The sequence below is a fragment of the Cryptomeria japonica genome, chromosome 4 (genome assembly GCF_030272615.1).
Source record: "Cryptomeria japonica chromosome 4, Sugi_1.0, whole genome shotgun sequence".
NCBI classification, from domain to species: domain Eukaryota; kingdom Viridiplantae; phylum Streptophyta; class Pinopsida; order Cupressales; family Cupressaceae; genus Cryptomeria; species Cryptomeria japonica.
The window spans coordinates 413,993,112-414,065,200 of NC_081408.1; the positions used below are offsets into that span (position 1 = coordinate 413,993,112).

The window sequence follows — 72,089 nt, forward strand, 5'->3', positions numbered from 1 at the left end:
CTCCCCTTATGACCCCCAAATTTACAAAAATAAATTGCAGCAAGGATCTCGGATCCTTGTTTTTTCCTCTCTTCCCAGAAGAGAGACTCTACACCATATGACTGCCATACTCCCTTCACCCCAAGACTACTCTGCCCTCCCAAGGGTGAGTTTGGTCTTGACTCCCATAAACAACAATTCATGTGAAAGTATACTAAAATATGCAACCACTCAACCAAAAATCTCAATAACACAAAAATTCTATGACACAAACAAATGCATTTACAATATGCAAAATTTCACATTAAGCAACAAGAAAACATATTCACATTCTATGGGTGACAATGCACCAACCTCAACTCCTGCAATGGCATGTGATATGGAGATTTGATGAAAAGCTTCAAACCCTACAAGCCAAAATCCAACCAGCTACAAGCCTTTTTCCTTAGCTAAATTTTTCCTTCCCAATTCAAAATCTTTCAACAACTCTTGATCTCCAAGATTGGAGAGTGGGTGATAAAAATCTAAGTTTGAATTTCTTCACCTAAGTAGACTCTCCTCACATTTTCCAACTTCCTTGGAAAGGATGTGAGATCTCATAGGTTGGTCTTCCCAACCTTCTTACAAGGTTTCTAAAAGTGGAAACTAAAAAGGTAGGTGTAAGGTGGGTAAGTGCATCCAAACACTAGAATAGAAGGTTGCTTTACCAAAAGTCAATCTTCTAAAAGCTGATTTTCGTCCATCTAGAAAATCTCACTTTCGAAGTGACTTGGCAATCACATGTGGGTGGTTGTATGGCCAAAAATGTCCCTTACCCATAGGTATATCAAGTGAACCTTAAAAAGTGACTTAACTACAACTATAGGAGTACTTTGACCCCCCAAAAACCCACCTAAATTTTACCTACGGTTCAACCTTGATTTGACCAGTCCAAAGGCTCTCTAACCAAGGGATCTTTCGAGAAAACTAAATGAGATTTGAAAAATGCATAGGTTTTCACAATTCCCTCTCAAGGACATGTCATATGCCAACTCACAACACATCACAAGTGTCAAGTGACACCATAAAATACAACACATCATAATTTACACTTGGACATGTTCTTTTAAGGAGAGATAAATTAACAATAAGAAATTGAACATACACTCAAGCATTCACTTATACAAAAATAAACATATTACAAATGAGGTATTGTCTCTCCAAATATACAAACCTTGGCTTCACTATTGCACATAGGTTTGGCCCTAGTTCTCCCGTGTAATTCCATGGTCACATGGATTAATATCCTACACAACTCAATTCACACATCAGTAGGTCCAAAACATTATGCATATTTATACACACAAGGAATTACACATCAAATACGTAGCATCAAAATATGCACTGCAAGGTAACATGGTTCAAATACTTTTCCCAACAATTCTCATGCGACCATATACTCATTTGCAACACCAATGAAATTATATAAAACAGTCACCAATTAGGCATGCATAAATGAATCCCAACATCATCAATCTAAGTATTGAAATCAATCATAATGTGGAATACAACTTATCCACTAGTCTCATGAAGATCATATGTCAAAAGGGTCTCATGACCATGATGTATCAAGGCTCTATCTCGAAAGATAAGTCCATAACATGAATGAAAGATATTCTTATGATGGGTTCGGGATAGGACCCCAAACCCCTAACAGATATATGATACATAGGCAAATTGCGTCTAATTATCCACAAGGGGTCAACATTCACTAATTTATCCATCTAACATAGTTCGTCATATTGAATCAAAGCATCTTTACATAGTGTTCCAACCATCCATGCAAGTTGTTAATAAGGTCAACCATGTTCAAACTAGGTTAACCAGAGTTTGATCGGGGAGGGTTACTACAGAAATTGTTCAACTCGCTCAAGTTCTTGCTCTCTTAGAATTTGAGCAAGAATCGTACGAATGTCACAAAAGGATTTCAAAGATTTACAAATTATTTGTTGCCCAGTAAAATGATTTAGCTAAGCCACATGATGTTGAAGAATGCATAATTAAATAATTTGACCTCAAAATTGATGAAATAAAGCAACAATCGAAGGTCAATGGTAATGTCCTATAGGAGGCACATGCTAAAATAGAGTTTAATGTTAACATAATACACCAATTGTAGTATGACCTAGCTCAAGCCCTAAAGAATAATGTTCAAAAGGATTAATACCTTTTGAGAGGCCTTCCCTCATATCTCCTCATGGGTGGGCACCCAAGCATCTCTTCTCAAATAATATTGTTTCATGTCACTACATCTCTCATATTAAGGGCAAAAAATACTCAACTTCAAAGAGAGTTGGACACTCCTTGTCAAGAAATAAACATAGTAGATTTGTGAGTGGATCAAGCATGTGATGTTGTCGTTGCACTAATGGCCACAAGGAAGCCTTCTAGTATGTATTTATTATTGGGAACAATTCCTAAAATTAAAACTCATGCAGATTTCTTTATGTTAGAGTATTCAGGTATTTACTTGATTAATTAAACATTCTTTGTTTAATTATTTAAGTTCCCTTTATCTCTTTTACACTTAAGCTAACATTAGGTGCATATAATTAATTATTTTAATTAATTATTATGCACAAACCTAGGTTTTCCCTTTTTAGGGTTTCTTGACCTATTAAAGGTTGAGTTCTTTCTTTTCATTGTAAGAATCACATTACATATTTTTGTGAATATTGAGCTCTCTTTTTGAGTATATTCTCTGTGTTTTGTATGTTCTTCAAATTTTACTTCATTGCTTCTCCTTGTAACAGGTTATTCGGCTTGCAGAAGATCTTCAGGCTCCTGTGGTGTTGTATTTTCTCAACTCCTATATGGTATCAGAGCATCCGAACTTCATTTTTCAAAAACTTTATATTTTTGGAAAGCTTGTGTTGTGTACTTTCCAGAAAAATGAGTTTTTTTTTCCAAATGCTGCTCCATGCATATTTTATTCAGTTTTTTGCTTTTCAGCACTCTGGTGGATATCGTGGTTGTTTCAGGTCCTGGGATCTCTTTTCTGAGTAGGGTGTCTCTGTTTTGCTTCTCGTTTCTATTTCCAGTCTTCTTAACATTGTAGCTTGTAATTATGCAAACGCACTAAGATAAAGTGCCATCATGCATTGTTTACTTGGAATCTTGCATATCTTGTGTCTTGTTGTACATGCACTGTTGATCAAGTGCCATGAGGGGGTTGATGTTTGCCTTTGTTTGCCATCTTCCTTTGTCAAGTGAGTGTTCCTTCCATGACATTCGCCTCATGATGATGTGTCTCAGCACCTTTGATGTTCTTGGTTCTTCGTCATGCAGTTGTTTTTGGCCATCCTTTTCAGTGTTCCTGTCCCTCTCCCACTTCCGCATTATGGGGAGGTTTATCCTGTTGGTTCTAATGCTTTCGTGGTTTGATTGATCAGCTCTTCAGGCTTTGGTTTCTCATGCCATCTGTATCTTCGATTTCAGTTGTTTTGCCTTGTTTGCCTCCTGATTCGAGTAGTGTCATTTGAGGGCACTCATGCAGATTACAGTCTTCTCTACCTGGTCATGTTCTAGTTCAGTGGATGTTCTTCAGATCAGCAGTTATTCTTCAACAGAGTTTGCATGTTCTTCATGCTTCAGTGGTGTTCTTTTATCTCTTTTTGGAGAGGAGTTTTTTCCCACTGGGTTTTCTCCTTTGTCTCTGTTTCATAGAGATTTCATTGTATTTGGGTACCTGATCAAGCCTTGTTGCTGGGACCCATCTTTATTGCTTTCAGTAGTTGTTCTAGGTTTTAGCTTCTCCCTAAGTCTAGCTTAAGGGGGGGTGTTAGAGTATTCGGGTATTTACTTGATTAATTAAACATTCTTTGTTTAATTATTTAAGTTCCCTTTATCTCTTTTACACTTAAGCTAACATTAGGTGCATATAATTAATTATTTTAATTAATTATTATGTGCAAACCTAGGTTTTCCCTTTTTAGGGTTTCTTGACCTATTAAAGGTTGAGTTTTTTCTTTTCATTGTAAGAATCACATTACATATTTTTGTGAATATTGAGCTCTCTCTTTTTTAGCATATTCTCTGTGTTTTGTATGTTCTTCAGATTTTGCTTCATTGCTTCTCCTTGTAACAGGTTATTCGGCTTGTAGAAGATCTTCAGGCTCTTGTGGTGTTGTATTTTTTCAACTCCTATATTTAAAATGTCCAATTGAGTTTGAGAATGATGAGATTTTAGAAACACATTTTCATAGTGCTCCACAAGTACAAAATTAAATGTGTGAATTTTTTTAATATGGGTTTCTTTTGGGACATAGCCATACTCCCATGCTTAACTTGTAAGTGGGAATTACAACTAAAGGGTATTTTAATCTTTGCTCCATAATCCAAAGAGTGAAAAAGGTGAATGGATGAATATATGATAGCCTAGAGAACCCTAGGAATCCCAATGAGGCATTAATACTCAAATTTTAGCTCCTTTCTCAAATATTTTAAAGCTTTAGCTTTCCAACCTCAAATAACCAATCATTGTATCCAAAACTTCCAATCTATAATTGTTTCATTCCAAAAAAGTGAAGTCATCCTATCTCTAATTGAGCACATTGCTTGTGAAGCTAGATACAACAACATTCTAGAAGCCCTTCGTCAATGCAAGTTAATTTCACCAACCAGCATTAGATGGAGTTTGAAAAGGGCCAGGCACAATATTTTGTTGAATAAAGAGCGGCAATAGAATTGGATAGGGATGGGGTTTATACCACCTCTAATAATCATGCATGTGCTTTACATTCATCACCAAATTAGATCCCTCCAAACATAATAACATGTTCGCATGGTAGAATCAGACAAAATAATAGATATGCAGATGTTGGTAGAGGCTTCACAAAGTACAAAAGGGAAAAATATGACTGTGTGATTTGTTTTGAGAAGGTCAATCAAGTAAACAGAGGGGTAGTTCAATTGTAACCATGAGTACATGGTATAAAGAAATCGTGGGGGAGATTATAAGACTAAAATTTGATGTTAAGTTTCATGTTTAAAAACATCTTTCAATTTTGTCTTTAAGATACTTGGCATATTAAACACATTGATGATTGTCTTATTGCTCATAAAAGAATTAAATAGATCATATTTGTAGGAATTTCACTCTTGCATAACGTTTGGACAGGTTGGCATAAAAAGTTTGTGAAGTGTATACAAGAAAGTATATATATAAGTTAATACTGAAATTTATTTTTTATTACAGAAAAAAATAAGAAAGATTGAAAAGGAAGAGAATTTTAGAAGTTTAAAAGAAATTTTGGTATTGTAAAAGAAAAGTAGGGAGATTGAGTTATGGGACGTGTTTTATTTGAGTTATTAGTTATTAGAATGATGTTTAATGGGTGTGAAGTGTGTGCTAACAATGCATTAGAATTAAAGAATTCTTCCTTTGCACATAAAAGCGTTTGTCATTTTGACTATCCACTAGAAGAACTCACACTTCCCCAAGAAACTCCTTACATCTCTAGATTTTGTTTATCTACTCCAAGTTAGGCTTAGAACTCCTCCACCAATAGTACATGTTTCTCGTGTGTGTCCCCAAGTTCCAAATGGAATTAAACAACACCTTAATCTTGGCCAACTCTTAGTTAGACCCCAATAAGCATCGCATACAAAACACGAGGATATGGACTTCATCAATTGGAGAAATTTTAGTTCTATGATTCATGTACAAATTTAATTGTCCCACAAATTTTTCCAAGTTGATTTTGCAAACGAATTTGATACATCATAACTTTGAACCTTTACTAGTTGTATCTAATTGGTTCTCTACTAGTCCTTCTCCCTTAATTTATGTTTTTTAGATAAATTTCAAATATGTATCCAATACCATCTATCAATTTGGGACTTAGTTCAAATGTTTAAATCGCTATTTTCATTTTTAGTTCAAAAAGCTCTTTATTTATGTAATTTACCTCCTTCTAGGGTCCATTGGATGAAAATAAAAAAAGAAAGTTTTGCCAACCCTATTAAGCTCCATATTCCTCCTGAAGGAGAGTTAGCCCCACCCATCTAATGGAGGTGATTGTATATTAGTTTGCTATTATGTTGTTATGTCAAAAAATTATATTTTGTTATAGTTGTTGATGCTCAATTGTTGTAAGTGGCACCATAAATAATGCACATTATCTGTTGTTAAAATCTATAGATATTATTTTGTTTCCAAATTCTAGATTCATTCATGTTAGCACAACGTGTGGATTAGATTGGTTTCACTATTTTGCAAGTATGAGTTAGTATAACATTCTTTTTATACAAGTGTGAATTAGTATAACTTAACTTTTTAGCAAGTGTGAAACAGTGTAGCATTTCTTTTCTATAGGTGTGAAGTAGTGCAACATTTATTTTCTACAAATGAATGGAGTAAAAGAAACATCTTAATTTTTGCAGTGTGCATGTTAGAATTTGAAAAAAAAAATTGTAAGTGTGGATTAATTAATAATTTTAATTCCCCAAGAATGTGGTAGGATTTGATTCCTTTATAGTTTAAAATCTTGGGAGAAACCAAGAAAAATCGAGATCACTAAAAACCATTGAAAGATGCCCCTAGACATGGCTCAATTCCTTTTCACATGTTGCTTTAGACACCTCTGGTTTGATAGATTAAATAAGTAGGCATTGTGAGAACTACTTTGACCCCTTATCAAATCAATCCTCTTGGAATGTGTCATAGTTATGAGGGCCAAAGCCACTAAAATATTCCTAGGGTGAGATTGATACTTCCAAATGCTCTAACTCAAATAAGTTACAAACGTATTACCATTCAAATATATTTAGAATTACAAATAAATGGTTTGGAGATAATTCAATTAAATTCTCTAATGATGTTATTTGTTTTGTTTCAACAATATTTATATTATTAGATATCATTTTTTACATTAATGATTATGACCATAGTATGCTTAGGTATTAAGCTAATATTCATACCTCAATAACTCATACCAAAACAATATAATATTCATACCTCAATAACTCATAAAACACAATCATAACATATATTATTGAACCAACAACAACAATGTTGTATTATATTATCAATCTCCAAAATATATTACATATTCCAGATCTTAATCTATCATTCTATATCTTCTCTATATTTTATCTCTTTTCCAGATATCAAATACAATGGCATTATATTCACTTCCCAAGAATTACTCTACAAGTCATCTTAGAGGTCTATTTTTATATCACAAACCGTATGTAGTAGCTTAAGTTGAATCTATTTTTTATCCTTTCCCTGCCAACAAAAATTAACTTTGATGATCCATTTTTATACTTTGGAGAAAAGTAGCATTACATTTTGTTATTGGAGCATAAAAATTTATGACTTATGATTATGAGATCACTTGTTGGCATTTTTCTTTCAATGTCAGCCTTCTTTTTTATAACTTACAACTATAAAACCAATTACTAACATTTTTACCTAAATTATCAAAAAAAAACATAATCAAGACCTATAACAGTTTTTCAAAAATAATGAATATATATTTATTAAAATCCAAACAATTAAAAAATAAATCACCTTTGCACATATTCAATTTTTATATTCTATTTATCACTCAAATGCTTAAATAATTCACAAATAATATTCTTCTATATTCTTTATCCTTTTATTAGTCGTTGTACATTTCCACCCTATATATTATTATTTCTTCTAATTAATTTATGATTTCAAACATAAATGGGCATTCATCTTGAAAGGATATACTACTCTTTTAAAAGGGACAAATCACCTAATCCTATCGAATGGAATTAATTTATGTAATAAAAGCATTTTTTTAAATCAAAGTGATTAAAAAAAATCCTAGTAGATATGCAGAGCCAATGGCTAGGCTATATAGACAAATCATGAGATAAATTAAATATAAAAAGGTAATTTGGGGAGATCTTGACACAAATATATTTATCTAAGAAATGTATTTTATAAATCTTATTTTATAAGTTATGATTTTTTTATAAATATATAAATTTAATATTTTAATATTATATTTATGAAGGTGTAATTTTATGTTTATATAGATGTAATATATGTCATTCATATGTCTAAATATTTGTTTGACAATAATATAGAAATTATCAATGAAATTTATAATCAAGTGCTCATACCTCTGCGTACCTATACTTGTTAACAATTTTCATTCATCGTGTCATTTTTCAACAATCATTCACAAAAAAAGGTTTGTGCAATAGATTTATTAAGTCTAGCGTATGTTATTTCCCCTACATCTCTAGAGAGAAACACCTTTAGTACAAAACATGTATGTGATTAGAAGATTGTAAGTGGTTAGCATGATTTTTTTAATGGGAAGACCTTATCATCTTTACTTATACCATGTAAATTTATAGTCATTGGTCTAATATTCTACTTATTTAACCTATGATTTAGATTCTTTTCTTATAAGCCAAATAATTACCTTAGAACTAGCAATATTCCATAAACAATGAAAGAAAATTTTCATTTGTATCAATATATTGAACTCACATTTACTTTTGCATATATAGAGTCTACACTTACATTCTTCACAACAAATGAATCCTTATTGCAAATTAACAACTTTTAAAAGACAATAGATATCAATAGAAAGATATATTAATCTACAAATCACTTGTCACTGATTCCACATCAATCACTAGTGCATGAGCACTCTCATGCTGAAAAATGTTCATATTTGGGTTTTTGTCTTGTTTTGTGTTGTTTTATGCAAATAAGGTCATTTTGGAATATTAGAGGTCATATGGGATCATTTTGTGAAGTTTTAGGCCAATATGGTAAAAGATGTAAATGTTGTTCAAATATTGTCAAAGTTGTAATGACAACTTTGCAAAGTTGTAATGACAACTTTTCATAGTTGTAATGCAAATTTTTAATATGTTGTTAAAGGGTAGTTGTAGGTTGGTTGGGGGTGAGAAACTAATTGTTATGGCATAAATATGTCTTGTAACCATGACCTCAGGGGTTGATGAATTTTGGAATGAAGATGGGAGTCAATTTGGAGCAATTTTCATTGTGTTTTCCTGCAATATTGTTGCTATTTCATTTGGTACAAATTGTATAGTTGAGACCTATTGGAATTGAAAGCCATGTGAATCTACTTTCAATTTCCCTTGGTCTCATTAAATTTCATTCAGTATTTTGAAAGATACTGCATTTTTTGTATAAACAGGTTGAAAGATTGTATTTTTCTATGCATTAACAGTCTGGAAAAATCAATGGTACAGATTTGTACGGATTGATATTGGTCTGAAACCAATGGGAAAGGATGGATACATGATTCTACTTTCATATGCTTTTGGTTTGATCAAATTTCTTTAATTTTTGCATGAGTTATGTCATTTTTTGTGACATTCTACAATGCAACTATTCATTGGTATGACAATTCTTGCTTTGTTCATTCTAGGAAGACAACTTTCAATGAGTTGAGGCCATACGAGCACAAGTTTATCTCAACCACTCAAACAATCACTTGCAAAAATCCTCACATCCTCCTTTGGGTGTATTTCATGTACATTCAATACATCCAATGATTAGAATAAAAACAAAACATATAACATCAAACCCTCATTGAACTAGATTTTCAAACTGTCATATCGTAATCTGAAAATAACAGTCATTAATAACTTTCACAAAACAAATAATCAATCCAATCGCTTCAGTGAGATTGAAGATAACATATATACAGATTTTTCCTCCAATTTTTATCAAGATCTGATGCAGAGAATCCACCAAAATCAACCAATAGGGGAGATCTTTCTCCCAACTCACCTATACAATAAGGTGGCACCCCTTCAATTGCTCACAAGTCCCCTCACAAGTTATTGAGAACTCTCAAGATTATCATATTCCAAAGTCACACCCATGCTCATCAACACTTCCCAGCCATTGACACACACCCAAATGGGCAAAACAACATAACTAGACCCCAAACCAAACTCTCCAACACTCTCTCACCACCAACACTCTTTGGTAACCACTCACTCAATGCCTTCTTCAATTAAGACTTCCAATCTCCATCCAAAACATACAATGGATACTCACAACACATATACTCTTGGACATCCCTTCAAGGACTTCATAACATGCCTACATATGGCTCTCTACCCCCCCCAACCACCCAAAATGACATAACAAATATTATTGAGGATTCACTATTTTAGGACAGTCAAAACATGCTTTAGGACAGTCATGTAATAGATAGGGACCACCATCATTACATAATTCATTCCCCCTTCAAAGGACTCCAAACACTTGGATTAATTGTTTGAGGACTCTCTACTCCCTTCTCTATCTTCCAACTCAACTTCAAACGGTCTCTTCAACCTTGCAAAGCAATAAAACTTAGTTTGTTGTCATGTAGGACAGTCAACACACTAAAGAGGATAGTAATAAATTTACATGGTTTGATTAGTTTCCTTGGAAATCTAACACTTTGATCATGTCAAAGGGACCCTCACTCACCCCTCTCTTCACTTACAACACCATCCAATACATTCGTTGCACTTACACCATCCAAAACTCCTTGCATGCACTGTGTTCTCAGACTGAGACACTAAAAACCAGTCATCTTTCCATCTACTTGCACATGCCAACATTAGCATGAAGTCCTGCAACCACACAAAGATGAAAGAACATAATATTTTACATGAACAGAAATAAAGTTTAATATTTTTTTATACTTGTTGCCAGCCCTAGGTAGGGTTTGCACAGTTTCTACTAAAATTGCTATAACTTTGTCAAATCACAATGAAATCAATTGAAACAAAAACTGAAATGAAGTATGTTCATCCCCTAAACATATTCACTAGGATACCAAGGTTGATGATAAATTTTTCACAATGAAAAATGAATAATATCAAACTGTCACGTTGAAGAAAAACTCAGAAAATGCAGCAACTTCAAACTTTTTATTGATTTTCTCCTTAATACATGGCATTCCAAACTTGTAGTGAACAAAGATATGCCTTTATAAAGGTTTCTAAGCCTTCCCAACATCTATAAATACCTTTTGGATTTATTTCAACTAACCAACCCCTAATTGCTCTTACAATGCAAAAAATGCCTTGACAACATTTTTGCAACATTGACAATTTTACCAAAACCTAGACTCAAACCAAGACTTTTATGACTCAAAACCAATATGGATAGATCCAAATAGGACTAAAATACCTTCGTACATCATAAAATACCATGTATTCCCCTATTAAGACATATTTGCCACAAAATGACAATTTTGACAATTCTTGAGCAATATTAACAATATGACCCTAATAGGACTTAACCTAACATCCAATGGTCTAAATGACCTTATTAAATCACATATGGTCTTAAAATACCTTATTTATAACCTTTATCCTTCAAAACACAAAAAAATCTTAATTTGCCTCATAGAGGCCTAATGGTGCCTTGGGTGCTCCTGCACCAAGATCCAACAGTGGAAAAGGAAGTTATCGATTTTTTTGTCTTGTTGGAAACCCTAGCTTCATCCCAAACCTTCTCTCACCAAAAATGGCATCACCCATACAAAAGCATGTGAAATTTGATTAAACCAAAAGCATATGAAATTAGACTCATGTATCCATCCACTTCCATTGGTTTTAGACCAATATCAATTCTTACAAATCTGTACCATTCATTTTTGCGGACTATTAACACATAGAAAAATACAATCTTTCACCCTGACTATACAAAAAATGCAATATCTTTCAAAATACTGGATAAAATTTAATGAGACAAGGGCAATGGAAAGTGGATTCACATGCCTTTCAAGTCCAATAGGTTTAAGGTCATTAAATTCACTGTACAATCCATGCCAAATGAAATAGCAGCAATATTGCAAGAAAACACAAGGAAAATTGCTCCAAATTGACTCTCATCTTCATTCCAAAATTCTTCAACCCCTGGGGTCATGGTTACAAGACATATTTATGCCATAACAATTATTTTCTCACCTCTAAACAACCTACAACTACTATTTAACAACATATTAAAAAGTTGCATTACAACTTTGACAATATTTGAACAACTTTTACATCTTTTACCCTATTGGCCTATAACTTCACAAAATAATCTCATATGATCTTTAATGATCCAAAATGACCTTATTTACATAAAACAACACAAAACAAGACAAAAACCCAAATTTGAGCATTTTGAGCATAAGGGTGCTCTTGCACCATACTCCCAAGGAAAGAAAAATCCTAGTTCCATCTAAGATGTGATCTGCAAATTTATCAATGTCTTTCATCTTGAACTCCTTCAACCTACAAATCTAATATGTTCTACATTCCTGGCTTTCCCTATAACTTTCTTCCACTTCTTGCATCGTCTCTTACTTAACATCTTCCCAACTTCAAGGTTCCAAAACTCTAGTTCTTGTTCATATGCCACGTTACCACTGTCCATGTCTTCATCTTCATCATTTGAATACAATTTGTCAACATATTCATCATCCATAAAATTAAAATATACAACCAGTACCTTTGTTGTTTGTGCAACATCTTATTCACCATATTGTGCTACATTTGCATGACAATCATCATACACTACATTCACTTCTCCTTCTTCTTTATACGCTTTTCCCTCTTCATCTTCATCTGTTGCACCTATAAACACACATTTACAAATATTGTTAAAAGCAAAATTTTGAGTCTCAATGGACTCATTTTCGTCATCTTTTTCCTCTTCCTTGGATGGCATTGGCTCTTCCATCATCTTGATTAAGATTTTTATCTTTATTCTCAATTGTTGCCTCTTTCTTCTTTCCACAATTTCTTTTATTGGTCACTTGACAATTTTGTTAGTGGTGATGTTCCAACTCCATGCACTTGTTACTATACTCTATATTCTTTCCTCAAATGTTTTTTGCAGTTGTTCCAAATCTTTTCTTAATCTTTGTTATCTCTTGTTGAATTTTTATTTGTTTTACCTTATCATCTTTCTTCTTCATCTCACTCCTTTCTCTTCTCATCGCTTGTGGCTTGCTTGGCAACTCCTTACTCTGCAAGTCTCCACGAACTAGTCTCCTCAACATTTCCATTCTTTTGGTATCCCAATACCTTTACACACACAACTATCCTCTAACCAATGGGATTCTGGAAGATGCACTCTCCAAGACCTCTTCTACCCACTTCCTCTCAATGGAAGAAATTTGCACACCTTCTACCCAATTTCATTACTATTGGAGGATATAAGTCACTAGCTCTCTTTCATACCTGCAACAAACTTTCTCTCGAAATTCTCTTGTCCTGTTGAATACCTTTCACTCTTAAGGTCTTCTAGCTCTGATACCAATTTGATGTAGAGGTGGACTTTAAAACAACCAACATCAATCTAGGATACTCAAATAACTCACAACCTATAATTGGTGAACTAGGTCTTCATTGATTCAACTTGATTCAACTATTGTAATACATGCTTGTATATTCTTTTCCAACACACAAAGAAACTCTCATTCCAACCATACCAATGATCTTTAAAAAAATAAACAAGAAATTCATTGAAATCCTCAAACAACTAGATTTCCAAACTATCACACCATAATCTGAAAATAATAGTCATTAATAACTTTCACAAAACAAATAATTAAGACAAACACTTCAGTGAGATTGAAGATAACATATAAACATATTTTTCCTCCAATTTTTATCAAGATCCAACGGTGGAAAAGGAAGTTATCAAATTTTTTTTGTCATGTTGGAAACCCTAGCTTCATCTCAGACCTGCTCTCACCAAAAATGGCATAACTCATGCACAAATTAATGAAATTTGATCAAACGAAAAGTATATGAAATTAGACTCATGTATCCATCCTTTCCCATTGGTTTCAGACCAATATAAGTCTATACAAATCCGTACCATTCATTTTTGTAGACTATAGCACACAAAAAAAATACAATCTTTCAACCTGTCTATACAAAAAATGCAATATCTCTCAAAATACTGGATGAAATTTAATGAGACCAAGGGAAATGGAAATTAGATTCACATGGATTTCAATTACAATAGGTCTTGAGTCATTAAATTCACTGTACAATCTGTACCAAATGAAATAGCAGCAATATTGCAGGAAAACACGAGGAAAATTGCTCCAAATTGACTTCCATCTTCATTCCAAAATTCATCAACCCCTGGGGTCATGGATACAAAAAACAATTATTCTATAAAAATTATTTTCTTACCCCCAACCAACCTAAAACTACCCTTTAACAACATATTAAAAAATTGCATTACAACTTTGACAATATTTGAATAATTTTTACATCTTTTACCCTATTGGCCTAAAAATTCACAAAATGATACCATATGATCTCTAATGGTCTAAAATGACCTTATTTACATAAAACAACACAAAACAAGACAAAAACCCAAATTTGAGTATTTTGAGCATGAGAGTGCTCTGCATCAATCACCAATAAATCATATGTGGACTTCATGCGTTCTTTAAACTATAATGTCATATCATATTCCTTATGTGACTTATTAGGCTTATCAAACTTGTTTGAAAAATTACCACTTTGAAATTATAAAATCCTCTCTTGTTTCTATGTGTCCATTCTATTTGTGTCAAAAATATTGAATAGATAAACAACATTTGCATGTTATTCACCTTAGAAGAAAAAATACATATATACATGGTGTTGGAAGCAAAATAGACCAATAAAATAACTAGTATTGTTTTGTTTACTTAGACACACTCTCTCTTATCTTAGCTTTAGGAAGTTGGTGACCAAATATTTTTAATTTATACATCATGGATACCTAGGTTTTAGTAAAAGCTGGAGGAAGTGATGTGATGATGGTGGATGTTATATGTTTCCAAAAATATTTAAAAATCTATGATTACTATTATATCTTGTAGTTTTGTAGTTTTATTATGTTTGTTATGTCTATTTAAAATTGGCAACTTGATTTGTTGCATTAGTCTATTTAAGTTACATTATGGGCACATAACTACAAGCCTCATGATCATTTTTTGCATTTTCAACTTTGAAAAACATAATATTCAAATGAGTTGGTTGGAACAAAATAATATTTTTTATAAGATATGAAACCATCTTGGTTACTTAGCCTTAGACATAGGGACATGCTAAATTTTTACAAGGGGACAAATAATCTCAAAAATAAAAATGTGGACTTTTCAAAAAAAAAGATAGATTCCATACTTTTTCAATGATACAAGAATCAAATGTTAAATTAAATTAGTTATATACCTAATTAAAAGACAAGAAACAAAAGTAGAACCAAAATTATCTCAAGTTTTAATTGAACTTCAAGTAACCCAATTACTCACAAAAATATTGTATCTTATATTTCTCTATGAAGTGCTTCATGAGTGATAATTATTTCCTACTATTTTTCTAGTGTTTAAATATTATTGTGATTTTCTTTCTACCAATTTTTTTTTATTGTACTTTGTTATTGGACCTAATCAATCCAATAACCTTGTACATGTATTTTGTAGAGGATTGAAATATTTGGAATGTTATATCATTGTTAATTACTTGTGACTCTTTGACACGATGTTGAAATTATATATGAATAGGTTAGGTATTTTAAACACCATATTGATAGTTATAAACCAAATTTATATTTGAATAGTTGTTGGATTTGTCTCAAAAAAAAAATTCAAAGACCATCTGAAATTATATAAACTTTGTAAACAGTAATTGTGTATGTTTTTCCATTTAATTGTATTTGGTTTAGGAAAAGAGAATACTCGTAGTCTAAAATGCATGATTATCATCTTGGAATATATTTTGAATATATGGATTATATGGTACTCAATGATGAGTGACTACATAGTATGAGATATGCATGTCAAGCACTATGAAAGTGTTATGTGAACATATGTAATACTTTCTACATAAGTTACATGCAAAAGATTAACACACCTATATTAAAGATACAGTGCTACATGATTGTGCAAAATGATAGATTAAAATATAAGCTCAATTAAATACATAAACTGACATTATCTTCTCAGTTGCACATTCATGATGTGTTTCATAAGAAATATATATGCTTAATTTTTATCATGTTACTAACTATAAAAGTGTTTCTATTGAACTTATTTGTAAATTAAATTTAGACCAAAAAGAATTAATATAAAAGATAGAGAATTTATAAATAAATTGTAGATGTTCAAAGTAAAATAAATTTATTATGATATTGCTAGTGCTACATCTACACTTATTTGACTAACATGGAGAAGAAAAGAGTAGGTCAGTCACCCTAGATCTACATGGAATCAAATGAGCAATTACAACAATCAATTGCATCATAGAAATAATGGTTATGCATGGTGTGAAAAGGGGACTTGCTATGGTAAGAAACAAAATCAAATGGTTGCAACAAAATGTAGATCAAGGATAGAATTTAGGTACCGTCAAGTGCAAACCTTCGCAAAGATCACCTATGGATAGTTAAGTGATAGGACATGACACCATATTTGTAATGACTTTTAATAGTCTTCATATTTGTCTTCTTCTCATGTCAATTAAATACATAAACTGACATTTTCTCAGTTGCACATACATGATGTGTTTCATAAGAAATATATATGCATAATTTTTATCATGTTACTAACTATAAAAGTGTTTCTATTGAACTTATTTGTAAATAAATTTAGACCAAAAAGAATTAATATAAAAGAGAATTTATAAATAAATTATAGATGTTCAAAGTAAAATAAATTTATTACGATATTACTAGTGCTACGTCTACACTTATTTGACTAGCATAGAGAAGAAAAGAGTAGGTCGATCACTCTAGATCTACATGGAATCAAATGAGCAATTACAACAATCAATTGCATCATAGAAATAATGGTTATTCATGGTGTGAGAAGGGGACTTGCTATGGTAAGAAACAAACTCAAATGGGTGCAACAAAATGTAGATGGGTGCAACAAAATGTAGATCAGGGATGGAATTTAGGTAGCATCAAGTGCAAACCTTCACAAAGATCACCTATGGATAGTTAAGTGATAGGACATGACACCATATTTGTAATGACTTTTAAAAGTCTTTATATTTGTCTTCTTCTCATGTAAAAGAGTGTAACAAACATAAGGAAAATAAACCACTAATATTAAAACAAGGAAGAACAAACAAATACCCACACACACACACACACAAAAATACAGAAAAGAATAGACCTAAGCTATTAAACAAATATATATAAAAAGATAATAAATAATAATAAAAGGAAATCAACACACGAGGGAAGAAAAGACGAAAAAACAGAAGGGTGCCCAAAGGATAAAAAAGAAAAACCAAAGCGAAAGAAGGCACAAGGGGGGAGAAACTAGATGGAGGAAGAGAAGAGAAAGAGGAGGAAATCTCTTAGAACTGGTTCTTCTTGTGTTTTAGGGACGGAACATGTCAAGGAGGGATGGCATGTTTTTTATTAGAGAAGCAACGCTAACTAAGGTGTTGACCCTTAACATAGTTAAAGACTATCAACAACACATACACGACACCAAAACATCAAGGGTGTTGGCCATTGGAACAACCACCTGAAGGCAGTAAGAAACAACAAAACAAGGGGGGGGAGACCCCTGAAAAACATAGTCAGACAGGCCAAAGAAGACCCTGTCAAACCGGAAAACACCCAAAACCCCAATCAAGAAAGGGGAGAGACACACGAACCCAGACAAGGGGGGGTTTGGGGGAGGGGAGAAGACTTCCCCTTTCATTTGCTAGAAACCACTGTCCAAGCGATACAGTCAAAAAGATTACAAACAGGATTACAATTAGTAGTGTCAGCAGAGTGTTGCAACATAACAGAAGGAGGTTGCTGCAAAACAATAGCAAGCTGCTAGAAAACAGCACCAGAAGCAGGGCGCAAAACTGGATAAATTGGGGTGGGGGCCTTGGGAGAGGCCACAACAGTAGAAGCGAGAGGATCAATAGAAGCCTTCGGCAACAGTGAGGGGCACAACTTCCTCCTGGGAGGAGACATCATCCTCATGAGAGGACCCAGCTAAATCAAAGTCAAAAGCATTGACCGTCAAATGGTCAGCAATAGCATCCTTCCACCAAGTAATTGCACCCCTATGACGTGGAATAGAGCAACCATTTCCGACAACGAAAGGGGAGGCCCTCATAGTCCAACGGTTGCGTCCATGGCCTATCCCCAACCATAAGAACCACATCCCTCGAGAGAGGCAAAAAGATGTCAATGTCGATTAAAATGCAAGCATAGGTAAAGTGCCCCACAGAAGACGTGGCATCATCCACTTTCAAGAAATGGCCAATAGAGTTACCAATGGCCTCATAGCAGAAATTCTCCCAGAAATGGAGAAGAAGATTAGAAAGGCGAACCCATACTACACACACATTGAGTGGTTCAATAAGGAGGTTAAAAGAAGTTGTCCAAGGCTTAACAGAAAGAGAGTGATCTCCCCAAGCCCACGGCTTGCCCAATACCAAATCTCTATCCGAGGAAGAAGTAAAGGAAGCAATCAAAAAACCTTTAGCACAAGGAAAAAGCTCAATGGTAAATGCAACCATGGGCTTCCATGAAGCACTCACCCAACGATGGAGGTCTAGAAGAGAAGGCCAAAACCCAACACATCTACACACCAATGCACAACATTGATAGAAATCAATTTTTTCCACATCATGACCACAAACCACCACAGGGGAGGATTTGGCATAGGAAGGAGGACGAATCCCTTTAGAAGGATGAGTAGCAGATCTGGCCACGCAAACAAAACTTCATCCACCAATGAAAGGAGGAGGTGGAATATGATATTATAATATAATTAGGGCAACATGTTGTGTACCTAGGGATATGATATTATAATATAATTTGGTGGATAGATATTGGACATGTTGAAAATATCCCTTAAGTTAGTTATGTTAGATCAAATAGACAACTCTAATGTAATTAATTATATTAGGTAATGAGTAGCTCTATTTTTTATTTCGTGGTTTAGCCCTCCGTTACGTTATTAGGTGTATTAAAGAAAGTAAATATCATTGTAGGAATAAATATAAATGTGATATTATAATTGAGATTTTTGTTCCATAAAGAATATCAGGCAATATTATCCTACCTTCAAGAATTGTTTTGTTTTTACATATATTACATATTAATCCTAACCCGCAAATATCTTATATATGACTTATCTTTCTGTATTATCTTGTTATGAAGATCATATCAGTATACTTGTTCACACTTTGCTATTACAATTTTCTATTGTTTTGATGGCAATATGGAATTAACATACTCCGTATAGCAGAAGAAATTTTGCAGACAAATGAGGTATGCTGCAATCGCAGGTGCTCCAGGGCGATTGCCAGTTGTAGCTAGAAGTTGACAAGCAGAAAAATATTCTGTGACTGCCAGCATGTCTTACCTAATGCTAGAGCAATTTTATCGTCTTTGTTGACCTCTTGTCCGATCGTCCAAAAGAGAGTGTTTCATCGTTTCAAAAACTCGAAGCAAATTGGAGCAATTTTATTGATCTTCTAACCGGTTGCACAAATTCAGGAACAAATAGAGCGTAGGTTACGTTCCAAGGAAAAAGGAAAAGAATATGCTTATCTTGCGTAAGAAAATAGGACTCCGCTTTTTAGATTTTAGAATTAAGATTTAAGGTGTTACTAAAATGGGGCTAATTTTTGTCTGTAATTTTTATATTCATTCTAGAAAAAAATAAATTTTGTTATATAATTGTAAATTTAATATTTCTTATAATCATGAGATCACCAACATCTTTATACATAAAACTATAGAATCTATGTTTATAAACTCCTAAAGATTCTCAAAGAGACAGAAATATTTTAAGAAACCCCTTCCATAAAACCACAATGTGGTAAATAAAATCATTTCAGCTACAGAATACAAATGTTCTATGCTATTCACTTCATATACTCCATTCTAAAATCTTTATTCCACATCATCTTAATTATTGCATATCATAAATCGTTTGAATGAATACAGTTGTTCTGATAACTTTAGTAGTTCAGGAATGAATAACAGTCCCTGTTGGTGAGAAGAGGATTATTCACAAGCACAGCTGTTCCGATTGCTCTTACATTTTGTATTTTGTATATTTACTGTTGACAATGAGAGACACAATGTTTATGAGCATGATGTCATAATCTCAGAAGATTGTTGTAATTTTTCATTTGATTGTTGCTGGAAACCATAATTAGTATATCACGCATGTAAAATAATATATTGTTCTGTGTGCATCTCCAGCAATTATCTCATTCCCGTAGATTTCGCATAGTCGCATATAGTTGCAGTTGTTCTTCTTCTTATCAATATTCCTTTGCCTTTCTTTTTATCAACAAAGGGTTAAGACCGGAGATATTATATTTATTAAAGCGGAAAATACATAAATAAAGTTATAAAAGTAGTCTGAAGAAACAAGCCCCAAATAAAATATATAAGAAATGTCCAGAAAACCACAGGGGCAAACCAAAAAGCCATCTTCCAACAAAGAGTTTGATAGATAACCAGAGGAAGTTCTAAGACAGACAGAAAAGAAAAGCAAACTAGATAGCCTAACCCGACCATGAAGAACCATAGCCGATCTGGAAGTTCATATCACTGGAGAAGAGCGGAGATAATTGAAGTGTCCACCCAGTGGACAATCGCCGGAATCCCTTTGCCCCAGACAAGTTCAAGAGGTTTTGGAAAGCAATCAATCTTTTCCGTTGGCTCAGAGCCCCTGCGAGCAAAGATTTCTTTCAATTCAGCTTTCCAATCATCCACTCTCAGCCGAAGCTAATTCTGTCAGCCCATGAAACTCTAAATACTTATCCAATTTTTCCTCGGGAGTTTTTGTTAGTTTGAATGTTGCCCAAAGGAAATTTGCATTCTTCTTTATAATGAAATCCCTTGCTTTAAACATTTTCTCGTCCTCGAAATATAAAATTTTCTCGTCCTAGAAATATTCCTTTGCCTTTCTTGTTCCCAACGATTGTATTTAGCATATTCGTCATTATTACTCATACAAGATTACATCTTTGTTTCCACATGTACATAGTAGCCCAAACACACTAGCAATTCTTGAATACCTTTGGCAATCTATTTCTAACGATTTTTTATATCAAGACTAACCATGACCAAGCATGGTCATGAAAATGATGTGGTTAACTAGTTCTCAAAGATGGTACTAAGATTGTTGAATACATTATTATATACTATTTATGGCTCCATGAGACTTAACCCCTTCTATATATACATTGGATTCTAAATATTGGCACACAATGATGTAACATTGGCTATCATACTAAACAAGGCATCACCCAAGTAGAAAATGAATGGGATATTTGCGACAAAAGTTTGAGGATAGTTCAACACATGTAGCAAGAGATTTCACTTTAAAAAAAAACAGAAGTCATTAAGTCATTAATGAAACATCAATTTCTACACTAATTTAAAGGCTTGGACTCAAATTTCAAAGTATTTATGACAATGTAGAATTGCTTGAAATCTTGGGGTAGATCCATCATCTACCCACATCAAACCATATTGTTTGAAGCCCAGATCATACACACATGCACGTGTACATGCCCGCATCAAGCTAGGTTAGTGTACATAACATTAAAAATAATAACCTTAAAAATAAAAAATTACTAATTTGAATTATTGTAGTTTCAAACTCCAATGTTGGCAAAATCCATGCTCAGTATTGGCATACGTCCAAAGCAAAACTGGTTCAAATAAGACCAAATTTTTTTAACTTTGTCAAACCCAAAGGCATAAATGACACCAGTTCCAACCACTTATTTAAAGGCTTGGACTTAAACAAATGCTATGTAAAAGAACTGACATTTTATAACAGGGAATGTAAAAGGAGTTTACAATCTTGGGGTAGAGACATCTTATATACCCATTCTAAAACATATGGGTCGAAAAGCCCACACCATACATACCTCGAAACAGCATCAACCTTAAACACACCACGTACACCTTGAAACACTAGATACCTTAAACGCATACACACCTCTTACCAGGCAAATACTGGCCTAATTGATCTAATGCTTGAAATTGAATAGATTTTCTGTGCTAGTTTATCGTCTAACCATGTCCATAGATATTGTCACAAGTGAACCCTTAACTGTAACATTATAAAAATTATGCACCCTTTCTGTCATAATGGCCCATTAACATGTAGTAACAACAAAAACTTAGGTCTTAATTCAAATCCATGTAAGATAATATAGGTGTATCAATCCAATTAATTAATAATGAACCATGTAACATGTCCTAATGATGACCACTGATTGTATACTTGGTACATTGCAGAACATTCCATCAAATCTGTATAAACGTTTGATGTTAATATATCTATCTCCATTACAAATCCAATGTTCCTGCAATATAATATTGGAGAAAAATTAAGACTGAACATAAAAAGTTTTAAACAACTGAGACACTAGACCCTATTTTTCCAAGATTCTCAATACCCATAAATTCAACCTCATTGAGGAGATACCCATTTGGGTACATAATCTCATATATTTTGGGAATAAAATCATTCAGTATTAAAGATGGAAACCACCAGAGTTCAAAATGGAGAAAAGTAGAATGTGAGGAATCGTCCCTCAAATTCCACTCCTAATGATGCGCTCCTAATGAATGGTAAGATTTCATCTTCAGTAGCATGAAATTGTGCAAGACGAGTAACTTTGTCCAGCTTATGCTTTTATGAGTTGAAACATGTGTAAAAATACTGATGTCTACCTTTTACAAGATTGATAACATCCAGTCACTCATCTACCATAATCCGGAAAAACAAAATTCAATGCACATTGTGTGAAGTTCATTGATGACAAATTGTGGAACTTGGTGAAAATCTATAGGCATATGCCAGGAAATGCAATAGGCTCTCATTGATTAAATTTTGAAGACGACCTTATAAATCTGACTATGAAATCAAATTAAATAAGGCCCCAATCATTAGATGATGACTCTCATATGCTTTTGCACAGAACTAAACAATGATCAAGACACATTTTTTCAGCAATTATTTCAACTTGTTATACCCACACCTTAGGGAATACCGTAGCTTGCATACAAAAGAATTGGTAAATACCAACTATACGTTACAAGGTAGACAATTGCTCTACAATCTATGATTACAGGGCAGGATGCCACAGCTTGTGTAATTGGAAGGCTCGCTACAGTTCAGCTGTTTGTGACAATTGCGGGTTTCTTCTCCACATCTTGGGCAAATGAGAGGCTTGCTATAATTCAGTTGTATGTGATAATTGAGGTTTCTTCTCCAGCATTTCATAATGTAGAACATAGTTGTCCTGCAAGAAGAATCATTAACCTAGCACTTTTAAATCTTTGTTCATTCAGCCAGCTTCACAGAACAATAAAAGTCAAAATGGAAAGGCAGTTCCAAAAAACAATGCAACTATCATTAATGAATAAGTTTTATTCACCTTCTGTCCAATCTCCCATTGATTGGGATCAAAATACAAGTATGACCCCCTTTCATGCATAGTTGTCTTGACAAGAGGCTCTGTGTTCGGAACATGCATCAACCACATTCGCAGTTCTTTGTGATAAAACCAACCCCTTCTATACCTAAATATTGGCAATGCATTTCAGCAAATAATTGTAGGAAAATTACATAACAAATTTGAGTCGTAAAAACATTATCCTGCTATGCCTAATTGAAGAAAATATTTTTTTTATGAATTGAGAAAGACAGAAAATAGCTTACAACTCATTAGCAGCATGTAACTGTGCTGCATCATTTGGCATGCTGCAAATATCAGGTTTATTATTTAGTAACATAAAAAAAATTAAAAATTTAAGTATTATCTTCCATTGTCTTCAGAGAAACCCAAAGGTCATACTTGTGTGTACCTGTAAAATATATAGAAAAGAGTCTCTTGTTGGAACTTGGTGAAGTATCCTGGCTGTATACATTCAATTAGAAAGTTCACAGTTTCATGATTCAATTTTCAACTGCATAAGAATAGCATAATGAATGATGATTTCTTAGATTATACAAATTTTCTTACCTGCAATCTAAGAACTGGCTGAGAATAGCACTGCGGCAATGTATACTCAGGCTCACCTTTTGCAGGCCCATCAGCCCAAGGGGAGGCAAATGTCCTGTATAGGTTATCCCTTGAATTTAAATTTAATCCTAGAGTTGTTAGATCTATCCCCAATGCTAATGTTGTCAAATCAGGCTCACTCATCCTTATAACACTAAGCAGACCTAATAATCCAAAAGCATCAGGAGCTCCTTGAAGTGCATGCATTGATTTCAGCAGGTGCTCCCTTGATGAGGGGTTAACAGATGGCATGTGTCGAAACTGAGAATGACCGTGATGATACTGTAATAGATGATCATATGACCCTATGCCAGGCATTATTGTTGTTGGAACTCCAGACCTTAGGCCCGGAACAACCTGGAATTATCAATGTCATGACATTTAAATTCCCCCAATGCAATCAGAATAATATCATGTAGCTCCTTGAAATCAACAATAATTAAATGCCAAAGATATCGTGAATAAATGGCACTTGCCTGAGAGTGGTAAGAAGCTGAAAGATTGTGAGAAGATGGAAATAAATCTGAGTTATGTAAATGCATGAGATCTGCAGAATTGGCAGAGCCTGCAAATGAAGCCCCTGCATTGGTGCTTGATAAGCTAGATCGAACTTCTTGTTGCTGCTGCTGATGATGATGAGTGGCATATGATCCTCCTAAAGAAAATCCAGCAGATCTTCCCACCTGTAACAGTGCCAATCAACTTTTAATATTTTAATACTTCAGAGAAAATAAAGACGATTTTTCCTTCTAGAAAGAGATGTAAAAGCATGCACCTGAATTATGCCTTCTAGCATTCCGGAAAGTAAATTTTCAAATAACACTTACTGGGTAGTGGTGTGACTGCATTAATGCCAAAGCGTTTTCATGATGATGATCCTTTGGATGTAAATCCACAGCAAAATCCACATTACCTGCTGCAAATAGACAACAAAGATGACAGATCAATTAAAAAAAGGCATGAGCAATTCTCTAGTTGGAAATTCAAAATCTATCCAATACCAGCCATGGAGGCTTGATGATCCCTATGAAGTCAATGCAAGATTACAAACAGTAGTTCTTACAAGTAATTCGATGAAGCATATTTTTTAATTTGACTTCTCATTGCAGCTAATGATTAAAACTAAAAGGTAAAGCAAATTTTTAGATTTCATTATAACCAATGCACCAGGTTTCACGTGTATAAAACTTCCCTTGTGAGGGCACTTCCACCATTGCTGTGGAAATTGACCTTGTGTCAAGTTTCTGAAATAGGTTCTTCTAGGAGGAAACAATTGAAAACTGTCGTGATTGGACAAGGCATGTTTTTTATTTCCAGTTTTCAATGTTGAGCTTAGCTGAAAACTGTAATTTATTTAATTTCCTGCTAATTTGACCAAGCAGTTCCCGAAATCAATTTTCAAAATGGAACATAATTCAAGACCCATGTCATCGGCACCTTCCCCCAGGCTATTAGGACTTCCGAGGATTAAGACACAGGTTTTTAGTTATAACTTGGCCAAAACATTTACTTAACACTACTGTAACAACATTTCCAACCCGCCATAAGAGCACCTAGCATCACATTTTGGTTTTCAAGTCAAGCCATGCGGGACGTTTCTCTTTGAATAAGATCAGTTCACTCTTGTTTACAAACAAGATACTTATGAGGCCTGTTATTGTTCATCAACAATACAATGAAAGATGAAGGATGCTGTTCCAGTGATAGGTACGGTACTGGGTCAAGAGAAAGGGACTCACAATTTTTCAACCCCAACATAGATTCTGCTTGGGTAAATGCAATTCCAGTCCAATTTCTCTTGCAGTCTGAGATCTCTACATTTCTTCTCTCACTTGTTGTGGAAAAGCAACTCTCAACATAGACTAATATTGCTGGTTATTATCTTTAGCTGTGTTGCCTTGATGCTTGAAAGTGATGATTGTCCACTTCTGTTTTTTTGCTTATAGGAACTGTCATTCACCTTACAGTAGGTTTGCTTAGCACCAATATATATTAGTTTCCCTAATACAGATAAGACACAGTTCAACAGCGATCATGTTAATTGCTTCAATAGTCTATCAACCCTACTTCAGTTTCGAAGAATAAATCAAAAGCATTAAGTACAATGGTAAAGATCTTATTAAATGGGCAGAAAAAAGAATGCATAATTACAGTTGTTGACTATCAAAAGTATTATTTGAAGATTAAAATGGAAATCATTGTCATGATGATTCTGTTCTTCTTCAGTAAAATAACTGGACAAGAATATTTACAATTTGCATGCAGATAAGTGCTTACATGCAGGCATATTAGCATAATCAATTTAGAGATTGGATGGAAGCTATTTCTATGTTGTGATTGGACTGAAAAGGCAAAAAATTCATTTCTCCTAAAGGCGCTTTCATTATCATAAAAATTGTCATTATGCTCGGTCATAAAGCAATGATATCTCCACCGGTTCCCCACAAAGACCTACTCTCTATCAAAAGAATTTCCGGATATGCCTAAGAATTGTAAAGGTTGCATTGAGAATACCACCAAGCCCTTTGAACAAATCCTACAGAAACACATAAGAAACTCACAATCTAGCAAGGCCCGATGCTCAAGTTCACGTTTAAGCTGACATTTGATCCATAAATTACTAGATTGCTCAAGTTTAGCTTTAAGTTGACATTTGATCCATAAATCACTATACTGATAATCCTTGTGATATATAATCAAGGTTGCATGGGTACGGGGGTACTTGGAAACGTTGGAGACTGGTACTGGTACCCATACGGCTATTTTTTCAAAATAGGAGATGCCGTTTTTTTTAAAATAATTTAATAATTTATAGAAAATCTGAAAATATAATGACATTGAACTTTCAAAACAAGAATTAACATTAACTTTGAGGTTTAGGTACATAAATGTGAAATGAGTGAAATCAAAATGTCATACAATCATTGTAATATTTATCAGAAATTTCTGATAAATTCAAAGACAAATATTATAATTATAAAATATAATATTATAAAACTATAAATATTAAAAATAAAAAATTTAAAACTTAAAATTTATTAATTTGTAATAACTAATATTAAATAGACTAATAGTTTATATCAGAAAAATATAAAATATTAATATATTTAATACTAGTTATTACACATTATTGAATTAAAAAATTATTAAATTAAAAAATAAAATATTTAAAAGTTAAAACTAAACTTGTTGTATATACTGTGAATGGATCGCAGAAAAATTTCTGCAATTCATTCACAGAATATAAACTGTGAATATCGTGAATAATGATTCCGGATTCGCAGAGACGGAAATCAGAAGGAAATCACAAAATGAAAAAACACCCAAAATTATTAAATAATATACACCTAATCACATAGCCTGCTGTGTGCTCGAAAATATTTATTAGATCCTTTTCACGTTGCTCGCCTGCAAAACCCCTTCGCACGGCATACAAATGGCTACGGATGTGTTTTTTTTGCCTACAGCAATGTTTTGAGGCACGAAAAAAATCGAGATTTGGGTTTTTTATTTTTTTCCGGCTGGGATTCATTGGGAAACTTACACACGACTCCCTCCCACCCACGTCTCCCAAAAGTACAAGCTAGCCCTAAGACACCTCCAGTACTGGATACGCAAACCCGTACAAGGTACGCATACCAGGTGGTCAGGGAGACATTTCCCTGCAACCTAGTATATAATTAATAAATTTCTGTGTTAGCAATAATTCTACACTCAGAAAACTGCCCTAATGGCCTTTCTCACAGCCATAGCAGTATTTAATGTGCAAAAAACAACAATGTAACAAGTGAAACAATCAACAAAATAGGGTACAAGCATACCCACAATCCCATATGACACAAAAGTTCATCTAAAGAAAACCTAAAAGAGTAGAAAAACTCCAAGAAATGTGTGCTTGTCCCACTCTATTAAGTACTCCACAAACTAAGTCTTTAATTACCTTCTATTCCTCTCTGAACTTTCAGCAATGGGAGACAAGGGTAACCCTTACATAACTGTCCAATCATTCAAACATCCTCATAGCAAACCTAATCAACTTATATTCCAGCCATACCAGCCTCCCATAAAGAAAACCAAGTGATTGATGCCTACTAGATAGAGAAAACCAACCACAGCTACATGGTAAAGCAAACTTGTGCAGCTTTGAAGGAAAACAATCCACCAGAAGGGTCAAAACTGCACTCAACTCACTTCACTGCCTTAAAATGACCTTCAACATGTCATCAACACTAAAGCTGCCCTATGACAAGCAATGAAATGGTTATTTGTATCCACAGATCTCATGAAAATGTTCTGAACCACTGCCAACACACTTATAGAAATTTTTCTCCACTTGTAAACCCACTACACATTCGTTTGGCACAGAAGACTGCTTGTGCAAATGGGCAAAAATCTTTTAAAATTTAGAAAAATAATTTTCCCAACAATAACAGAGAGAAAAAAGGAGGACCAGACAAGAATGTTTTGATACAAAGGAACTTAAGACAAAGGAGCCCATATTTTTAGGGCACTCATAACCAATCAATGAAAAAACTAAAACCTTTCTTATCAGGTAAATGAGAATGATAATAAACAGGAAATTATTCAAAATGGTCTAATACAAACCTTTTGAACTTTGTAAGGCTGGGAAGTCCTCATTTTGAATGCTGAATTCTTGGTTTTGTGAAGCAAGAGAATTAACACCAAGACCTTGCTTTCTTATTGAAGCTGCTCAATACATTTCAATTATTAGACTTACACATACATTTTCAACTTAATGGTTAAAACATGTAAAAATGCAAAAGATTAAATAAGTACAAACACATCAAAATCTACCTAATTGTCCTTGTGGACCCCCACTTGAATTGGGACGAGAAGTTAGTTGTGGAAATTCGCTAATGTCATATGGCGAAGTATCATTTGAATTTAAATCATTTGTAAGTCCCATTGGGTTTTGATGTCCATTCCCCATCATGGGTTGTCCGCTATTTGCCGCTCCCACAGATGATGAAAATGTATTTCCAAGTAGAGACACCATTTGAGTTGATCCTGCAAAATAGATTAAAGAATTAGTTCCCATGCACAGTTGCATAACAAATAAATTTCATTCATGCAAAATACTCTATCAATTATTAGTTTGGCACTAAGTGAATGTGCTCAAGCTGATTTGATTATTTCAAAATGTTACTATCAATTGTGGCATTTAAATTATAAAAATGTTATGATATCAACTATGCAATTTTATACTTGTGATACTGTGATGCCATTTGGTTTACAGGCAGACCACTAAATCCACACCAAAACTTTCAGGATTCAATGGATGCATTCTTCCATGGGAGTAGACAAGAAGACCCAACAATTTGGTGGATCTATGGACAAATTCATATAGTATGTTCCAGAGTTTAGTCAAAGTGGGTTGCCAAGTTGACTTGGTAATGAAAAGGCACCACAAGTCACATGGCAGAGTGAGATAATAGTGTGAGTGGACAAGTAAAATGGCATAGAACTATCAAAATGGAATTTTTGTTTTAAACCCTGAATTATAGAATTCAAAGGTAAAGTGCATATGAATTTTTAATAAGAGGAAAAGTGTGAAGAACTTGACAAGAAAATGTTGAATGAAAGCATGTCATCCCAACAATAGAACGGCAGATTTGCACATACAGAGGAAGGACCTTACAACATAATATAATAATGTGGTGATTGATCAAACATCAGATTTGTTCAAACTTTCACATCCACAAGCATGTCATCCCAACAATAGAACGACAGATTTGCACATACAGAGGAAGGACCTTACAACATAATATAATAATGTGGTGATTGATCAAACATCAGATTTGTTCAAACTTTCACATCCACAAGCATGGCCATCACATGGAAGGCCATAATTCCCTGGAGTTTATAAAGAATTATATGCTCTCCTCAGGGAATGAAAAGGGAAGAGAAAAACAAAATTCATAGATATGTCTCATTCCTTCATCCTATAGCAACAGAAGAATTGTGTTAAAAAACGAGAGGAAAACAATATTTTAGAAGTCACTAATCGGTGAGAGGAAGAAAAATGGATTGCACTGCAACCACTGCAATTCTATATTTTTATGTGAAACACGAATTTTGTTCGGTTCATTTTGATATTTGTTGGTCAACGAATTTGTACTTCTCTTGCAATTGTTGCTCTCTTGCATCCTTATTACCTCTTTATTTTGTTAGTGTAACTGTCTTTCTTTCTTTGTAGTAAGGGTAGTAATAAGATAGAGTGCAAAGGTGGAGTAAAACATTCAAGTTTTTTGGCTGTTCCAGTGGGTAAAAAGTCCAAACCAAGCACTCTTGATATGATGTGTTCATTGTGCAACTTGTTAGAGATAATGTTAAATCAAGACTACATCTTTTCCTCCCACCTATACATGCTAGAGGCTGTTAAATTCTATGCCAAAGAAGGATTGGTAACTATTTATTTATATATGCAAGTTGAATGCATTTTGATATCTCCTGTCACGGGACCACTTAGATCATTGAATGGACTGCATTTTATATTGTTCAATACACTTTCACTTGAGTCGGTGATTCATTCATTACCATGGCATGATTTTGGATCAGGTCTGCTATTTTTGTTATCTCATTCAATGAATTTCCATGGCCTTGTTATGATTTGGATACCCATTAAATCACAAGTATGTCAAATATCTAAGATCAATTTGCAGTGCCTGTAAAATCATACGAATGTCAAAGGTCTAGGATCAATTTGTAGTCCAGAAAAGGTGCAATAAGGAGAGAGTATGGTCAAGTTGAAAACCATGTAGCATGTGCAAGGCAGATATTACATTGCTCATTCTCCCCATGGATCCTCACACTCGCTGCAAGGGTGGCCAGGTGGATCACAACTGATCCACGAACAATGTGTATTAAACATTTCTTGTCTCATCAACACAAACCTTTCATAATCCAATATAGTCGCTGATTATAATACAAAACCTGCATAAAACAGTTCCTAATTTATTTATTTTTTGTTATTAATTGCCATCATTCACATAAGGAAGCTTATGACAGCAATTTGAGAGCACAAAAATGCATAAAAATGAAGCAAAACACAGCCTTTGAACTAGAAAAATCAATGTGGAAAAAAATGTCATAAGAGTGAGGGGTCACCTCCTCAAGCCACTAACTCCTTGCTGATTCACATAGGACCATTGCCTTCTCCAGGCCTTCATGGACTGCTTAGATATTCAAGTGGATGTCAAAACATCCATGCAGCAATGCTACTTCTCTCTAACTCTCCCAAATACTCTCCAACATGCATAAGACTACTTCAATGATACAACCAAGTACACTTACACCACAAAAGGAACCCCTTCTAAATGTCATACAAGGGGTAATGTCTAAACATTCTAGCTCCCTCTTTGTCCAAGGTGTTGGTTCTCCAAACCTAAGTCACCGCATTCGCCAAATTTCATACAGGAAATTCGAAATTTGGCAAATTTCAATAAAATGTTAAAAATTCGTTCAAATTCGGCCCATAATTCGTACGGAGCAAAACTAGGGCTTTTAAAACTGAAATAAATTTTGCCGTCTGATACACATTCACATTCAGGAAGAATAGGCATGAATCTCGAGCAGAATGAATAAGCGTATTCTCCTTCAGCTACGTTGGAACCATCGATTTGATTACAATTGCTCTCATGCCATCGATCCACTGCGGAAAAAGACTTTCAAAGAGTTTATCGAAATTTACTATACATATTAAATATAATGATAATGTATAGCAATAATGATTAAATGCCCGATATACAATAGTCGCGGTGAGCCGCCCCCCCCATTCAGCCACTTCGACCATTTAATGTATAAAGAATGTATTAAAATTATAATAATTAAATAATGTATTTTTAATTTAGTAATATATAAAGATAATGTTTTATAAATTATGAAATATGAAGAGGAGTTTTTTAAATTTACTATAATGTATTATAAATTTATAATATAGATTTATTTTTAATTATTTTATTAACATTGTTAAATATTTATATTAATTTTTAATTTCATATAATATTATGTAATTTTAATAAATAACAAATTTGATGATTTCATTTCAAATTTACTTTATTTTATAATAGTATTTCGAATCTATTTAAAATTTTAAGTTATTGATAATTTAATGAATTTATTTTTTATATATTTAAAAAATTTAAAATATATAGGCGAATTTAATGCCGAATTTTTTTCCAAATTTTTTGCCCTTACCGAACTTCATCCGAATTTTATGGTTGTCGAACTTGATTCAAATTCGAACGCGGTGACTTAGCTCCAAACCACTCCTGCAACCCTTGAAGATTGTAAGATATTTATTATTGACTATTAAGGAATGGCAAGACAAGCATCAAATAAGGTTCATGATCAACTTGCTGGCCAGTTTCAACACTTGATGAGAGCAACCCTCCTCACCTCTGACTATACAAAATTAAGAGGGTGCGTCCCCAGATCCCTGGAGAAAAAGAAGCATGAAATGAATGAGGTCACACAGCTTAGCTATGCCATGTCCATTAGAATAACTCTATAATTTGTCACTACTTACCCTTCATGCTAAGTTAGGTCTCGCGGACTTAGGATCTCCAAACAGCAGATAGAACACTCAGAAAACCTGCAATGTTCAAATCTAATGATATTCTCTAAGATGGCTCTCTAGGGATATATGAAATACAGTCTCCCAAGAACACTCTGAAAGATAAACCTAACTCAACCTGAGCTTCAAGGAGTTAACCTGAACCTCAAAGAGAAACCATGGCTAGAAAAGTTTGTCTTACGGTTTGATCATATGCCTCTTAGGACAGGCACCTTAACCATTGGTAACAAAGTCAAAGTATAACAAGCTGTGCAGGAAAGAGTTGTAAACTTTACCTTAGAGATTCAATCAACTCTAGCTATGACCGGTTGAGTCATTACCCTAATTGACATGGGTGATCCTGAGCATGCCTCAGAAAACTCACCAAATTAGTTATATTTTCACTTTAAAACACCACCCACCAATGGTGGAAACATTAAATAAAAGACATTAACTAGCCATCCATGACTTCATCCACTGCATCCCTTTAATTAGTCCCAAAAGGCGTCCTAGTGACTGGCATTTGCCTGCCATGGTTAATATCTTGACACCAAAGACTAATACAGCTCTGATAAGAGATCAGCAAATATGATCTCAAAAGCACTGCAACAGACACCCTTAGAAGTACAAAGCTAACCATGGAAAACTTCTTCCAACCGAGAGGTTTCCCAATTACATATTATACAAATTTACATAACCACCCTTTGCACAAACTTCCTAGCCTAAGCCGGACAACACTTGACACCAGAGAATACATATTGGCCCACCAATAACAGATGTGGCAAAAAGGTCCTATGTCTGGGCACACAACTCGTATTTATAATGAGGACAATGCCCATCCAATGGGTGAAATGACACTACTCCCGTCTTACATCTCAAGTACAGAGCTCCCTGACCAACATCTCGCTGCAAGCATAGTTAATGTTAGTATGGCCCTAAGAATGGTGAATCGGATAAGTCATCATGCAGCACATACAGCTAATAATAATTACAAGGTTTGATCATTAACATAATCTCAGATTGACTACCCTAAAGTAGTGTAACACCTTGCCACTATGTGAACCATGGAGAAAAATCTTGTGATGATCCTTGCCATGTATTTACTCCTTAGCATAACCCATGGCTTCTTGGATTGGACAAATAATGGCACGAACCTCAAAGACCAGCACACCACCTCCTCAGAGTTGAATTCAATTCACGCTTACAACTATGTGGAGCAGCAAAACAACAACAGCTTGCTATGACATCTGCCACATCGGAAACACTCATGGCTTTCAGTTGATCAATTGCATCTGGAAAGCTCCCTCAACAGTAACCTTCTGCCTAAAACTGCAAAATCCACTCATAACAGAGATAAAACCCATGGGACTACATTTTTCCTCTTTCAGCTTTTTTAATTTCACAGTGAATGAAATTAAAGCTATGAGATTGTACAAATGCATTAAATGTTTTGCAATGCTAATATGTTATATATGTAAAATGAATATTAAAAGAAAAAAGTACTTTAGGTTTTACTGAACCCTGTTTTAGAGTACTTGCCATTGGTTGCACCATGGGATGCTACACAATACAAAAAGGCCTGATCATCATTCCAATATAGTATCATCATCCAAAACTGTTTTAAACTTACAAGACTTCGAATGTTCATTTAACATTTATGCTTGACAAAGTCCAACCACCACTCTGGCCAATGTATTTCATACCTTTCAGAATATAATCTGGCATTTTTATTAAGTAATTTTACAAGCAAATTACATAAATATTTAAAAGAATGACTTGAATTGAATCATGGGGACTTAAATTGAATTTAAATATGATGATTGGCATAGAATAATTTTCCAGATATGAGATATTGTGCTTAATCATTGATCTGGATTTTTAGAAGATGATGTTTTAAAAACATCTTTTATGTTGGGAATGACTGCCTCCAAGAGGACACTATAAAACACTAGCATGTGTCAGCATTTAGCACAAGGTGCCTTGATGCCAATTAATTTAGATTAGTGAGTGCAAATCACAAGAACAATTAAAAAAATAGGGAGGACTTGTATTAAGGATGTATAACTCCACAAAGGGGTAAGTTGACCCAATAGTTATGCAAATACAAGAGGCCATTATGACATGTGATATCACTAGCCACAGGTTAGAGAATGCAGCCATCCACACAATAAACGAGATAAAGATCTTTGGTTGGATAAAAAAAAGTGAAAAATGGCAATGAGATTTAAACAAACACCGTGGAAAACAAAAGGGTTTTAATCAAGTTAATGCCACCCAAGCAAACAATGACCAGGTAGAATGAAGGACCCATATGCAAAAGAAGAGACACCTTGTTGAATAAGAAACATCAACATGGGCAGCTAGATAAAAGAGCAAGGGTATCGAGATGATATGAAATAGATAGGTGGATTTAGAAGCCAAATCTAGCAAGGATGTGACACCATCGAACTGCAACAGACCTAATCACTTGGAAGAAGAGGAAGCTATATATTGGACTAGAAGAACAGTGTGAGACAGACGACTAGCAAAAGACATCCCCTAACATTCATGTCTGTCAGAACCAACAGCAGAGGAAGAAGAAAGATAAAAAGGCAGATGATTCCCAGGAGGACTTGACACCTTGTTAGTCAACCGCATTCCTTAGGTGTTTCTTGGACGAAGAGGGATTACTTGCCTTGCAGTCTTCATTTCATTGAACTTGCACCATCTTTTGGGTTCGATAAGTTCTGTTTCAATTGTTGTAAACAAGAAGCCGTTGTTGGAAACGAGAAGCGGGGAGCGCAAAAAGAAGTAAGCAAAATCTCTATTGATGGCACTAGTTATAGAGAATTGAGGTTAAGTGATGACTTATAAAGTGCCTATTGATTTCTGGTGCATCGGTCGTATGACAGAAGCCCAATCTCAATAGAAGCAATTTAATTGCATTAGAAGTAATTGTCTGAAGCACAATCAAGACGCAACCTGGACCTTTCCAGTATTTATTTTAATTTTATTGTAGAGTAAATGTGGCTATCATTGATGGGATTGCACAATGGTGGAAGCCTGAATATTGTGTCACTAATGCATTTTGATACTTAACCATGAAGTGCAGACATTACATTCTCTGATTGCAGTTTAAGTATTGACTTATAAGTAGCAGCGAGTGAAAGAGAAGGAAGGAAAATGTCACAGAGTTGATGGCACTGGTTATTGAGAATTGAGTTTAAGTGTTGACTTATAAATTGCCTATTAATTTCTGGTGCATCGGCCATATGCCAGCAGCCCAATCCCAATAGAAGCCATTTAATTGCATTAGAAGTAGTTGTCGGAAGCACAATTAGAACACGACCTATAACTTTATAGTATTTTCTTTAATATTATTGTGGAGTAAATCTGGTTATCATTAAAAGGATTGCACGATGCGGTAAGCCTGAAGAGTCACTAATGCATTTTGATACCTAAACACGAAGCGCAGACATTGCATGCTATGAAACATATACATATTGATGATTTTGTTAATGTATACATGAAGTTAGTCCAAAATATAAAGAATTTCTGAGTTGTGACATGGTGCACAATGGGATAGATCCTGAAAAAAAATTTCATTGATCTCTGGTGTAAGTTGCAGTAGTTGTGTGTGTGTGTGGTATACAATGATTTTTTGGAATACATTATTGTTGGGAAAGATCTCCCGGTAGAGGAATCTGAATGCTCATTTTTCAAATTCTCATGAGCTCACCCACCTATGCAAAGAGCTCAGAAAACCTTTGGTTGGCAATTCTCCTAACCACTGGCTGGCATGAGTCACTAAGTGGCACATGGACACAAGGTAATGCTAATGTGAATTGACACAAAAGGTGGAGTATACCATAGCTAAGATGTAAATTCTTTTAAACCATTAACTTTAAACTCCTTCTACGATCAGATTTTTCTGATCAAAAGCAAGCTTCTTCTCAAGTGTGTGTATATACCAATCAACCAACCAAAACTCTAGTTTCAAAAGCAATGATTATGTTCACTCTATCATTACAACTCTGTCAAAAAAGTGATTCAACTTTTTTGACATTCTTTTCACTCTGATCTGCATGATCAACAATTCTGCTCCCTGTAGAAGTGTTTGTATGAAACAAACTGCTACAAAATATTCTGTCATCCAATCAACAAGTTAAAATTTTTAACTATCCAATCAGTTTATCAACTTAAATGACCATTGCAACAAATTTATCCCCATGTAGCAATTGTACTGATCAGGTATGTGCACGTGGACTAACATCTCAATTGTCCTTCAGGCTCCCAGTTATTCCCTCATTACTGGAAAGTTAGCAGTTGCACACCTTGTTGAGGGATGGTGCTCATTGGTCTACCAGGCCCTTGTATGCCAATGCCGCCAGTTCCAGCACGGGATGATGATCCTGATACAGATTGGCCTCCACCAATACTAATAGTTCTCCCCAAGCCTCCTGCAGCTACACCTGCGGGCCCACCCATAATGGCAGCAGAGCTTGTTATCCTAGCCCCTGTGTTGCTTGTAAGAGATAACCCAGAACCTGGAGCACTAATCTAATTATCAAATTCTGCTGAAGCAGGGAAGATCTTTAAGTAGAACCACATAATTGCATCAAACTACTACTGAAGAAACAAAACATTGACACATGCAGATAACAAACAACATTATTATACCACCTGTACGGTTTGCCATCCCTGCATGCCCATGTATTCCACCATGTGATAACTGAAAAACCCAAACATATCATGTAGAGAGCAATCAGTTAAAAGAGAAAATAAAATAAATAAGGCTTTCTACTCCTATCAAATTAAAATCAATGACTAAAAATAAATGTTCAAGATAAACTTAAAAAGATGAATTCTTGTACAACATAATATAACAATGCAACTTTAAAACCTGGGAAAGAGCAACTGGGAGATTGTTTGATGCAAAACGTCCAGATGAAAGGCCACCAGAGGGCTGGTGAACACCACCAGAAGGAAGACCTCCAAATCCTGAATTGCGAGACGAAATGGAAGATGGCATGGTTGGCATACTGTAATTGCCATGAACATTATGCAATCCCTGGATGCTTCCTACATTCAACACCCAACTTTAGCAGTTCTGCTGTAAAAAAACTGTAAATAGACTTCCTTGCAGAGCTCACAAGAGCTTACAGGATGAAATAAAAGGATTTCTCACCTGAGTGATGGAAAACAGGATTTGATGCTGATTGTGCCGAAAATGATGTTCCAAAAGGCCAACCTGTGCTTGTTGAATCAAGCAAGTTTGAGGCTGGATTGTTAAGCATGGACTGCAGGCATTATTTTCAGTTGTCCAAGTAAGAACCAACAACAATATCGCATTCAAAGATCCAAGAGAATTCATAATGCATACATAATTTCTGGCCGAAAATCACCAAAAGAAGAATAACCATTCAAGCAATTGAACAACAGATACAGTAATGTCCAGGAGACTGAATTTAGTAATAAAATGCAATAAGATAAACTTAAACTTCTAATTTCTTTTAGAAGTTGCTTGTAACATATATGATACTCTAAAAAGACAACCTTTTAAAAAAAGATAAATTGGCTATATTCCCGGTAAAATCAATTCAAGTTTAAATTTGATGTTGCTACAAATTGCAATCCAAGGAACACTGAAGTTAGTGCATTTATCCAAGGTGAAGGACCACAATTTAAGAGATGAGTCAGGAATGATCAACTATTAACTAAGGTGAAAGAACACAATTTAAGAGATGAGTCACGAATGATCAACTATTAACTAAGTTTGTTTGTGTTGGAAATAAGCCACACCCGGACCGACGATGGACTGGTCCAAGAGGGGCCAGTAGCTCAGTGGTAGAGCACTCCAGCAGCGTATGGAAGGTCCTAGGTTCGAGTCCTAGCTGGTCCATGTCTCAACATGGTATCAGAGCCAGGTCCAGGCTAGGAGCCCCAAGCACACAAGAGGTGTGGCTTAAGGGGGGGGTGTTGGTGTTGGAAATAAGCCACACCCGGACCGACGATGGACTGGTCCAAGAGGGGCCAGTAGCTCAGTGGTAGACCACTCCAGCAGCGTATGGAAGGTCCTAGGTTCGAGTCCTAGCTGGTCCATGTCTCAACAAAGTTACCGATTCGGGTACAGGTACAGGTACAGGTACAGGTACAGATACGGATACGGGTACAGATTCGCATATACAGCAATTTATTTTTTCTTGGGTATGGACTAAGTCACAAGGTTTGAATTCAAGTTCAAGTTCAACAACAAAGAAATTCCAATGAAGTTCAGCAAGGACAAAAAATTTGAAAAAAAAAAATCGAAATTAAATTCTCGCCTTAAAAAAATATCAGAATATACCCAATAAATTATCAAATTAGTTTAACTATTATTTTTGAAAGAGGACAGATCTTATTTTTTAATTTGTTATAATTAGATATTAGGTTTTTTTTTTAAATTAATATAGTAAAATAATATTTACACTTTTTATTGGACTCTAAAGTCAATATTTAAATTAAAAATACAAATTTAACAAACATATTTTAAATTTTCTATAGAATATAAAAACGAAACAAAAAAACTAAAATAAAAAGCGCTTTGAAATACAAAAACGAAAAAAAGAAAAATAAAAAAAATGAAAAAAAAAACTAAATAAATATCTAAAGTGTTTGCGCGGGAGTTGCAGCCATGTCCGACTTGTTGGGCTGCGCTAGAAGATCATTCACTCTCAATTCGCTCCATCTTCCCTCAGCTTGCATCCTCAGCCTGTGCCCTCAGTTTGCGTCATCTGCTATTAGCTCGTGTCCTCAGCCTGCGCCCTCCGCTCATGCCCTCTGCTCACACCCAGGGTGTCTCCTCTGAGAAAACCCTCGATAAAAAGCACCTAACGAAAATAAGATATAATAAAAATTAACACATTTATTAATGCAAATCATTCCGAATTTAAACGATTTTTTTCTGATTGCTAAATATTCGACGGATTTCAAACTTCATGTTTGAAGTCCACCAAATGTTGTGACTTAGGGTACGCGTGCGGGTACACCCGTACATATATATAGTTATTTATATTAATATTTAATATATATATTATATATATTTAATTTATAAATTATTCATTTAAAATAAGTAATAAAATAATATTAATGTATTAATATATTTACATTAATATTTAAGATGTACATATATATGTATGTACATCTTAAATTATGAGTAATAAATTTAAAATAAGTAACAAAATAATATTAATCTATTAATATATCTGAATATTTAATAAAATTATAAAATTAAACACAGGCAGCTTAAAACAAATATATGTGTCATACTCAAGCGGAGGCAGTCAACGGAGGAAGCAGACGAACAAAGAGAGGAAGAATTGTGATGGACGGAGGCAGAAGACCAACGGACACAGGAAGAAGACTGACAGACACAGGAAAAAGACGCCTTTTTTTTAGTTCTGGAATTCCGCCGAATCCAGGACGATTCCAGGGCCGGACGGACCCGACCCGGACCCAGATGGAACCCGGCCCCAGTTCCAGCCTCAAGCTGCCAAACCCAGTAACTGAGACTATTAATAAATCAAACCTCTGCTCTGCTTTAAAATTCTCTGGAAATCCTTCAAAATTTTGAAAAGTCAAACGAAGGGTCTCTGGAAATCCTTCAAAATTTTGAAAAGTCAAACAAAGGGGGTACTCAGTTATAAAATTATATATATTCTAAAAAGAATCACATACAGATAATTTACAAATGGCCGATCAATCAAAATCCATAATTAGATAGCTAGCTCAATCCAGCTTTCCTAACAACTTTAGAAATAACAATCAGATGGATATATTTCTGAGGTGCACACAGTATGATTGAAATGGCAGCATGCAAAGATGCTGAAAGATTTCTCACGTAAAAATTAGTTAATTGAGGATCAAACATCTGAAAAAAAATGTGAATCTTGAAGTGAAAAAGAAAATAAACCAAAGTAAAGCATTTGGGAACTAATGATTACTAGATATTGTGCCACAATTATAGTCCATACTAGTTTTGATGGGTACAATAAATTAACAAACAAACGTAGTCACACAGTTTCGATAGCAACAATAAGTGATTATGACTCACATTTAATGGAAATTTTGCCTACAAGAATTTTTTCCAGATTACTTCGTGTCTCCAGTTTAGAATTTATCATTTAAGAGATCATGTTGAAATATTGGTTAGCTCCTTAAGCCATCTAGAATTTACAAGAAAATTAAATGACCATTATATTCATGTATAGCTAACCATCAGATTGCAAATCGTTAGACAGCATGCCATTGTATCTAACTACCCATCTTCACATTTATACTACTCCAGTCAATTGGCATCCAATAGAATCAGTTGTCTAATCTTATGTAGATCTGAATTCAGTTGCACCACCAATTTGGTAATAGTAGAAGACACGATAGGTCACTCAGATCAATCAAAGCACTTGGAAGAAATGATGCCAAGGTTTCTAATATTACTTTTAAAGGAAAACATATCTCTCCCCAAGGCAGAGACCAAAAGCCTAAGCTGCATCTCAGCCATTAGAAAACCTATCAAAAGGAAACAAGTCGATATCCAGCAGAATCTAGCAGATATGACAGGCCCGACAGTTATTCCCCTTGTTTTGTTTTCAAATTTTCAATATGGCACTTTCCAAAGTCATCTTGTCTTTCAATGGTTTGTTGTAACAACAATAGAAATGGGCTGAGCCATTTTTTAATGTAACCTTACGACTTTTCTTATAAAAGTAGGACCTATAACACAAGAATTTAATAACATAAAAGTATTAATCTAAGGTCAATGAATCAATAGAAGTAATTACAGAGAATTACACAGTTTTGCAGTAATATGAGGATTAACCAGAAAATGTGAGGAATATTTATGTAATGTTGTTAATATGTTGACAATTGTAACTACTTTTCTTAATTTTGAAAACAATATCAAGGGATTGCTTTTAGGTGTCAGGAGACAATTTCAAAAATCAAACATTGCAGCCTACTATCAAGGCAAGAGTCTGAGAGAGAGAGTGAGAGAGAGAGAGAGAGAGAGAGAGAGAGCAGGGAAGGGGTGGATGGTTGTACATGTACATGCATAGAGATGAGCCTATTCAATCTTTTCAATTTATTATCAAATAGTGAAAAATCATAATAATTATTATGAGATGAGCCTAATGTCATTTCAATTCACTAATTATTATGAGATTAGCCTAGTCACTAATTATTTTTCAAGCGTGACTAGAGTGAAAAATCTACTTGTTAAAATTGTGCTATGCACCTCAAGGATCACAACATGTCCGAGTACAATGAGAAACCAACAACAAAATGGAATTAGAATTGAACATGTCGTGTCAAGTTCATAGGTATTGTGATACATAGTCAAGACTGGTTGGGCTCCCATTAGAGAAGTCAATGAACTCATATTACAACAGCAATGTTAATTATTTTGAGCTCATGAGTTATGCAGCTAATGCTAGCTCTAATTATTGAGCTTGCTGTTGCATGTTTGCAGCTAAGCATTCCATGGATTGTCATGGCTGAACCTGTGAAATACAAATGATACATTTTGATTTTGGCATTAAATTGAATTTCAATGGTCATGATCATTGGTATTATTTGAAAACCAGCACATCATAATGCTTAAAGACATCTAAAAGTTCAATTATGTGACTGAAAAGCTATTAATACGTATTTTCAAGCTTTAGTATATCTTTCTTATAAACACCTGATGGTGAAGACATATGTACTCCATAGTGGCAGTCAACAGTTTAAACCCAAAGGAGGTAGAGTCTGACACCTTACTCAACAACAGATGAAGTATGTGTTTGGTGGAATTCCCTTTTACAACATAAGGGGCTCTCAGACACAAAATTGGTGTCTCACTTGGGGCTGATCTAAATACTACCTCTACTTTTTAGATAGATAGATTTTTAACACTGTTTAACCAAATACCACATATTAGTGTTCAATTGTTTTGGTTTATCATCTTTAATATTTTTTCTTTTATTCCCAAAATGAGACATCTCAGAAGCATCTTTTTAATATTTTTTCTTTTATTCCCAAAATGAGACATCTCAGAAGCATCTTTGCAAACAGAAAGCAAGTAACTTGTTGAAAAAAGGCATAATCCTAGATTTGCCTCACATACTACATGTTTTGACAAGTCTTCAAGATTTTGTGGGATACATCAGAGCAGTGTGATCACATGGATACCATCATTGCCGGACATGCACCAACTCGATTTGATGAAAAGATACAAATGGATGTTTCTATGCAGATGTAAGCCAGATTCGTTGGCCTTTACCAGCACCCTCCCAGTCCATGCCAAAAATAGTGCTTTGGGACCAGGTATTAAGATCTATATGATCAAATTAATACACAAATTTGGAAACAAACTTCTATCAAATAACATTACAAATACCCGCAAAATGTGGAAACACAAAGGCACAAATGCAATATCAAGGCTAAATTAATTTGGAAACCATGAATACTGAAGAATTTTATTCGGTAGTACCTCAAAGCTGTAAATTGTGAACCACTTCAAAACAAGCTACCCACTTAACAATAGTTCCCAAAAGCAAACTCCCAAAGAGTCAACCTTATGTCGAAGGACTGAACCAATAGAAACTTTTATTACTTAAAATATGGCCATTTTTCATCAGCAACAAAATGATTTTTCTTTACGTATGAAGCTCTTGCATTTTGGTCCCAATAACATATCACAATATTTTATCATGAAATCCCAACTATAAGAAAGAATGAACAAAGAACAGAAAGCTTCAGACTGTATGATGAGTCATTGCACAGTATTAACATAAAGCCTAGATATGCCTTCAAAAAACAAGGCATTTTACTATATGATTAAATAAAAATGTAATAAAATCGCAACATCAGACTGAACTGAGGTGAATCTAAGCCTTCACTAAAGAAATGACTAAGGGAAAGATAGGGCACAGAACCTCTTTGACATTGCCATCATGACGAAAAGGGAGATACATATTTGACTTCCACTCAATTCCTTGCTTTTCATGACATTTCTCAGAAATTTACTTTCAACACTGCTCTCTTGTCAGGTGCATACCTGCAACAAACAAGCAAAATAGGGTACTTGAATTATAAACCTGACTGCCAAAACCAGGTTACTTAAATTATAAACCTGACTGCTTAAATATAAAATATATCGTTTTCTTTCAGCACTGCCATCTTGTTACAGGCATACCTGCAACAGACGGCCGAAACAAAGTATTTTATTTATAAACCTGACCGAAGTATGAAATATCATACGAGCGGGGGAAAGTTTGTATGCATAATAAAAGTAAGTTCCAGAAGCTGCTTATTATTGGAAAAAATCACTATTGACCTTAACTGAAGGATCCCAATCTGTATCATTAACATTTCACACAGTAATCCTGTTAAGGCATATAACTGAATCCACTACAAGATACAAGCAAAAGACCACATAACATAGAAATGGTTTGAGGACATGAAAATGTACAACAATTTAGTGATTCAACTGCATAGCTACAATAATATCAACACTCCAAATGACAAAATCCAGCACTAAAATGCGGAACCTATTGCAGTGATAAAATTATTGTTTCACAAACTGGTGGCATGTTGATAGCATGGCTTTCAATGAATCCCGGTCAAAAGACAGCGGTGAGGAGGCCGACTTGCACTCATATGCAAATCCGTAAATGAGAAAGATTGTGTTGTGAGGGTTATAGTGCAATCCAGCTAATAAGATATGATAGCATATGAGTGGACAGTTGAAAAGGCTCACAAAAGTAGAAAAGGTTCACAAAAGTATAGCAATGCTGATGATAGATCATAGAATATGATCTAAAACGGTGATGCAAATTAAATTTACACGGTTTTTTTCTGAAACATTTTACTCGTTTTCATAGACTGTGGAACAGGGAACCCCGTGTCCATTATATAGCATTGGTATTAAAAAGGATAATAACAAGAAATATAGTCTGCCTCTCAGAAAAGTAAAAGATACAATAAACAGAGTGCATAACCACAACTCCAATACCCGATCCAGAAGATTATGTCTAAACCCTAACCCTAAACGAGCTATTACGTAATAGAACCAACGGAAGCAGGGCACAGGAAAAAGCGACAATTGCAAATAGCGTAAATAACAAAAAGTAAGAAACCTTGAGCAGCAGCGTGCTAGCGACTTTATAAACGACGGATCCTCTACCAAATTTATATCGTTTCTCGCTTTCGCTCTGTGGATTCGTATATTGGGCGAAAAAAGGAAATACGGCGTATTATTTAGAGCTAAAGAAAACCCTGGTAACTGGTAGTATTGGCAGATGAAAGGAAGGGATCAAGTCAATGGATGTTGTAGTTTTGCTTCGAGTCTCATAATTGAAGGAAAAATTTGCTGATGAGAGCTAAAGAAGAGGAACCCCAGATGAGCATTAAAAACGAAGCAAAACAACGCCGATCAGGTTGTGAACGCCTGGTCCCACTGCCTTGTGACTTGGCCTTTTCTCATTTTATTATTAACGGTTGGACAAAGTCTCTAGGTTTGTCTCTCTTTCAGATGTTAAATTTGGACATAAATTTTAATAGGCTTTCTAATTCTATACATGCCTCTTAAATATTTAAGGATGTAAATTAATTGGATTTATATGTTTAATAGTATTTTTTATCATCATTTTTTAATTACATGAAAAATAACAAGTGAAATAATGTCTATTAGATTATGAGCATCTTTTTGTGATTTAGCTTTTTCTTATTTTAAAAATTAATGGTTGGAAAAAGTCTCTAGGTTTGCCTCCATTATTTTTAGATGTGAAATTTGTAAATAAGTTTTAATAAGTTTTCTAATTGTATGACACTCCCTAAATATTTAGGGATATAAAGGATAATTAATTTTTTGTTGAATTCGTAAGTTCAATAATATTTTTTTACTATCAAAATTTTAATTATATGAAAATAACAAGTGAAACAACTCAATCAGGTTATGAGCACCTATAACTTGGTCTCGTTCTCTTCTTGTGACTTCACCTTTTCTCATTTTATAACTAACGGTTGGACAAAGTCTCTAGATCTGTCTCTATTATTTTAGATGTTAAATTTTTTAATAAATTTTAATAAGTTTTCTAATTGTAGTACACACCCTCTATATATTTAGGGATGTAAAGGATATTTAACTTGTAATTGGACCTATAGATTCAATAGTGCTTTTTAAACTATCAATATTTTAGTTATATATGTCTATGTAGAATTTGAACCTATTTGTAAACCCTAATAAAGTCAACCACTAAACCTTAGATCTACAAACTAATTCAACCCAACATGAATAGAGAACTATCATGCAATGCAAATGAACCATAAAATAACCAATATTATACCTTCACATTCATGATAGGTTTGTCTCCATTGTTCTCCTATCCTTCATGATCTTTTATTTGATATTGTTGCTTCCATATTTGTGTTGCACTTGTATAAGAGCTCGAGGAAGAATGGTTGTGGTTGTGATGATGTATGGCTAAATTGATTTTGGCAGAGTATAAGTGCTTCAATGATGCTTGATTGTGTATTGATTGGTTAGCTCCAAATGGAAAGAAAAATCCTCTTTTATAAAGATCTCAAAGAGAATCAAAGGTTTAGATTAAGAGGTGTGAATGTCCAAGATCACATAGATTAAAGAGAATCAATAAGATCGAAGGGTAGGTAAAGATGAAGGGAGGAGATTAAAAGTTGGAAAGGTAAAAGATAAGAATGAATAAGATTAAGAGGTTAAATTGAAATGAAGGGCTAAGATTAAAGAGTAGGTAATTTTGGGAGACGTGTTGTCATGTGGATAAGAAGAAAAAGATAAATGAATTAATTAAATAAATAAAAATTATTTAATTACGTCGAAGGCGTATTACACTCACATAATGAATGCACAAATATGTGTTAATAAAAACTAGAAACATTAAATTTGATGTGTTTGTGACACTTAAAATGAAAAGCAATAAAAATATTTTATTTATTTTCCCCTCTCAACTACCACGGAGTTTAACTATTAATCAAACTAGAAGCATGTGTTTGTGACACTTAAATGCATGAGCCAAAAAAAAACATTTTATTTAACTATTAATCAATTTTGTCTAACTCCATCATACTAATAATTAACTTCGTAAGTATGTCAATTTAATATTACAATAATAATATAGAGATATAGATTTTTTTTCTTTGGTGAAGAGTTTAATAGAAATATAAAAATATTAAAAAAATAGTAATAATTTAGAATTGATTATAATATCCTAATATAATATTAATTTCAATATATACTAGCTAATAAAGGAAAGACCACATAAATTAAATAAATAAATAAATATTTAATTTGAAAAATATGGATGGGATTAAATAAATAAAAAAATATTTATTTAAATTGGAAAGAAGAGGCTTATTGGATTAATTAAATAAATTAAAATATTTATTTAATTAATAGAAGACTTTAGGATAAAAATAATTAAGAAAATAATAATATTTATTTAATTAAAGAACAGTTTTAGGTGCCTACAGTATGAAAAATGATGCAAAATGTATGCATTTATTAATTGTATTGTTTATGAGATAGAAATTAGTAAAATATTTTTTATCATAAATTAATAGAAAAAAACCTAGAACTAAAAATCATGCATCATGAAATTATATCATATTTGAAATTGATAGAATTAAATTATATCATTTCTAAAATTTTAAATTTGATATCATGAATAGCAAAAATTTCATTAACTACAAATATGTTCTAAGTTTAAATTTTAGTCTATCTAATATTCTCATTAATGTATCTAGTATTGCTTGTATAACCAATTACAATCCTTATTGTGAAGTAGTTGAATGCTATCTAAAATTAAAATCTGTGTAAAAATATTTGAAATGGCTCAAATAACTCTTGTACATGACCATGTGCATATAGTCCAAGTTATTGGAAATTAATCTATACCTTTACATTATTAAGTAATTTGAATTCCTTTTGTGAATGTTGATCAATTAGTGTTTAGGAAAGAAATGGACTTCCTAAATTAGCACTTTTTGGTAGGGATAAAGTATTAAAAAAAATATTAAAAAATTGATTAGTAATGGGCCAAAGCCAATAAGGTGTACATACCCTACCCCCTTGTGGGATTTGAACTTGTGACCTCTCTTTCAGGAGCACAAGTTCTCCACCACTAGGCCAACTCAAGTTATACAGATAAAGTATAAAATTGTTGTTGAGTATTTAATTGTTGAATAGTGTGATGTTTAAGTAGAGGGTGGACTTGGAGAGATGAAAACCCCGTGCAAAACCTCTCTACGTAGTTTACAATGTTTATATCATTATTGGTACAATAATAGGAAATGATTAAATAAAAGAAACATCTAAAAAGTTTAAAAAAAAACTTGATGTCATAAATTGATGCAAAGGTACTCCCCTCACACACATGCTCACAACAGAAAATTAAATCTCTTATGTAGGGTACTCCCCCTCAAAAGCATACATGCTCAACAATTACAATTTTCACATAAACATGAAATAAAAGCAATTCCAATCAAAATTCAAATTATGATTACTACTTCTACTACAACAGTAAGGGCTACAAAGCATCATTCAAATCGACAAACAATAGCACTCAACTCTCCTCAAAATATTACCCACACAACAATTACATTCTTCACAACTACACAAAAAAGATGCAAACAACATTACTTAAAGTTTTATTTAAAAAAAAAAAATCAATTTTGAGAGTATAATCAAACAAGAGTCTCAAGACCTCATCTATAGCAAAACAGACTATCATGTATCACTCTTGCAATCATATAAATTTGGACTAGGACAACAATCACCCAACTATGAAGCATTACTATAATATGAAGCCATGAATCTTCAATTCCAAAGATCTTCTACATGTATAATATGATTTCCTTTACCGTGAACCTTCATAAACTTGCAAACACAATACGAATCTATAAATATTATTGTTCTAGTGTGTCCATAATTGATTGTTCCTCACTTGAGCTATTATATAACTTCATTGTGCCTCGCAAACTTCTCAACTATCTCGAATAAACCTTTTCTCAATAATTAATGAAATTATATATTTTTTAGCATATGAATGGAAGAATTAACTCACTCTTGAAATCCAATTTTGGTGATCAACAAACTCAAATATTTGGTGTCGAAGTGGTCCATGATTAATTCTAACACCCAAATTGGCAAAAAAATAAATTAAATAATATTTTATTGGCCATTACACCTATATTATGTTGGAGTACATGGAACACTGAGAGGGGGGGGTGAATCAATGTTCCTAATCAAATTAAAATTTCACTTTAACTTTTCCAAACTGAATAAGAATTGCAAATAAAGTGAATGATCTTTTAGTATCAATAAGTATGATGAAAAATAATCACATCAACATACAAAACATAGTGCCCATAGAAAAGTCATGACACAATGATTGAGTGGAAAACCCTTGTGGGGAATAAAAACCACTCAAAAATGCCTCACTTGCTTAATTCAAAAAATGCCTTACTGGCAGAGCCTCACTAACTACATTCAGGACACCAATCCTAGGAACACCAATTCCTTACAAGTTTAGAAGCACCAACTTCAAGGAGAACCAACCCCTTACAAGATTTAGGAGCACCCACTCCAAGGAGCACCAACCCCTATACAAAAATCTAAGAATAATATTATAGGGTTACTCTATTGCTATACAAATCACTCAACAATGCATCTTATAAAAAATGATAAATAAGACAACACCAAACTCTACTCTCAACACTGCAATCAGATCTGCAAACTCGGTTTGAACATTCTACTTCTCATCTACAGAAACAACAATGATAAACAAGATCATACCAAACATCCCTTTTAATACTGCATACTCAAAATTGGCATTTTGCTTCTTTCAGCAATAACAATGTTAAACATGCCAACATACCACCTTACCATACATATGCAAGTATAGCTTTAGTCTTCTGCTTTATATCTGCATCTTGAGAAACATCTTCCAATTTCATACCACTCTATTACAACCTGCATAAAGTGTCTACACAAGCCGAGAGATAACCATGTTTTTCACATTCATTCCAATTTTCCCTACAGAACAAACACTTCATCTGCACAAACAATCATAAGCATGATAGCCCACATTTTATAGTTACAACCTTAAGGATAGCATTAACTTGCAAACCTTACACTCTCAATGATCATTATCACAAGTCAATGTAATCATGTTCTCACCATTGAACCCGGCTTCTCAAACACCACATCTGATATCATTCATTTTCAAAACTCTTTCTCTTACTGAGTATGCTAACATCATCCAATATTTAGCATTTTCCCTAGCAACAAACACTTCTTCGTGATGGTTTAAATATCATATTTTAGAACGGTTTGACTCGATTCCCTGATCCATTCAACTATCAAACTTGCTAGACATCGAAGAGACTTGGAAAACTCCCATCAAATTCATAAGATAACTCCATTTTGGACCAATCAAATAGTTCGACCAATCATCATCAGACAACTTAGCAGATCAAAACAAGTTAGATGTGGTCCCCACCTTAGACTCAAATATTATCGGCAAGAGGTCCTTACTTTGCAATGTCTTAAAACTCTCCTGTCAAACTCTAATATCTCACTAAAATCAAGTTTATCACCCGGACAATCCTTAAGTCTTACCGATATGACTTTTCGGCATAGATCATATATTCGGCTTGCATTTTGAAATGTCTTACCGAAGAGTAAAGTTACATTGAACTCAATTCCTTTGTCGTCAAGAGTGCAACAAAGTCACATCGAAACCCTTAACTTCGCCAAGCTTCATGGCTCACCGACATAGCCTTATCTAAGTACACTACAACTTCAACAAGTTGTTCAAAATGTCTTATCGAAATCTCAAGTTACATCAAAATTCCCTTGTTCACCAAGACCCGTCGAATGTTATACTGCAATATTCATTGTCGACAAGAATCATCAAGAGTCATATCGATATGATCATTATCGACAAGAACCATAACCTCAGTCAACGGCTAGAAAAGTCTTCCCGAAACTGAATCTCACATCGAAAATCAACGTCGCCAAGACACATCAATGTTACACCAAAATTGGTAAGAGATATAGCTTTTATGAACTGCTGGAAGGGTCTCATTGAACCCGAATGTTATACTGAATTATCCTTGTCTTCATCAACACTGAATACATATAAACCTGAATCTCAGCAAAAATCAAACACACCGTGCTCATGACATATACATCACACTTCCAATCGAATGTGCCATGATCACCACGTCGAACCCTAATTCAACTCAAATGGACATATCACACTAATTCAAAGTGTTTTTTACATCACAATGCCACTATGCCAACCCGTACAAAATCTTATGATTGAATGATATAAACTCATCTCAACAAGATATACCCTCAATTTGCGTGTGCCAGAGATATTATATGTAAACCAATATGAGGATTATACGCATGAGCATGTATGAGTATGTATATACCTTTCTTTCTGACATTAATGACAAACATGCCAAAGTCAACAAAGTCCCCCTTTGGCATTGATGTCAAAACCAACCATATGATCCTCTTTCTCCCCCTTTTTTACATAAATGACAAAGGATAACGTTGAGAGAACCAAATCTTATCCAAGCATCTTGTCATCATTCTTTATCATCAAGAGTTGAACATCAAAATGACTGCAACTTGCATATGTTCGAAGATCACATGCTAAATGCATTGTATAAAAAGGTTGAGGAGAGTAAGCATAAGATCCATGCTAATAGATGAATGTTTAAAAATATATATTCCATTTTCCTACAAGCACAAAGAATCGCTGTAATGAAAAATGTCACTAAAAAGTTCACATGACCTGCTCTATCAGGAGCCATAGAAAATGTCAGTTCAAACTGTGGAGCTCAAAGACTAAGTAGAAATCAACAATGCTAATATACCATTGTTCCAAGATATACAACAATAATATCCAATGAGAATAAAACAATATGCTCATAATGTATCAGAATGCATAAAAAATGTCATTATTTCTATTACTATGCTCAACAACTACAAACCAGATCATTGCTCTAAATATCACTATAAATCAAAACTGAAAACTTTTAGGAACCAAGATATGTCTTCTATTCGACTTCAACAACATAAATGAAACATGAAAGCTCCCCCTAACTCCATATTCAAGAGTAAATCACTGAAGATACAATCACCTCTTATCAAATGAAATAGATTGTTATCAAGGTACAGAAAAATGAATCACTATTATTGGAATTAACTAGATATAAATGATAAACTGGAAAGCTCCTCCTATCAGAATACACAAGTCACTTGCAACATTGTATATGACCAATCACCATTGTGCTTGTCATTATGGAAAGTTGTTATCAAAAGGAAATCAATTCAGGCAAGTTATCCAATGATATGCCAAGAACTATTTGTTTCAAGTGTTCATTGTTGCATCACCCATGTTAACTTTACTCAAACACATATCAATTTGAGTACCATTCATTATATCTTTAAGTAATCCTTGAATCATGAAACAACTCTACTATTTGGGCAATTGTCAAGCAATACTCAACTTAGCAATGCTCATAACATATTGTAGGACAGAGAAAATGCAGCTGGGAGGAGTAGGAAGCGGCAATGGGAGAATTCAAAATTCATATTCTCTGAAAGGCGAGAACTCTGGTTCCAATGGTGGGAGCGACTAGAACGAAGGAGTTGGTCCTATGGGAGAGAAGGACAAGCCTCTGGACATTCCGAAGGCCGTTGACATTTCGCAGACTGGTGGTACTCTGCCAGAGAAGAAAGTGGGTTCTGGGTTTTTGGGGGAGGGGTCCAGCCCACGTGAAGAGACCTTGGAGAACGGAAAAGAATCTAGAAAATGGTCATCCTTTTTTGGAACAAAACCATATGGTAAATCCTCTTTACCTCCTGTCAAGAATATTTCTGATCCAACCGGTGGAAAGTTTGCTATCTCTATCCCTGATTTGATTTTGGATCATAATATAAATAGTATTTTGAACTCCTTGGTAGACAAATTTATGGGTTCGCGTCCAAACATTGAAGTTGTAAGGTCTTATGTCAAATGGAAATGGGCTCTAAAGGGTAACGTTGAAATCTTGGCTTTGTCTAAAGGCCTCCTGTCTTTTACCTTCTCGTGCGAAGAAGATAAATTAAGGATACTTTGTGGTAGTCCCTGGATGGTAGGAAAGACATCCTTGGTTCTTCGAAAATGGCATCTGAATCTGAACATGAATGACTCTCTTCTGGCACAAGTTCCAGTTTGGGTAAAGTTACCAGGTTTGCCTCTTGAATATTGGGCATAAAGCATCTTCTCAGGAATAGCAAGCTCCTTTGGCAAACTCCTCTCTATAGACCCAGTCACAGCTTCAAAAAGGAGACTCACTCATGCTAGGTTTTGTGTAGGGATAGCCCATGATGCAGACATGTCGGAACAAATAGATATAGGGTCAAAGTTGGGGACATGGAAACAACAAATAGAATATGAATCTATCCCCTTTGCCTGCTTACATTGCAAGAAAGTAGGTCAATGGGCAAAATCTTGTCCTATCAAGCCTAAAGGAGAGCTCAAGCAAAATAAACCCCCGATTGAAAGTAAAAAGGTACCAGATAAAAAGGTATGGCAAGTTAAGAATTCAGAAAATAAGGAAGCTGACTTTACTGACAACAACTGTTTTGAACCCTTGGGGGAAAATAAGGAAGTGGTATCCTCAACTTTTGTCTCCAATCCCCCAACCCAGGAAGTATTGAGAAATGAGTCAACCAAAGTAAACCCTGAGATAGAGCAGATCCGAATAGAGGAATTGAAAGAACAGACTGAAACTTCAAAAGACACAGTTGAAGTGGTCATCATTGATACTTATGCTAATAAGGAAATGCAAAAGAAAGAGGAACAACCTGAGGAAGGGGAGATCTTTGGCTCCCAAGAAGAAGAGACTGACTCTTCCCCGCTCATGATAAGCTCTAAAATGCAAGAAGCCCAAAAATGTGCAATACTGGGTATGAACCTTTCAGACTCATATCAAAATTCAAAAACAATAAACAGTGCTTCACATGATTCTAGATTATCTAATTGGGGCAATGAAGATGAAATATCCAGAATCCTCAGTAATCCGGAAGCGGTTCTCGAGAAAGAAGTTGATTGGAAAATACCAAAATAAAGGAACAAGAAAGGATCCACTCCCTTGGCTTCTCAACTAAGGAAATCCAACATAATAGCTCAAGTAGATGTTGGGTATATCTCCTCTTCCCCAGGTCGACCTTCTAACCTTAAAGTTAGAGACAAGGAGGCCAGTAAGAACATTGCAGATGGGACTCAGAAGACTCTTAAGGAGTTAGGAATCGGTAAGTAACTATGAAGATTATCTCTTGGAATATTAGGGGACTTAATAATCCTCATAAACACGATATCATTAGGAATATGATAAGGGATAGTAAACCTGATGTTTTTCTAATTCAAGAGACCAAAATGAGTAGAGAAAAAGTTGAATCTTTGAAGTTTTTAAAAAATGGGAGTATCAGTGGTGGTAGCTCGGAAGGTGCTTCGGGAGGTACAACTACCATTTAGAATCTTAATAGTGTCAAAGGCCATGTTCTTATTCAAGAAAATAATTTCTCTTGCATTAGATTTGAGCATTTAAAAGATGGAACTTCATGGGTCCTCACCAACATTTATGCACCCAACACCTTGAAAGCTAGAAACTCCTTCTGGAAAAAACTTATAGAAACTAGGGACAGCTTCAAGAATCTTAGCTGGTTGGTCATGGGAGACTTCAATACTCCTTTGAGAGAGGAGGAAAAATTTGGTGGAAGCCCCTCTCAGTTGGAAAGTAGGTTGGCCCTTATGGACTTCATAAATACACAGGCTCTCAGCGATGTGGAGATATAGGGATGCAATTACACATGGACTAATAGGAGAACTGGTAATGATCTTATCCAAGTTTGCCTTGACAGGGCTCTTATTTCTGATGATTGGTACAGTCATTACTTTTACTCCCTGTTTGCCCACATCTGGGTTGGGTCAGATCATTTTCCCATCACCTTCATTGCCGACCCAATTAATAGAAGATGACATTTTGCTTTCAGATTTGAAAAAATGTGGATTCATCACCCTGACATCAATCGTAATATTCAGAAATGGTGGAGTATACAAGTAGAGAGAACTACTATGTATAGAGTTGTAAAGAAACTTAAAAGTGTTAAGGACAATATAAGACTCTGGAATAAATCCAGCTTTGGGAACATTTTTTAGGCCAAAGGTAAAGTCTAGGATGACCTTAAGAAAATACAGGACCAAATTCAGAAGGATGGCTTCAGTACTGTGTCTATAGCTGAATAAAATGAGACCCTTAAAAAATACTATGAAATCATTGCTAAAGAGGAAACTTTTGGAAGCAGAGATCAAGATGCATTTGGCTAAAGGAAGGAGATAGGAAACAAGATTTTTTCATATGTCGATGATCAAACATAAAGCGACAAATAGGATTACAAAATTGGCAGTGGACAATGGGGAACTGATCAAGGAGGAAGAGATAAGGAATGAGGCCAAAAGGTACTTTTCAGAACTTCTGAGGAAGGATCACAGGTTGGATGTTGATGCTCAATCTACTTTTCTTCAAAATATTCCTTGTCTCATTGATGAGCAGATGAATGCCTCCCTTTCTTCTATTCCTTCGATCTTGGAAATCAAAAATTCTATTTTTTCTTTTGATGGTAACAAAGCCCCCGGTCCAGATGGCTTCCCCATGTTCTTTTTTCAAGATTTCTGGGACATTGTAGGGAAAGATGTTTCCAACGGGGTCAAGGAATTTTTTGGGGCTAGAAGAATTTTGAAAGAAATTAATGGCACTTTCATTTCACTTATTCCTAAAACCCAAGGTGCTGACTGCATGGACAAGTTCAGACCAATCAGCTTATGCAATTCTTTTTATAAGATTATCTCCAAGGTTCTTACCACTAGAATCCTGACTGTCCTTCCTTCTCTGATTAATCATCAACAAAATGGTTTGGGAAGACAAATTCTCGACTCCATTATTAGTGTCCATGAGAATATTCATTCTCTTGTTAGGGCTAAGAAACAAGGTCTCATCCTCAAGCTTGATCTCTCAAAGGCCTATGACCGGGTTGATTGGTCTTTTCTTGTGAAGGTTCTTGTGGCTTATGGTTTTTCCACCAAATATGTTGACCTCTTCAGTCAGCTTATTACCTCAGCCTCTTTTGTTGTTCTTGTCAATGGTTCCCCTTCCCCCTTTTTCCAAGCATCTAGACGACTGAGGCAAGGGGATCCCATTTCCCCTATCCTCTTCTCCCCTATCCTCTTCATTATTATGGCTGAATGTTTTGGTAGGTCTATGGAAAACATGGTTATGCGAGGATCTTTTAAGGGACTCCAACCTTCTTCGACTGATCTTATCTGCTCTCACCAACAATTTGTGGATGATACCATTGTCATGGGGGAGTCAAGTATCTTAGAAGCTAGAACCCTGAAGGACACTCTTTGTAAGTTTGCCTCTGCATCTGATCAGCTCATTAATTGGGTCAAAAGCGAAGTTTTTTTCATCAATACACCAGAGAGAAGACATCATAGAATCAGTAGAATCCTGGAATGTCGGATTGTTGATCTTCCTACCACTTGTCTTGGCCTCCCCTTGGGCATTGCACCTCCTGATTCTTTTTGGAGCTCTCTAGTGGAAGAGTTTCATAAAAAGCTAGTTGGTTGGAAAGGAGCCCTTTTAAGCCAGGCTGGAAAGCTTCAACTTATTAAAGCTTCTCTTCGAACCATACCTATCTATGCCCTAAGCCTTTTAAAATTTCTATGGTCAAGGGTTGAGGATAAGAAAAGAATGTCTCTTGTGGCTTGTGATCAGGTATGCAGATCGAAAAGTAAAGGTGGTCTAGGCCTGAGAAGAATCCGGATCTTAAATGAAGCTCTCTTTTCTAAACAGGTTTGGAGAATGTTCCACTTAGAGAGTGAATGGTGTAAAATCTAGCGAAGTAAGTACTCTCTTCTGTCCTCCTCTCTTTCCTCTTTTATCAATTTTGAAATCATCATTAATGGGTCCCATATCTAGAATCACGCTTCTAAGTGCAGAGATAGCATTGCTAAAGGGGTTGCTTGGAAAGTAGGCAATGGTAGGAAAGTTAATTTTTGGGAAGACCCCTGGCTTTTTGATAAACCTTTGACTGATTTCCCATAATGGGCCCCTTGTGCCTCCTCCTGTATTAGAACTTTTGGTCCTTTAGTTGAAGGGTATTGGACTGGTAATAAATAGCAGAACATAGAAAGTATTCACCCAAGCCTTATCAAGCTCAAAATTCATTCATCTTCGGCATGGTTGAATAAAGAGGAAGACTCCCTCATTTGGAAATATGAACCCAAAGCTAATATCACTATCTCTTCAATGTATGGTGTTCTCTCCCCTGCCCCTTCTAAAAATCCTTTGTGGTCTAAAGCTTGGTTAAAGGGTTTGACCCCCAAAATCAAATTTTTCTATTGGACTATTCTTCAAAATAAAATCTTGACCTTAGATAACCTCGAGGGTAGAGGATTTGCATTTCCTAATAGATGTGCTCTATGTCTTAAGGAGGAAGAGTCAGTGGACCATCTGGCTATCCACTGTTCATATTCTGCTTCTATCTGGGAAAGATTTCTTAAGAGTTTTTGCATTGATTGGGTGTTTCCTAACACTATCAGTGAGTTATTCTACTCCTGGAATTACCATTGGTCTAACTCTTTTTTGAGATCTCTGTGGCAGCTATCTCTCCCTCACATTATGTGGGGATTATGGAAAGAAAGAAACAATCGTATTTTTAGGGACACTTCTCTTACTCAGGATATTGTGTTCCAGAAAATACAATGGGCGATTGTGGAGAACATTGGGATCATTGGAGGTCCTTGCTTTTCGACCAACCCATTGGAATCCCACATTTTAAGTTCCTAGAATTTGAATATTGTTGGTAGTTCTAACCCCAAGCAAAACAAAATATTAGAAGCGAGATGGCAAACTCCCCCTCATGGTTGGTTCAAAGTCAATTTTGATGGTGCTGCAAAAGGTAATCCAGGCCCTGCGGGATGTGGAGCTATTCTTAGAGATGACAAAGGTATATGTAAGGAAATGGTTGGTGTTCCAATAGGAAGCCAAACAAACCACAAGGCAGAAGAAATGGAAGCACTCCAAGGTATTCTCCTCACAAAAAGATGGAATTGCCCCTACATATGGATTGAAGGGGACTCTAACAACATCATCAAATACCTTAAGGGGACCTCTAAGCCCTCACGGTCTATTAATAACATTATAAAGGCCGCTAGAGACCTCATTAACACTTTTGAGAAAAGTTACATATCTCACATCTACCGTGAAGCAAATGGTTTTGCTGACTGGGCAGCCAATGCGGCGGTCAATCAAGATGAAATGATTACTTGGAAGGGAGAACAAGGCCTCTTAGAGGATGTCAGATTAATCATTTTTAAGGACCGATACAATAGCACCCCAACGATAATTAATGTATAAAAGAATAATGAAATGGATTAAAAGGAGTACTTCGAGCAATTATAATATTGTCAACACCATTTATTATAACACTCAATCTATCAATTCCCACACTTTCTAGGTAAATTTGGTAGCTCCAAGAAACTCTTTGTCTAAAGCTCTCTTGCAAGTTTCGACATTCAGCTCTGAATAGCGAAAATATGGGCAGAAACAGACGCCGCTACGAACCTAGCAGCTGTAAGGAATGGAAGCAAAAGGAGGCGGTCTGGAACATTCTGCAGAAGGGAGGATTTTCAAAATTTATGGAGAGGCTCCATGGACGGGATGCCACAATCACTAATTTCTTTTGTAAAAACTGGAGAAAGGGCACTTTGAAGATGGGAGACCAGTCTGTTGTCATAGATGAAGACCTTATTGCCCAGGCCACATGTCTCCGAAGGGAAGGAAGCAACTACTATAGAGATGGAAAAGTGAGAAAGGAGGCCATTGAAAGATATCCTGAAACTAAAAAAGGAGAAAAAATGCCTGGTGAAGCTAAGTAAAACTTACTATCCCCCTAGGGCTTTTGTTAAACCATGGAGGGAGGTCCTTTTTGTTATAATGCACTATATTACTTTGGATGGTAGATTCACTGAAGTATACAACTACCATTTTGTTTTGATGAATCATTTTAGGCATGACGAGAAGGTTAACATTCCATATTTTCTATTATGTTCTATGAATGCCACCATTAAGGCCTATAAAGAGAACCCTATGGGTCACACTTCCATGAATCAAGGCTTAATGGTTCTTATTTATGACCACCTCAAGGCTAACCAAATAGCCCGCCCGCAACCCTCTATTTCTGAGTCTGAGGGGGATGGGTCGGACTTTATTTTTTCTTTGGATGAGGGTTCTGACAGTGATCCAACGAGCGAATCTGAGGAGAGTACGGATGACTCAGAAGTTCAAGTAGGCAAGAAGATGAAACATTTGAAAACCAGGCCTTCCTCCTCAAAGGGCAAGAAATCTAAAGGCAAAATTCTCTAGATAAGCTCCTCCTCAGAGGAGGAGGTCTCTAAAAATTCAGAGAAGGAGAAACCCTAGGGTTCTCTGAAAAAGAAAACCAAAGCCCATACTCATACCAAAAACAAACAAAAGAGAAAGAATGAGAATGTGAAGGAGTTGGAGGAACATAAGCAAAAAAAGATTTCGGATGTTGATCAGAACTTGGAGGAGGTGACCACTGGAGAAGTTCATAGGGCTGAAGATAAAGCTACTGTTGGTGACACCCCAAATAAGGAACATGACAACTCCGGTAAGATAAATCCCCCCTCAAACCCTCCTCCTGAGGGTTTGAAAGGTTTTATGGACACCATGGAATGGTTAATCACCAGTTACAAGAAAGTTGTGGATGACAACAAGAAGCTTAGCCACAAAATCCAGATTCTAGAAACTATCAACACTGGTGAAGGGAAGACTATGACAGATTATATGGAGGATTTGACAAATACAATTGCTAAAGATGAAAATATAAGAGACTCCTTCAACCCCAGATTTGAGCAAATCGAGAAAGACTTGCTAGAGAGGAAAGTGAATGCTAATGCTATGGATCAAACTATGTCGGGAACTGTCAGTAAAGTCAGTAAAATTGAGGAATGTCTCAAAAGTATCACAGAACAAAGCTTAAACATTTTTAAGGTCTCTGCTGGCAATACCAAAATTCTCATCAACAAATTGGATGAGGAGAAGGACATCCTGGAAATTGACCCTGACATTGAAGGTATAGGAGATGTTCAAGGACCTAGAACAAGAACCAGAGGTAAAAAGAAGGAGAAGAAGCCTAATAAGGACCTGGATGAACTCAAAAGTTGTTGTGGCCACCTATGACCAGTTGGTGATTAAGGCAGAGGACCTCCTGAAGACTCTTTAAATGTGCAGTGTTTTCCTAGTTTCTGTTGTTTTGTTGTTTCTATCTTTTGTTGTCCTTTCTGTTTACTGGCCTTTTTGCCAGTCATTTTGTAAGCAGTTTTTTATGGTCTGGATACTCTATGATGATACTTCTTAATCTCCTATGTTAAAGGTTTCGAGTCCTGAAAACCTATTTTTCCTATTAATCGGAACATATTCACCATTTCATCAATGTGAAATGATGAGTGTGGGATATTCATATGTTCAAATATCACTACAAATGTCAATGAGTATACCATCAATGAACTGTATTGAATCTACAAAGGGATGTTGACATGAAAGAATATTGTCAAAGTTTCAACAAAGTCACTATTTAGGCACACATCTATCACTTCCAAGCAAATGTTGTGTCTGAACAAATTCAAGTTACTTGTCACAAAGTTATCACTCTAAAAGTATTGTTGATATGTTTAGTACAAATGTATGTTACTTCAAGAAAGAACTATCACACTCATCTGTTAAAGAACCATATTGCCAACTACTGTCAAAACAATGACCACTACACTACCTAGTAAAGGAAAAAACATTGCCCCTTGATCACTATAGTTTCCATATTCATAAATGTAAACAATGATGAATGAAAGTACCTTGAACTATCACATCTTGTCACTAAGTCTCTGGCATAAAAAAAATATAACTCTAGGAAAGACCTCGTCAACAACTACTGAAGACACCAAGTAACTGCACAATGTATCAAAGCTTATACTACTATCAAAAACCTTAAAATAATGTCATTATCACACATTCTCATCATTGGCTTCTTCTCGGTTCTTCCTTATATAGCCTCCAACTTTTGATAGTTTAATCAATTGATGAACACCTTTTAATAACAAAATCATTATGGAAAATTACTAGTGTACCAACATCATTATATTGATCGATAAGGATGAATATCTTGTCATACTTGAAACAATCTTGACACAAAAAACAATTCTTGAATCAACTCAAGAAGCAACCAAAGCAACTACAACAATATTGTCTTTTAATAGCACAACACTTAATCTGACTCAACTGCCTTGTTTTCTCTGGGGGCTAAAAGGTACTAATCTACTCCCCCTTACCACGTGTTGATCTTTCAGGAATTGTGTGATGTTTCTTATGTGATACGCACAAGACTAGTTTTTCCTTATTCTTGACTTTATTGTCTTCTTCATATCTTCAAGAGCTCTTTCTTTTTCATTTCCTTCACTGAATCCTTCCTTTTCTTGTTCAAAGTACCTATTCTTTTTTAATACCTACACTGTTGTACTTTATGCCCAAAATGATTACATATAAAACATATAACATGATTACTAGTAGGATAATATCCATCAAAACTCCAATACTCTCTTTTCATGTGCCCAACCTTATTATAGTTATAACATACAGTATTATAGCTCTGATTTGACACAGGATTAGAATTTTTATCTTGAGTCCATCCAAAGTCATTTCTTGTGTATGCACCTAAAAATTGTATGAAGATAATTAATTAAATAAGCAATTATTTAATTAATCCTCCTCCCTAATTTAATTGAATTCATTAGGCAATTTGATTAAATTCTCCCTTTCATCTACTTATTAATAAATCTAAGGATTTGGCCTATTAATGGGCTACTAAGGGCTAATCTTCAGATTCAGGGTCAATCAATACCTGAGTGGACTCCGCCATAAAAGGGGTGGATTAAGATTAATTTCGATGGTGCATCGAGAGGCAACCCAAGGGTTTCTGGTGTTGGGGTGATTGCTCGCGACGATCGGGGCAACACTCTGGCCATTGATGCTAAAAGATTGGTGGATGGATCGAACAACGTTGCTGAGTGTCAAGTAATGTTAGAAGCTATCCTAATGGCTGGGAAACTGGGAGTGAAGGAACTCCATTTGGAAGGAGACTCTTAGGTTGTGGTGAATGGGATAGCTCAAGGCCAAATGGAGGCATGGCACTTAGACAAGCGGGTTCGAAGAATGCAACTTCTGTTGGGCGGTTTTGAAGATTTTAAGGTGACTCGTGTCCTCCGGGAAGCAAACTAGGAAGGTGACAAACTTTCAAATGTGGGAGCGAATGGCTCCTTGGAAAATAAGTTTAGTTTGTTCGAGGACTTTAGAAATTTTAGTCCTCTTGATTTTGAATTTGGTTAGTTGGCTTATCATAGAAAAGTGAACTCGAGCTCGATTTGAAGTGATCATTTGTAGCCATGGCCCTATGGGAATTAAAGATCCTCGTGGTGTGTGATCTACGACGATACTGTAAGTGGCCTTGCGGTGATGGATGATGATGGAGGCGATCGGTGTGAGAGACTGGCGATGATGCTTAGTTTTATGTGAAGCATGTGGAGAAATCATGACATGTGATGGTGGTGGCTTTTAAAGGCCTTTGAGTTTTGATTCCTAGCATTTGGTGGTGGATGCTTGGTGGTAGGCGATGTGTATAGGGTTTCTTTTGCGCAACAGCGAGAAAGGATGGAAGCAAATTTTTCTTTGATGTCAGATGGGCAATTGCCTACGTTTCGTGGGCTGATCTCGAGGAATAGGCTGACGAACATCTTCAGAGTGGATGGAGATGATTTCTGGAGGGCAGTGAGGTTGTTGTTTGGAGAGGAATTCCTGACTCTAGATTGGCGGTCGAGAACAAACCTTGACATTTCGTTGCTTTTTGCTGCCTTAGCCTTGCAGGTGGGAAAGTCGATGGAAGAAGTGCAACGAGTTACCTCTTTGGTGCTGAGACCCAAATGGGTGGGTGGTCTGCAGGAAGTGGTGGCCCGAGCTGTCATTGGCGAGGGGTTGAAGTTGGTGGAAGGCCCACGGAGAAGGATTGGAGTAAATGTTGGGGCGCTGCAGCCTTTTGTCATCTAGTCGGCTTCCCGACCGGTTGCATTGCAGGAGGAGGATGCAAGGAAAGGATGAGGCGATATTGTGGACTTTGTGCGTAAATTGGGGCCGATCGAGCGAGTGAAAATCCGTGGGAAGGTGACTCCCATTCAGTCTGAGGCCCCTCTAGATGAGGATGGCAGGCCTTTGGTTTGACACCAGATTCCAAAGAAACTGGCGAAGGTGGTGGAGCGTGGGTCTCTGTGTGGTAGCAGGCTAGGAACGGTGCCAAGTGGAGGGAGCGTGACACAAGAGGCAGGACCCAGCAGGGGTATCCCCAATTTTTCAAGAGAAGAGGCATTGGGGTGGTTTAGTAGATAGGTTCCATGGGTTGTTTGGTGCCTCTTTGGTGGTTTTTGTGTATGTAAGTGGCTTTTTTGTGGTTGTTGGCCATGGTGAGATGGTATCTTGTCGGGTTCCTTGATGTAGTAGGGGCGTGACCCCATAGTGTTGCAGAATGTCTATCTACTCTTCGGTTGTAAAACTTTTCTATTTTAAGCAATATATTATATAATGTTATCGATCAAAAAAAAAAAATCTAAGGATTTATTTAATAGGTTCATTTCCACGGTCCCCTTTGATTAATTAATTTAAATTAATTAACCCTCCTCACACTTCATTCAATTCTCCTAATCCCCTAATTAATTAAAACAAATCAATTTATGAGTTGTTGAGAATTAATTAGTCTTTTCCTATTATTTGAATTTTTAAATTCAAACTACCCACATGCCTCCTAACATCTAACCACCTAACCTAATCATCCCTCTAACCTAACCCATTCCACGTAACCTTGGGTTTAACTAACCCTATCCTATCTTGCACATTCTAACCTCCTTATCCTAACCTCCTATGGTGTGGATATTTTCTTCTTGAGACACATTGCACTTTGGCCACATGTCTCCTCTCTTGGACACTTGCCCTTTTATGAGCAAAGCTCCTTGACACTTGTCACCACAGAGATGACACGTGTCTCTTCCTCCAACATCTTCTTCAACCTCCTCCAATTTCACCCTTGATATCTTTAGACTCAATCTTGACCGTTGATTCCTGCCACCTCACCCCTGGCCTTGGAAATCCTATAAATATCCCCCATTTTGGAGCAATAAGGATCCCATCTCATAGAAATTTAGGCATTATTACTATAGGCATATCCATTATAACATATCATTTGAGCATTGTTATTATAGGCAATTGCATCTTAGATTTAGTTTAATTTAATCATTTTCTAGCATAATTGTTGAATCATGTAGCTTAATCAATCTCTTTTCTAGCTTAATTGCATCATCATCATAGCTTAATCATGCATATCATTAGCTCAATTAATCTCTTGGATCAATCTAGCATAATCAATCTCATCTTTGCACACCATTATCATTTCAAATCCTCCATTTAGGTGTAGTCAAGTCACTGGGATTGCTTATTCGGATATGAGAGAAAACCCATACTCGCATCTCTAAGGAGGCGATAGGTCGCTTTGTCATGGTTTTATCTTTCATTTGCTTTTAATTTGCTAACCAAGCTTATAATGATCTATTGAGTGTTTTTGTGTTGCGGCTGCAAGTATCACACTTCATAGAGCATGACATTTTGGCGCCCACCGTGGGGCCGAAAATCTTATTTTTTTGGCCTCTCAAGCATCATCAAATGTTCATTTCTGGCCGGGTCTGAATTAGAATCTCATACAAGCCCCTTTTTAGTCTCGTACGAGCTCCTTTGTTCACTGATACGATAATTCTTTCTTACTCGTACGAGCTTCTAAGGAGACTGAATTGTTGTAAGAGCTCCATTTGACACTCGTACGGTCCCAGAAGGATACTCGTACAGTCAGGTAAATTGTGTCATACAAAATTCTGCTTCGGTGTTTTCAAAGCAGATTGCATTTTAGGGTTTTCATGCTTCAATTTGATTATTACTAATGCTAACCCTGATCTGTTTGTGAGTTTTTCGGCAACCTAACTGGTTTTTGCAAGACCATTGTCGAAGATTACTCTTGTCAAAGCTTTGTTTCAACAAAACACATCAGACTACTAATGCATCTATTTTGCAGGTTGCCTAGGAGGACTCAACTAAACTCTATGTCTTCTTTAAATTTTCTAGGCACACTTGGTTTTGCTAATGGAAATGAACAATCATGTTTTATGTGTTTTGATGATAGACGAGTATTCTCTCACCTTTCTTAGGTGATCAGAAAGATAGACTCATCCTTTGCTTTCATTAGTGCATTTCTTTAGCGGGCCTGCCCTCCCGAGGAGCTAATAACTCTTAGCCACTAAGGTCGGTGAGAGGGGAACGACCTAAGTGGGAACGGCTAACGCCAAGTAATCCAACCCATTTATTTTATAAATGCGATTTGATGAAAATCAAGTCAATGAAAGTGCTCAGGAATAGCTCTCCTTTGTACCTTCGGGTATATCAAACCTTGGTTTTCAAGGCTGAGAGACCTCTTAATTGAGTTTATACCCCGACGCGTCGAACAGATCCCTTACTAGGTTCGGTTAAATTAAAAGCTACCTGATTCACCTCTGAAAGGGTGATAATCTTTGTGCAAGAGAGATAGTAACTCTCCCAAGACACTTGCCATATCGTGCCCCCATTAGCGTTTGGAGTCGGATAATACGACGTTGAGAATCCATTGCGTGAGACTCAATGGTCATATTCTGATTAGCTATTGGGTGTGTACCTAAGCTTGCAAGCAAAGGTTTTCTCTCTCAGCTAACTTCCTTAGGTAGCGTAATGTGCTTGAGGTCACTTATAATATCACGTGTTTGTTGTGTATTCATCCCTGAAACAAGAAAATCAGACATTTAAAACTGAAAAACATAAGCAAAACATCAAACTTCAATGATAAAAAATTTGTCCAAACAACATTTTTTTACCTCTGTTATGTCTTGAGTCGTATGAGCTTGTGTTTTGCCATACAAGCCTTCTTGTTTGTCGTATGGTTTAGAAAGTCTTGTTGTACGAGTTCTCTAGTTTATCATTTTGCTCAGTAAGTTTTGTCGTACGAGGCCCTGGTTTATCATTTTGCTCAGTGGGAATTGTTGTACGATCTTGTGCTTTGTCATATGAGATTCCTGATTTGTCGTATGGGTCTGAATGTATTGTCGTCTGGAGCTGCTTAAACTATCGTACACATTGTTGTCTTTGTTGGTCCAGAGTTGTCTTCTTGCACATCTTTTTCAGGTCTTTCATATTTGCTCGATCAATTTACAGTAGTCATAAACACCCGTTCTATGTCATTATGTGCTTGGATTGTCTCCTTTGTTCGCTTGGTCAAGTTATCATCTGTCAAATCAGACTCTAAACATAAACACCTCAAGATTTTCATGTACTCACCCTCAACAAGTTCAAGATCTAACCATCTCAAAGTGCACTATCACCCTCTTTGATAAAATGATCACTCAAAACATAGTTTCTCATCAAGATTTATCATCGTTTTATCACGAAACTACAACGCTTGGTCAAATTACTCTTGTCCCACATCATAGGATATATCGTTCCTACTGGACTTGGTTTTTATCAAATCATCATCATTGCACTCCTAAACCGAAGATCAAAAAACTTGCAAACTTTTAAACACTTGAATCATCTTTTTGTGTCATATCACATTTACATTGACAGTTGATCACGTATCAAAACACTTTTAGACAATTGAATCCTAGCACAATATCTAACACATGTGTATGCTCGTTCTAACCAGGGCTCAGAGATGAAAGATCGCAGAAATGGAAATTGAAACATTGGAAATAACTAAAGAGCATAGAACCATGGAACATGAAGATGAAATACAAGTTGAAGGAGAAATAACAAAACTAAATATCAGAGACATCAAAAGAATCCTCAATTCGATAAATCTATGCAGAAATTATTGGAGGGAGAAAAAGAAAAATATTTCCTAATGTTAGCAAAATCTGGTGCTACACTTCCCCAAGATTTTGATGTGAACAAATTGACACAAAAGAAAAGTGACCCTCCCCCTAATAGCGAACAATATGAGGATATTTTTGGTCTCAAAATGAATGACATGTCAATTCCTAGTAACACCAGAACCAATGAAGAAACTTACATTCCCAAAAGAGATGACGTAGAAATTCTAAATAACTTTCAATCCAATGAAGATACAAGAAGGACTATAGATGATACAAGAAGAGATCCAGATCCTCCTAGAATACAAAATCATGGTTATGTAAGAACAAATCATGTTGATAACCCTATCACAACTCTCACACGACAAATACAAACACTGCAAACACAAATTCAAGATATGCATAGAGGAAATGTTAGAAGATACCCACTTCAAGAAATTTGTCCTTATCCATTCGTCATAAATCTAAACATGATACCATTTCCTATAGGTTGTGAAACTCCTAGATACAAAAAAATATGATGGAAGCACTGACCCTCAAGATCATATACAAGAATTTTGCACAATGAGTATGGAGTTTGCACATGAGGATACCTACTTGATGAGATTATTTCTGAAAAGCTTAACTGGACTAGCTATGGAATGGTTCTCCAAACTTCCACCTGGAATCAGATCATTCTCAGAATTGGTGGATAAGTTTGTTTCACAATACTCCTACAACATATGACATGAAGTAACAATGCTAGACCTATGTAATGCCAAACAAAAGAGTGGAGAACCTTTCATGATATTTTTACAGCGATGGAGACGATTAGCTTCACGATATCCTCGTACAGTGCCAGAGTATGAAAAAATGGACATATTCATCGACAATCTAAATGATCAAATGAGTTATTATCTAAAAATGCAAGGAAATCAAAGTTTTAGAAAGATGATTGATAATGGAATCAGAATGGAGGAAGCCATGATAAAGAAAGGTGAGTTGAAAATATACAAAGACGGAGTTCATCCTCCTAACAACACTAATAACAACAACCACAATGTTAAGCCAAAGTTTTGGAATAGAAATCGTAATGTCATCAACGATGGAATAGTGGATAACAACAATGTGAAACCAAAGCAACTGGTTTTTAATTTATCCCACCACTCAGTAGCAACTCAGCAAAACAACTATCACCAAAAAGCAACTATCAAAAATTTATTTCGAAGATAATTTACAAACATTGGTGAACCCCTTGGATCCACACTAAAGACACTTATCGCAAAAAAATTGATTACTTTGCCAGAAAAAAGGAACTACGAACCTCAAGTAAAACCACCTTGGTGGAATGATAACCATTATTGCGATCTCCATCAAAACAAGGGACATCACACAGATAATTGTCAGCGGTTGAAACATGTCATCCAAGATTTGATTGATAATGGACTAATAACAGTGGATGGACATACAACAAACAAATCTCATCATCTTTTAAAAATGAGCTTCCAAACTATGAGAAGGGTGAATCATCGACAACAAATAATGGTAAGGGTAAAGCGAAGGTAAACTATGCTCACACATATGATAATGTGGTAAATGTGATTGTAGTTAAAGAAAAGCAAGATTAAGAACCTTCTCATGCTATCACAAGAAGCAAAGCTAAAGTTGTTTTGTCGGTTCTTACAACAAACACGTCATCCACTACAAAACAATACAATCTAGTAGATCAATTATAGAAAACGCCTGCACAAATATCCATCTTAGAACTTTTAAAGCTTTCATCTGCACACAAAGAAATTATTTAACGAGCATTAGTAGATACAACAGTGTCTAAAGATCTTGATATCGATCAATTCCAAACCAATGGTATGACACCTCACAACCCCTCACTGCTTATCATTCACCAAAGAAGACGACATGTCCTTGCAACATCCCATAATGCTCCCTTTCATATCGAACTCATCATTCATAAGATGTGAGTTAAACGTGTCCTAATAGATGGAGAAGCTGGCTTAAACATTTGCTCTTTGAGTCTTGTCCGTGCTTTAGGTTATTCAGAAGATGCAGCTGATCCCCGAAAAAAGATCACCATTAAAGCATATGATGAAGAAGAACGTTCCTCTAAAGGAATTGTGATGTTACCCATCAAAGTGGGACCTTTACAGAAAGACACAGCATGCCAAGTTCTAGACTTGGACTTATCATACAACTTACTTTTGGGAAGACCCTGGATACATGACATACAAGTTGTTCCATCAACATACCATCAGCGCTTAAAGTTTCCCTACATTGGGCAGGAAATCATGATCTCAACAGATTCAAATCCATTTCAGTATTGTAGTAATCTCAAACCAAATCAATAAGTCATTGTTCCTCATAACAGGGAGGCATCATCTTCAAACACACAATCTAAAGAAAAATTATTTGCCTCAATTTTGTCAAGTATGGAAAAATAAATGCAGCTAAGAGATCGAGGAAATGGAGAATATTCAATATCACAATTACCACTTTCTCCTAAATCATTTGGAAAACCATCAAAATCTAAACAACAACCAATTGTGAAACATCTTCCGATATTTGATGGAGCATTTGTTAGTGCTGGAACCTTATCAGAGGAAACAAAAGACAAAGATGTGCTACAGTGGCTATACAAGGATGAAGAAGTTCAACAAAAGATCAACAATGTCTGCATACCTACAGGAAAAGTATGGAAAAGGATTTAACATTCTCAGAAAAATGGGATACACTGGAACAGGTCCTATAGGGAAAAGAAAAGAAGGTCCATAAGAACCTATCCAACCTTACACTCAACAGGCTACAAACAAAATAGGCTTAGGATATAGACAAGTTACTTTACCAGAAGACACATCTTTTAGCCAACAACAAGAGGAATATGAAAAAAGACAAGAACAACTGGCAATTGAAAGAGAAGAAACATCAGCTAAACAACAAGCACAAGCAAACATGAAATGGGAAAAGAAGCAAGCTCCAAATCAATAGGAAAAACAAACTAAAAGCACCTCTCAAGCAACCTTAAAATTCAATCAAAACAAGCATGAACCTAGTACTAATCAAGGAGAGCTCATAGCAAAGCTAACAAAACTCAATCTCAGTCCTGAAGAGGTTGAATATAAAAGAAGAAAGAATATAGCAACAAAAGATGAAGAAACAAATCAAATACTATATGAACAAATCTGTAGATTGCAGGCTGCAAGTGATATAGATTCTAATGAATGGGAATGGGATTCCTACCACTCTGAAGAATCAGCTAAAGAAAATTGCTTTGAAGAAGATGTAGGAGTCGATGTAATTCACACGTATGCAAGGCAAACGTTAGGAACTAGTTCACTTGAATTAGAATCACATTCGGCTGACTTGGACTTAATCGAGGACGATCAAAAGTCTTCTTGTGCGAGGTCATTTTGATGAGAGTATCATTCTAGACATCGACATACATATAGAAAACTTTGATACGTCCATCATGACCCTTGATACTCTTGAAACGTCTCAACCTGAGGACCCCCTACCTCTAATCCACCCTGAACTTATTGATTGGGAAAATGAGGGACATACTACCATTGATACCTTTCTGAATGACCACGCCATATCTGTAGATCTTAATGCAATCGAACCCGCAACAACTCTCACTAGGAATTTCAGCAATGCATCTTCCAGTCAAGTGGGTGCCAAATCTCCTAGTTGCAAAAAGGAAAATAAAGAAAACAATATCAGGTCTAATGTTGAAAACCATTTCTTGGCAACATTAGATCAGAAAAAAGTAAAAAGAAAGGACGCATCTAACGGTGAAAACCTCCTCGAGGCGCTAGAAGATGGGAGATTTGACACTTTACTTGCACACTATCAAGAAAGGTCATCCATTTTGATCGAACCAACAGAGGCAGTTAACATCGGGACAACAGAGCAACCAAAGATCCTACATCCAGCAACTTCTCTGTCAGAAGAATAAATGCAACAATATATGGAATTCTTCAAACGAAGGCAAATCAAATTCGCCTGGTCATATGCAGACATGTTGAGGTTAGATCCATAACTTATTATGCATCACTTAAATGTCAATCCAGGAGCCAAACCAGTCAAACAAAAGTTAAGGAAAATGCATCCGCATATCGCTCTCCTAGTCAAAGCATAACTAAAGAAATTATTGGATGTCGGATTCATCAGACCTGTAGCTTATCCTCAATGGGTATCCAACACTGTTCCTGTTTCAAAACCAGATAAAAGCATCAGAATATGCACAGACTTCAGAGATCTTAATAATGCATGTCTAAAAGATGACTTTCCTTTGCCTAACATTGACATCATTGTAGATTTAACTGCTGGACACTCCATGTTTTCTCTAATGGATGGTTTCTTCAGATACAATTAGATTAAAATAGCACTTGAAGATCAAGAAAAGACAGATTTCACATGCCCATGGGGTACTTTCTATTGGAATGTCATGCCTTTTGGACTAAAGAACTCAGGTGCTACATAACAAAGAGCTATGACAACAACATTCCATGACATGATGCATACATTCATGGAAGACTATGTGGATGACATCTTGGCCAAATCATACAATAGAGAAGACCATATAGGAATACTAGAAAAGATCTTTGACAGGTTAGAACAATACAAGCTTCGACTCAATCCTAAGAAATGTGCCTTTGGTGTCACTTCAGGCAAGCTATTGGGATACATTGTTTCAACTAGAGGTATCAAAGTAGATCCAGCTAAGGTAAAAGCAATCATGGAAATGGCATCTCCCAAAAATATCAGTCAACTTAGATCACTCCAAGGAAGACTCCAGTCAATCAGAAGATTTGTTTCTCAACTGGTAGATAAATGTCAACCATTTACTCATCTATTCCATAAAAATGTTCATTTCAAGTGGGACCATCAATGTGAGGACGCATTCAACAAGATCAAGGCCTATCTCATGCAACCACCTAATCTAATGTCACTAATTCCAGGAAAGCCGTTATTACTCTATGTATCAACCATTGAAGTATCATTAGGGGTTTTGCTTGCACAACAGGATAATGAAGAAAAAGAACGAGCCATCTACTACATCAACAGAACATTAGTGGGATATGAGCTCAACTATTCTCCAACAAAAAAAGCCTGCTTGGTGGTAGTTTTTGCTTCTCAAAAATTAAGACACTATCTACTATCTCACTTCATCAAGTTAATAGCTAAAATCGACCCATTGAAGTATTTACTCAACAAGGCAACATTAACAGGACGATTAGCAAAATGGATCATGATCCTGAGTGAGTTTGATATTGAATATGTAGACAGAAAAGCTATCAAGGGGCAAGTCATCGCAG

The 72,089-nt window shown here is 35.3% G+C and overlaps 1 protein-coding gene and 1 non-coding gene across 8 annotated transcripts; one reads left to right on the forward strand and one right to left on the reverse strand.

The window, feature by feature from the left end:
- Positions 1–22,445: 22,445 nt before the first annotated feature.
- LOC131030897 (probable NOT transcription complex subunit VIP2) lies at positions 22,446–45,177 on the reverse strand. 7 transcript variants are annotated; one of them, XM_057961872.2, is made up of 15 exons: positions 44,761–45,177; positions 43,558–43,679; positions 37,794–37,905; positions 37,509–37,687; positions 37,289–37,337; positions 36,940–37,077; positions 28,867–29,079; positions 28,657–28,758; positions 24,879–24,967; positions 24,528–24,734; positions 24,013–24,408; positions 23,855–23,907; positions 23,709–23,750; positions 23,425–23,569; positions 22,446–23,289 (listed from the first exon to the last, which is right to left on the reverse strand). In XM_057961872.2, exons 2-15 carry the CDS (start codon positions 43,594–43,596, stop codon positions 23,221–23,223), a joined length of 1,833 nt encoding a protein of 610 aa, XP_057817855.1. In that variant the 5' UTR covers positions 43,597–43,679; positions 44,761–45,177; the 3' UTR covers positions 22,446–23,220. The 7 variants fall into 7 exon arrangements, with proteins under 7 accessions (XP_057817855.1, XP_057817838.1, XP_057817834.1 ...); XM_057961855.2 differs by having other exon boundaries at positions 24,879–24,964; positions 36,940–37,152; XM_057961851.2 differs by having other exon boundaries at positions 36,940–37,152.
- LOC131031416 (small nucleolar RNA snoR35) lies at positions 37,794–37,869 on the forward strand. Its single transcript, XR_009103039.1, has one exon. It is a non-coding gene; the product is annotated as a small nucleolar RNA snoR35 (small nucleolar RNA).
- Positions 45,178–72,089: the final 26,912 nt, after the last annotated feature.

Bases quoted from the DNA above. Each gene is read 5' to 3' on its own strand.
- LOC131030897 (XM_057961851.2), bottom strand. From the start codon at position 43,596: ATGTATCTCCCTTTTCGTCATGATGGCAATGTCAAAGAG. The intron at 37,338-37,508 runs GTTTTAAAGTTG...TGGGTTTTTCAG, and splicing joins TCCCAGTTGCTCTTTCCCAG to TTATCACATGGTGGAATACA. The intron at 29,080-36,939 runs GTGTGCAACTGC...TCTATTTTGCAG, and splicing joins GAGCACCATCCCTCAACAAG to GATCAACTCAAATGGTGTCT.